This window comes from Mustela nivalis (assembly GCF_964662115.1).
Source record: "Mustela nivalis genome assembly, chromosome: 8".
NCBI classification, from domain to species: Eukaryota; Metazoa; Chordata; class Mammalia; order Carnivora; family Mustelidae; genus Mustela; species Mustela nivalis.
This window is the reverse complement of record NC_139027.1, coordinates 112,528,111-112,600,199: the sequence shown is the minus strand read 5'-3', so window position 1 is coordinate 112,600,199 and position 72,089 is coordinate 112,528,111. Positions and strand designations below refer to the sequence as shown.

At 36.4% G+C, this 72,089-nt stretch overlaps 1 pseudogene across 1 annotated transcript; it reads right to left on the bottom strand.

The window, feature by feature from the left end:
- Positions 1 to 46,460: 46,460 nt before the first annotated feature.
- Positions 46,461 to 47,260, bottom strand: LOC309870645 (small RNA 2'-O-methyltransferase pseudogene; annotated as a pseudogene). The gene has a single exon. The product of its transcript is annotated as a small RNA 2'-O-methyltransferase pseudogene (transcript).
- Positions 47,261 to 72,089: the final 24,829 nt, after the last annotated feature.

Here is a 72,089-nt window from a genome sequence, read left to right as displayed (position 1 = left end):
GCCTGTTTTGTTAGAGTTAGTAATACTGTTTCAGCTCTGCTATGATTTTAACCTTTCTACCCAGAGAAAAGGACTCTGGGTAGAGGAGATGCTTTGGCAGGCTACCAGTTCATCTTGACATGGAGGTGGATTCTGATGCCAGATTACCTGGTTAATCTGAGAACAGAACATCTGGCGAATTCAGCCATTTTGTTTAAATTTAAGAGAATCAGATAACTGAGGAAGTCTGGATTTATAGCCCTAAATTGAGAGAACAAGTAGACTGATAAGGCTGAACAGATAGACTTTTCTTTGGAATGATAATATTGGAAACCCTGTTCTTAAAGTTCCTGTTGACTCAGTCTGTACCTTTTGCTTAATTGGCAATCTCAACATATTTATTGGATTATGTTGATCCTAAGATTAATTTAAATATCAGCTCATTTTATTTGAATAAGTCAAAATCTTTTTTTTTTTAATTTTAATTTTGGAGAAGTCTAATTCAGTGATTATGATTTTGGCCCCTACAATTTACTTCCAGAATTGTCTTAGGAGACATGTTAAGTATTCATGCTAGGGGCCTCCTTAAATGGATTCAGATTCAGTCACTTGGGGCAAGGCTTGAGTATGGGTATTTTTTAATAGCATCTCAAATGATTCTTATGTCCAGCAAAAATTAGAAACTATTGCTCTAAAGAGAATGAGAAACAAGTGAAATACAGAAGTAATTAAAAACCCATTCAAAGAAAGGGCTTTAAATTTCTTTGCCTCTTTGTGTGTATGCTTTATTGTAAAATAAACTTCTTCAGGCTCTTTTTATATATTTCCCTCAAAAGTCCTCTTTCTGTCAAGGAATATTGTAAGGTTCATGTGCAAAGGTACCTGGAAAATGATTTTTCCTATAGGAATTGAAATAGAAAACTTTATTAGAAGCTGAAAGTATTGAGAAAATACAAATCAAATGAAAACCACAATATCACCTCATACTTGTCAGAATGGCTAAAATCAACAACACAAGGAACAACAAGTATTGGTAAGGATGCGGACAAAGAGGAACTTTCATGCAGTCTTAGTGAAAACACAAACTGGTCCATCCACTGTGGAAAACAGTATGGAGTTTCCTCAAAAAATAAAAAATAGAACTACCCCACAATCCAGCAATTGCACTACTGGGTATTTATCCAAAATATAAAAACACTAATTCAAAGGGAGACATGCAATTCCCATGTTTATTGCAGCATTTTTTATAATAGCCAAACAATGGAAGCAGTCCAATTGTCCATCTATAGATGAATGGATACAGAAGAGGTGTGTGTGTGTGTGTGTGTGTGTGTGTGTGTGTGTGAATACATATATATATATACACACATACATATATACTGGTATATATTTTATATATATTTATATTTATAACAGAATATTACTGAGCCATAAAAACAAATGAAATCTTGCCATTTGCAATGACTTGGATGGAGCTAAAGACTATAATACTAAGCAAAATTGTCAGAGAAGGACAAATACCATATGATATCATTCATATGTGGAATTTAAGAAATAACAAGCAAAGGGGGGAAAAAAGGAGACCAAGAAAGAGACTCTTAACAATGGAGAATAAACTGATGGTTACCAGAGGTGAATTGGGGGGGGGGGTGGGCAAATAGGGGATGGAGATTAAAGAGTATACTGACCATGATGGTAAAAATAAAATAACAAAAATATTTAAAAAGGAACTTGAAAATGCAAAATATGTAGACAAACATTTTAGAAGAGCAGGAAGAATAGAGTATACATGAGTTTCTCTAAATTCACCAAGTTTATCAAATTGCAGAGCTTAGTGCTTTGTATGTCTGTGAGTGGGGATAGGGAATGGGACAAAAATACAAAATAATTATATGCTTCAGGTACTACAGTGAAGGAAATGACAAATCTTTTGCAAAAAGAGATAATATATATAACAAAATAATGAGACAAATCAAATATAAATGGTCTAGAATTACAAGGATTTGTGTCAAAATTTTTATAGCATAATTTCAACTTGGCCTCTGAGATCATATTCTTTCCATTAATGTCATTGATTGGGAAAAGAAGCAAAATATACTTGAGTTTATGAAAAACTAAATGCCTAAAAAGCTTGAGTTTATGTATTAACAGAAGAAAACAGTCACCTATAAAAGTTCTAGGAATAGAAAGAAAAAAACTAGTGAGTACATGCAAAGTGTGGATGAATAGGACAGTTGATGGAAAATATAACAATCTTGAAATTTGATGATATCCAGCAATCTGGTCTGGTCTAAAATATCTTCCTGGCAGAAATTCTTCTCTCAAGTTTGAATTTGATGAACTCACATGGTTATAAATCAAGTCCAGAAATGGAAATCAGTAAATGGACCATATCTTCCCAATGGTTTTGAAAAACCCTATCCTGCCTTTCCGAAGAAGAAATGTCTTATTATGAGAGACCTGTCATTTTCAAATATAAAATGTTACTCAAATCCACAGTCTTTTCAGTAGCTACCTAACATTTTCAATGCTAAATCAAACATTTAGTTAAGGACCACAAGGAAGTGAACACTTGATTTACAACTCTTTCCTCAATAACATAAGTCGAAGATGCTCCACATCTACTTAGTAAAACATGCTATCTTTTCCTTCATTGGTACTTTCTGTATTAGAAAATGCATTGATTTTGGTAAAAATTTTGATAGTAAGAATTTCATAAGTAGTTCAAGTCTTCCTTGGTCCCTCAGTCTCACTAAAGTTTTTGAAAAATGATGGGAATTGCTTTCTATACCCTTAACTGCTCATTATTTCTACAAAAATTTCTCTTCTACCAGGAAGACACAGTCTCACTTCCCTTTATTCTCCTGGCAATCCACACATCCTTCTAGGTTTAGCTCTAATAGAGATCTGCTCTATAAGGTTTCCATAGGACTGGCCTATTCCAGAGAGTGTTTCTTTGTATTAGGTATATAGCAAATATTGTGAACCAAATTACATTATATTTTAATTATTTATGTGTTATTGGCAACCTTAATTTTTATGTTTTAGTTCTAATCAAAATATAATTCAAGGTTTCTTTTTCTTTAGTCATATTTTTAAATTTATTTTTATATAAGTAGTCTCTGTCCATTGTAGACAAAATAGAAGCCAAACAGAAGTTCGAAGAAAAATATCACTCATAATCATACTAACCAGAGATAGCTATTTATAATTGTTGGTCTATTTCCTTCCAGAAATCCATCTGATACTATTGAATTTAAGTTCTTTTCAGTTATTTGCTCTCTTCTTTTAAATGTTTTTAAAGATCTTATTTTTAAATAGAGATTACTCTTGAGAATAATCTTGAGATCAAGAGTTTCATGTTCTTCTGGTTGAGCTAGCCAGGCACCCAGATATCTGCTCTTTTAAACAGTATTTGTTCAATATCCCTGTATGTACACCTGAGTATATTTATCCAGTTATTTTGTTAACCGAATGTTGAGGTGAAAAGTTATATTAAATGAAAAGTCCTTTTTAAAAAAATTCTGATTTATGTTCCAAACTATCATCGAGAAAAGTTATTCCAATTTAACTCTCCCTTTATTGCATTAAAGTTCTCATAAGCTATGAAGATACTGTTTATGTTTCTGTCTTATCTGAAGGATAGAGAAATATTTTTTATTAATTTTGCATTTCCAGTGTCTATAGTATTGTTTTGCCTAGTAGGCTTTCAAAGTTTGTCAAAAGGATGGATAAATAGAAGGATAAATGGAAAGAAGAAAGGTGAATTTATTTTACTCTCCAAGCAGTGTACCTGATCTCATATTTTCAAATCAGAGGGTACTTAGAAAACAATGTTTTAGAAAGAATGATTTGCTGGCTCTGTTTCTTCATCTCTTTCTTCTTTACCTTGTGATTACCTTTATGATCCACAGCATACTTTTCTCTTTGATTTGGGTCTCAGCCCCGGCTTTGTCCAATGTCATGTAGGTGGTAATATCTATGCACCATTTCTAGCCTTGGCCTTAAGGCTCATGAGTTTTTACTTGCCTTGTTATGTCTCCTTCACTGTCATTACAAGCACATCCAAGCCATGGCTATCCCTTTAGCCTGAGCTGCAGAATAAAACAGGAACAAAATTTGAGCAAGCTGGACTTTCACCCTACAGCTGAATCGCCTCATCTGACCTGTCCCATAAAGCAGAATCTCCTCGGATACTGTAGGCTAAAAGCACTTCCTCCCCAGCTGAGCCCAGCCTAGATTAGCCCAGCCCCAGCTAACCTACAGTTGTGTGTGAGCTGTAATAAATTATTGTTCTTTAACTACTGAGCTTGGGGTGGCTTGTTACACAGTACTGTAGTTTTCTGATGCAGTTCCCCATGGCTACCGAAGTCTCTCAAATCTGTTTTCCTTTTGAGTTACCCAACTATGAAAAAATGAAGCAGACATCAGTGGTAACATTTTCAGCTCTGTCATTTGGATTCATGGACTTATGACATCATTCAGATGTCAAGATTCATGGACTGCAGTGAAAAGAGCAGTGAAGTTCTTGAAAGACATAGGTTTTAGTCCTGCCTCCATTCATTGCAGTTGCATGATACATTTCACTTAATGTGTCTGAATTTTAGTTTCTTCTTCTTTGTAGTGAAGATCTATCTCATGGTGCTATAGTGAAAATCAAAATACAGTTATACACAAAAAAAGCATTCTCAGATGCTTGTCAGTTAATTTAAATATGCTTTTTAAAAAGAATTTTGATATTTAGTGCATTTATTCATTTGCATAATAGGTTAAATAATTTCTCACTCACTCTATTTTTTTAGGATTGTTCTCTAACTCTGTTAGGCATTTCCTTGGTTTCACCCTAGAATATTCTTCAACTAAAATATTGGTCAAATATCAAATATTGGCTATCTTTGGCTATTTAGTGACAAAGTCTAAATAATATGAAAGACAGTAAGTTATTGTGATTCTTGCTTTGTATACTGCTGAGAAGCATGAATTGCTGGCTTAAAAGTTCCTTAAGGGGTGCCTGGATGGTGCTGTTGGTTAAGCATCCAACTCTTGGTTTTGGCTCAGGGTTGTGAGATGGGGTCCTACATCAGGTTGTGTGCTCACTGCAGAGTCTGCTTGATATTTTCTCTTCCTCTTCCTCTATTCTTCCTGCTCATACTTTTTCCCCCTCTCTCTCTAAAATAAATAATAAAAGATAAAATAATAAAAAAATGAAAAATTATTTGTGTTGAATGTTCTTAAAGTTTTCAAAAATACAACCACCATAAGAGATATCTGCAAAAAAAATTTTTTTAAATCTCATTTTCCATAAAATTCTGCAATTTAAAACATATTGATTTATTTATTTGAGAGAAAGAATGGATGATAGCACATTAGTGGAAACAGGGGGAGAGAGAGAATCTCAAGCAGGCTGAGCACGGAGCCCTATGAGGGACTCAATTCTATGAACTTAAGATCATGAACTGAGCCAAAACCAAGAGTTGGAGCTTAACTGATGAGCTACCCAGGTGCCCCAAATCCTGCAATTAAAAAAAAAAAAAAGTTAGAGGTAGATAAGGTGAGCAATAAAAATCTTAAAGTCAAAATATGGCTTAAAAATAAAAGAATGTATTTTTAAAAATCTAAAGGGAGCACTGGGTGTGGTGCATAAACAATGAATTTTGGAACACTGAAAAGATAGAAGATAAAGTGGGATGCCTGGGTGGCTCAGTAGTTTAAGCCTCTGCCGTTGGCTCAGGTCATGATCTCAGGGTCCTGGGATTGAGCCCCATGTCGGGCTGTCTGCTCAGTGGGGAGCCTGCTTCCTCCTCTCTCTGCCTGCCTCTCTGTGTACTTGTGATCTCTCTCTCTGTGTCAAATAAATAAATAAAATCTTTTTAAAAATTAAAAAAAGAAATGAGATAAAGTAAAATGTAAAAAAAAAAATAAATGTCTAAGAGATATTAATTTATAGATGAATTGGTATTAGGGAAAGTGGTTCTAAAAAAAACCAGCCTAGAGTGAGGGTGAAGTGCTTTAGACTCAAGTCTCTGTAGCTGTGGTAATTCCATAGGCCAGAGAATAGGAGGAACTTGTGCTCAGGGATCTATAAATAGCCCAACAGGGTTTGAGCATAGAGACTGGGTTGGAGCAAGACAGAAAGTAAAATTATAGAAATAGTTAAGGGTTTGGAGTTTATCCTGAGAGGACTGGGGGCCCCCTCTGAAGAGATTTAAGCAGATGAGAGGCAGAGACCATTCTGGCTGTAGTATGAAGTATGGACTAGAGAAGTGCTGTGTGCAAGCTTTCATAATTGTTCATGTCACAGGTGATGCTATTGTGATGAAGCAAGTGGTTTAGAGGAATCCATTCAGGCTGAAAGGGGACCTCTACTGACTGTCTAAGAAATCTATCAAGAAAAAAGAACCTTATCCAAAAGAGGACCTCAGCTAGTATAGGGAGTGGGACGCCACCTCCAAGGAAATGGGGCAGAGGAGAGCTAGATTGGATAATCAGTGTCCTTATAGAGTTCCAGAGGAGAATCCAGAACCAGAGTAGAGACCCTCCCCACCCCATCAAAGTTTGAGTGCAGAGAAAAGGCTGTATCAGGTTGTGCCCAATGGTAGGGGAAGGGACTCTTGGTATACCAAGAAGACTATAGAGTCTTCTTGGCTTTATAGAGAAATGCTGATTAAAACAGGTTGTTGTCTTTGAGGCTCAGGCTTGAGGAACAGGCAGGCTTGACAGCTGTGTGACTGGTCTTCCCCATCTTCTGTGTAAGAGTCTTTCTAAGGCAGCAGGTTTTTTCCATGCTTCTGGCAGCATAATGGGATAGGCATTACTGTGTGGCTGTTAGGTTTAGAGAGAGATGGTTTATGGTACAACCAAGAACTACCCATACTGAAGGAATAATCATTTCCATTGTAACACAACTCCTTTATAATTTGAAAATATTATTCTTCCTCTCTTCTTCACATTGCATTTTTAGTTCTCTGTATTTTCTTTAGTGGGTTTCAATTGAGAGCTTTAATAGTAGACCACATTTTCCAAAAATCTGATCCAAATTCTGGCTCGTGCAGGCAATTGAATGATTTTGAATCCAATAATTTTCATCCAGCTATGAAGTTCATGATATAGTCTTACATTAAAAAACTTATTCCTTGGATTTGAATCATTGTAACTGTAAGTGCTCTTTAAAATAGACACACAGTTAAAGTAAAATGCACAAACAGGTCTCTGTTTTAATGTGTAACCAAATTTAATTATATTTGCCCCAGCAATGTAAATTTCAAAGAGTGTGAACACAACATTTTAAACTAGAAGACATTTTTATAATTAAAGTGCTTAATAAAAATATATTTACTTTTATAGAGTGGGCATTATAGATGTCAGGAAGTAGACAGTTTTTACATTTAAGTATCTGATTTAATGTGAAAAATATCTTGGAATTTTAAGCTCAGTGATGCCATGAACAAACTCTTATATGGAAGGTCATATGGCTGATAAACAAGAGGGTAAGCCAAGCCCATATTATTCTTAATTCTTCTGTTTTTTTTCCTCAAACATATTTTTAAAAAACATACTTTATTATTTCATGCCTCAGTTTGTCCATTCAAAATAGAAAGTGACCACAGTGGTATTCTGAGGGCTAATTATAAATCTGTGAAGTAATGAAAGCAACTGTCATAACTATTTAATAACATGGAATATATTTTAATTGATTTTTTTTGATTACTGACATTGTGGAACTTATAATTCCCCTTGTACAGTTTCCAAAGCAATGGATAAAATGTATAATTGTGGTGGATGGAAATGAAGTCTATTTTTATTGTTAAACTTATCCCAGAGACTTGTACTCAGACTAGTTGAGTCCTGTTTGATTTGTTACAATTCATTGAGCATCACAGTATGGATGCTTAATGAATGATCCATACTGTGATGCTCTATTAGGCTTTTCTAAAGTTTAAAGCACCATGGAAAATTTTGTGGGAATCAGTTTAATATTTAATGAGTGACTGGTAGGCCTGGACATATAGTAATCTTTTTTTCCCTCCCTTCTTTTGAGCAGTTTGTTGTGAGTAGTATTCAGTTACTCTTTTTGAATGTCATGTTGAAAGTTATTTATCCTTAAAGGAATAGACACAATTTTAAAAGTAGGGAGAGATAAGAGGCAATTTGGAGCAAATGGAAAAAAAATGCAGTTTAGTCCTGTTTGAGGAAATAGGGAACTGAATACTATTTCAGTATCAGAAATACAGGTCATAGAGGGGATTTTGAGACAGAAACAGAGCCTCTAAAAGTTTGGGGGTGGTAATGGGAAAGACTATCTTTTTAGAAGAAAGAAAGTGTGCTCGCTTCGGCAGCACATATACTAAAATTAGAAGAAAGAAAGTAAAGAGTGTATGTTAAAAGATCAGAGGGAAAGGTGTGGAATAAATGAGGACTTTAATTTCCAAGTGGTGGAATAAATAAAGCATTATCTGGTATCCTCCTCTCTAGACATTCTCAAAAAAAAAAAAAAGAATAGAGAGTAAGAAACACAATCTTTGAATAAACTGGGAGATTCTGGACCTCTAAATATGTAGTAGTAGGTAGAGAAAATAGCAAGTGTTTCTATATAGTAGATAGCAAGTGTATGCAGTAGGTAGAAAGGACTTAGAAAGTTAGACCTAAATAACTTTGGGGCCAGGGCTGGGAGATGGTGGTATGGAAATAAATGCCACCCAATCCAGTTTGTTTGTAAATAAGAAAATGGCTAAGTAATTGCAGGAATGAAGAGTGTAGTGGTGAACTGTGGAGCTGAAAATAGGTATGTTTGAAATAAGTCAAAGAAATAGGCAACTTCTTCATACACACTCCAACAGTTTATAGTAAAAAGACAAAATTCTCCCAACTTCCTATGCTTTCAAGAGTCTGAAAATTTATCCTTGAAAGAATTGAACCAGAGAAATCTCAGAGATTAGGGAGAAGGGCCCAGAGGAGAATGAGCTTGGGATGTTATACTGATCCTAAGTAGAAGTCTATAAACCAGAAGGTGAAAAATGACCTTCTTGCCTCTCATCTGGCCTTAGATATACCCCTCTCTAGACAGAACATTGGAGATTCTCTACACAGAACACTGGAGATTCTCTTTGTGGAGTGCCAAAACAATCCCTAGAAAGAAGACCAGCATTAATTATATTTGACCTGCCATATATTTGGCCTGTAGAAACCATATAAATATACATAAAGCTTTTATTTAAGTATTTAGTGTTTTGCTGTAAAATGTAAATGGATAACCAAGCAACATCAACCATTTGAGGAAAATCTATTACAGAAAAGATAAATACCAAAAGAAATAGGAAGAAAGAAATCAGAGGACGAAGAAGCAATACAAATAAGAAAGGAAAACTTGAGGAGGTTATTATAAAACATCTCAAAAAGATATATGGAAATATTGTAACCATTGCATCTTAACTTTGTTGCTAAAAATGGAATAGGCCAAGAAAAAATAAGAGCTTGTGGAAATTAAAAATAGGATAACTAAATTTTTTTAAAAATTCAGTAGAATTGTTGGAAGATAAATCTGAGGAAAATACCCAGAATTTAAAGATAAAAAGATAAAAAGATGAGCGAAAGCAGAGTATTTTTAAGAATGTTATCAGATTATTCTGGGTCATCGAACATCTAGCTAGTAGGTATATGAGAAAATTAGAATAAAAAAATAGGACGTTATTCACCAAATAATAGAACATTTCTTAGAAATAGGGATGTTGAACTATCCTACCAAGTATTTGATATAATGAGTACCAAAAAAAACTTATACCAAGGCAACCCCATCATGATATTTTAAGAAACCAGGGACAAAGAGAGAAAAAAATGGTAAAAACTTTAGGGGGGTGAAAAAAATGAAATCATATAAAGTAAACTAGACCTAAGAATGGGACCAGATAGCAATAATGGAACTTAGAATGCAAGGCAAGAGGCTGTTAAAATTGTGAGTGAAAATGATTTTCACACCATACTAGTATACCCAGCAAAGCTATCCTTCACGTGTTAGGGGAAAATAATCCTTTTTAGACATGGAGTGTGGAGATAGCTAAGAGAGATGCAGTCACAAGCCAAGAAATTCTGGCAACCAAACCATCAGGCATTGGAAGAGGCAAAGAATGGATTCTCCACTGAAACTCCCAGAGGGGGTGTAGCTTTGCCAACACCTTGATTTTGTATTTCTAGCCTCCAGAACTGTGACAGAATAAATTTCGGCTGTTTTAAGCAACAAAGGTTGTGCTACTTCATTATAGCAAACTGATATACATGATAGGAAAAGCGCTTTGTATTAAACATCAGGTAATACAAAGCGCTTTTCTTATCATGTATATCAGAATAAATGAAACAAGATGGGATTGGGAGGGAGACAAATCATAAGTGACCCTTAATCTCACAAAGCAAACTGAGGGTTGCTGGGGGGAGGAGGGTTGGGAGAAAGGGGGTGGGATTATGGACATTGGGGAGGGTATGTGCTTTGGTGAGTGCTGTGAAGTGTGTAAACCGGGCGATTCACAGACCTGTACCCCTGGGGATAAAAATATATTATATGTTTATAAAAAATAAAAAATTTTAAAAAAAATCAGGTAAGGATTGACTATTTCTCCCTGGACCATGTAGGGGGGCTCAGGAAATATTTCACAAAGGTAGTGAGTTTCAAATTGAATTTTGAATTCAAATTGATTTCATATATTAGAAAATAAGTAAGAAGGAGATTCAAGAAGAAGAAACAGCACAAGGAAAGGCACAGGAGAGTGAAATGCAGTGGCTTCAGGCAATTGAAGGTAATTCAGTATCCCTGAATTAAAGACATGGTGAGGAATTATGATAGATAGACCAGGAAAGTGAAAAGATGTGAAGAGACCTTGAATCCCATGCTAAAACCCTTGATGTGGTTGGATAGGTACCACTGATGAACCAAGGCTCTCTGGAATAGGGATGAATGATGGGATACAATAATAGAGGAGCCTGTAGGGATAGAAATGGGTGCTAGGAGGTCAGTTAAGAGAATTTTTGAAATAGTCTGGCAAGATATAAGAGGGGATGAGTGGTAACCATGGACATAGAATAGACAACAGGTAAGAGACTTTGGTTAGATGTTAGCAGTGAAAGAGAAGAAGAAGGTCATGAATGACTTGGAAGGCTCCAGTTCCTGAGCCTGAGTGTAGAGAGGGTGATGTTGCCTAGGTAGATTGCAAATGTAGGAGAGGGAACAATTTTTGAAGAGATATAAAGGTATCCCTCTCATACACTGGGGTGAGTAAGGAACTGGGAGGCTGAATAGTTGGCATGTTTGCTATTTATCAACTAGTGACCTCAAGCCCTTCACCTTTATGAACCTCAACTTCCTTAGCTGCCATGTGGGGACACAATATTATTTATCCCCCAAGGAGTTGTGAAGATTCAAAGAGAATGTCTATGAAAACATTTTCTAAATAATTTTTTCAAAAACTATTATTAAAGTCAGCTGTTGTTTTACAGTGGACTCCATTTGGGAAATGAGAGTTTTCTGGACAAGAAGGTGGCTAATGCCACACAGATCTGTAAGAAGGAGGGGCTGCAAGTCCAAGATTGAGAGGCCTTAGCAGGCTGATAGGGGCAAAGAAGTCCTCTGAGATCCTGCCGGGAAGGGAAGAGGGCTAATGCAGAGTCTGCAAGGGACACCAGCTCCTTAGGTATGCTCAGGAAATGAAAGGAAATGAAGAAAGACCACACACTGTGATGAGACAGAGACTGGTGGAATGATCTTCAAGAAGGGAGAGAGATGGTCATTGAATCTTTAATAGAGACAGATGCAAGGGGTCTAAATAGAAGTAGGCAATTTTGATTGTATAATAAAATGTAAGAAATTGTTAGAAGTCCCATGTTTCTTTCAGAAGATAAGCTGTGGGGTTCATTTTTAGGGCAGCTCAATATCACTTGTCGAACTGACCTGAGTGGGGCTTGCAAGCCATATGTTCAGTAAGCCCATGATGATCAGTTTTTTCTTTTTTTTAGTTGAAGTGATATTCACATACATAAAATTAACCATAACACATAAAATGTATAATTCACTGGCATTTTTAAAGTGCATTCACAATGTTGTACATTTATCACCTCTATCTACTTCCAAAACATTTTCATCACCCAGAAAGGAAACCTCATTCCCAGTAAGCAGTCCCTCATTCTTTGCCCCCAGCACTTAGCAACCACCAATCTGTTTTCTGTCTCTATAGATCTATTTAGATTATGTACTCAAAAGAATTGAAAACAGATATTCAAACAAGTGCTTGTACATAAATGAAGATCAAGTTTTGAATGGGTGTCTTTGAATGAGGTCAGGCTCTAGGCAATTTACCTTAGAAAGTGAGTCCTGTAAAAATAAAGTCTGCTTGCCACAATGCCATCTGAGTTTATTAAAACTGTTTTGTGTGTGTATGTGTGTGTGTGTGTAGTTCAAACTGCTCTCAGTGCCAAAAGCAGAATCAGTGGATGACAATTGTTTCTGTAAATTAGGCCAATTAATATGAAAGGTGAGTTCTGGGTTAGCCATATAATAACTTTTAATAAGAGAAGCACAGAATCTAAGCTTCATTGTTTTCAGGATTTTTTTTTAAACTGTTTTATAATCGGGGAAATTTTGTCCCTAAATGAATACTATTTGTAAATAATCCTCTCTAATTGTAGGCTTAAAATGTCTGGGCAAAACCAAAAATGACTCCCTACCCAAGGTTTAGTAACAGTTAAGGTATTTAAACAGGAGCAGCCTAAAGAATTGTCGTCAAGTTTGATCTCAGTAAACCTGCAATTACTCATCTCCCCAGATAGACTTTTCCTGAGCAAAGTGAAGGGCAACCAAAGTGCATTAATCATTCACCGATGACTCAAGACAAACAAAAACCTTATAATCTTTGTTTCAAATAGTGTGTGTTGTAGATAGAAAAAATAAAGGAGTCCCTCTTTTGTGGTAACAGTTTGCCCATCAGATTTTCTCCAAGCCCAAGTTCCACTGCTTATGTCAAGCTTTTGAAAACTGCGTATAAAACAAATGAAGCTTTATGAACGTAGTGGAATATTATGAAATACTAATTTTACAGGTGCATAAGAGCAAACTGCAGTTCCAAATACCAGAATGCCATTAAATATAATGCACTCCGTATGCAAGGGCAGTTAATTTAATATTAAACCAATAAAACATTTACCAGTGCCAGTGAAGGTTTTGGTTGTTGACAGCAAGCTAGGTGTCCCACAGCCATGCCGTCTTTCTGTTTGTAGGCCAATTTTACACAGCTGCTTTCTTCTGGAAATCATGCCTCATTTGAAGCCTTTGCAAGTATGACAAATAGCCTTTCTAAGCCTTAGCGACGGTGGAGAAGCTTAAAAATATTTAGGAGCATTTATTAGCTAGAATATGAAACAAGATTTAGTTAAACTACAGATTTTGACTGTGTGAAAGCCTCATTATTAGAGGAAATACTACCGGCTCTGGTGTGTTTATCTATTATAGAGCAATGTATAAAATTGTCACCCTGAGGGCAATGCTGCATAGTTGCATAGTTCATACTGCATAGAAATTCTAATGCTGATCCATAAAATGGACACAATTAGGATAAAATCTTTACTTTTAAGCTCAGCTGTCTGGTGACATTGCTGATCTTTGATTGGCTGCCATTCTAGCAGATGTAAGATAGACCTCCTTCCATGTTTGAATCTGTGCAGGAATATAGGATTTATAGGAAAAGGTAAATAGCAATGCAAGGACAGGAAAGATGAGTGTAAGTTGTTCAAAAAAGACTTCAGTTATACAAACCATACTAGGGCAAAAATAGTCAAGAAAGTCCACCCGGAAGTTGGACTTTGGGATGAACAGTGGAGGAGGGCAGGGCATAAGAAACTGGTAGTATGTAAGAGTGGGGTGTGATGGCTCTTTGTAAACAAGGATGGCATGTTTTGAGAAAAAATGGACCAACATGGCTGAGGAGTTCATGGAGTGGGTAGAAGGAGGTAAGATTGGATAGATTGAATGGTTGTAATTACAGAATCCCTTGGATAGGATTATAGATTATATTTGCTGTAGGAAATGGTATGATGAAGGCTTTGGGAACATGAGGGTGACATAAGAAGGAAGGGTTTTGGGAAATTCCATTACAGTAGCTTCTTGGATTAATTAACATGGAGAGAATTGAAAAATCTTCTATGCTTAGAAGATTAAGTAATAAGACTGGGTTGGAATTGGCAGTGATAAAAAGGAATGGAATGTTTAGAGAAACACTTTGAAGGAAGTAAGGAACTATTTATAGGCTCTGAGAACTTATTGGGTGTACAGAGTGACATGTGGGCAGGTCCAGGCCAATTCCAGGACCCTGAGCCTAGGTAACTTGAAGAGCAAAAATAAGAAACCCAAAGAGGAAACTGACTTAGGTGAGGAAAATGAGATTAGCTTTAAACCTGTTGAGAAAATCCTAGTGGAGATGCCTAGTTGGCTTTTTGGGAAGTAGGGCTGAACCTTCAAAGGAAAATGGGTTTGGGTGTCATCACCCATAAAAGAAGTGTTTGCTGAAGCAGTGAAACTCAATGAGAAATCTGAGGAAGGCTGGAGAGAGAAAGCTATAGTGTACTAGAGACAGAACTACTTTTTGGGTTTTAGATATCAAGTGGTGGAAAGAGAAATGAAACCAAAGATCTAAACAAGGAGTAGGCCAGGAGCCAGTGGAAAATAAAACCTTTTATTCTAAGAGTTTAATCAGTAGTGGTTATTGCACTGAAAACTGTGAAAAAGTCATTGAATTCCCTGGATAAACACTTGTGAGACATCATTGCTAGAGAGGTGGGGAAGGAAACAAGTTTCTGGAGGTTTAGAAATGAATGGTGTTTTGAATGGAAGCCATGAGTATAGACTCCATTTTGGGGGAGTGAAAGTCAAAGCAAAGAGAAACAAGACCAGCCTTTTTATGTAATAGCAGCATCAAGAGTCCTTGTTTTTGAGATAAGAGACATGAGCTTATTTTAGATAAGGGAGAAATAAAAAAAGAAAATATTAAAGATATCAAGTAGGGTATGTTTTATCTTAGAAGGAAAAAATCTGCTATTAATAAGGTAGAATATGACTTCTACTAAGATAAGAAAGAGAGATATGGTTGAAAACAAGAGGAAGAAATGGATTTATCAAAATTCACAAGGAAGAAGGAACTGAGTAGCCATGTGAATTAGATATTCTCAGGTATATAGAAACCTTGATTATTGGGGTGCTTGGCTGGCTCAGTCGGTTAAGCATCTGTCTTCAACTTAGGCCATGCATGATTCCAGGGTCCTGGGATTGAGCCCCACATCAGGCTCCTTGCTCAGTGGAGAGCCTGCTTCTCCCTCTCCCTCTGCCACTCCCTCCCACTTGTGTGTGCTCTCTCTCTCTTTCTCTCTGTCAAAGAAAATCTTTTTTTTTTTTTTTAAAGCTCACTTATCTATTGACATTAAAAGATGGGGAAATTTCAATCCTTAGTGAAGTTCAGTATAACAATTTTGGGAGATATATTTGAACAAAGAGAGACAGCTTGCTCTAAGTCTGCTGGGATTCGTTAATGGCTGTCTGATGCCCACTGTTCTGAGGAGGTTGTTGAGGCTACATTCAGACTCAGCCTTCATAATCACCATGATGAATCAGTGATGTCCACCTTGAATATGTGATTGGGGAATGGTAGCTCCAGTGCTAGCTATCAGGACTCATAGGTGATAATGAGTGTGAAGAGTCCAGTTCCTTAGCAGATATTAGGAAACCTGTGTCTCAGAATAACACAGTGGTGAAAATGAGTAAGGGGGAAAGTTAAGGTAAAGAATTCCAAGGTGGTAGTACTCAGAGTGGATCATGAGCATCCCCTAGGATGCTTATTAAAATGCAGATTCTGAGGTTCTACTCCAGACCCACTGATTCCAACTCTTCATTTGAATAGTATCCCAATTGATTCACAGCATGCCAAATTTTATAAAGGGCATTGCTGGGGTCTACACCGAAATGACCGTCCATGGGATTCAGGTAGGTGTGTGAGAAATCCAAGAAACCAAGAAGAGTTCTTAAAGTCTAGGTGAGGGGTTCTTAAATTGTGGTCCCCCAACAAGCTGCATCCTCAGCACCTGGGAACTTGTTAGAAATGCAGATTCTCTGGCTCCATCTGGACCTACTGAATCAGAAACTCTGGGGTTAGGACCCAGGAATTTGTGTTCAGCAAGCCTTCCAGTGATGATTCCTATGTGCCTTAAAGTTTGGGAACCTTTGTTCTAGATAATCTGGTGAAGTTGCACGTACATGGGTCAACAACAGGTATAAGATAAAGTTTTTAAACATTGGAATCAAAGAAGTTGCTACAAGTTCAGGAAGAAAAACATGAAAAAGCAAGTCACCAACAATACTATATACCAGTAGAAACTGGCTATTAACCCAGTAGTTAACTAGGTTAATTAACCCAGAAAGAAGATCATGACTGTTTGATTTTGTAGACAAAGCAAGTGGTTGTCTAGGTAGATTTTTGGAAGTTAAGGGGCAGAGCATTCACTTGAAGAAGTGCATAGTATAAAAAAAAAAAAAAACTGGATTATGAGAAGATAAAAGTACCACAAAATACAATTTACATAGAGATGATGAAACTGCAAAGTAAACAAGTCAGGTCCAGTTTGGGGTGCTTAAAAGGTTAATTGCAAATAATAATATTTCCATGATCAAAAGTGCAAGACAGGCCCTTTAGCAACTAGCTACCTCTATGTCCGTTATCCTACATATCTGTAAGTACTGTGATTACATCCTTTTAGAAAATGTATTTCAATTCTAACTTCTTTTTCATTTACTATTAGAAAGCCCTTCCACATTAATCTAAAGGTGTTTAAAATGGGGCAGGTAGGCATTGATAACTTTGGAGTTGTCACTATCAAAGAGAGCCACTTGGTGTCCTTTATATAGTATGTGGTAGCCTCTAGTCATATGTGGCTATTTAAATTTCAGTTAATTAAATAACATTAAGATTTTTTCAGGTAGACTATCCACATTCTACGTGTTTAATAGTCACCTGTTGCAAATGACTGACATACTGGGCAACAAGGTTTATAAGACATTTGCATCATTACAGAAAGTTCTGTTGGATGGTAGTTCGGTTTTGTGATTCAGGATTTGTCATATAGGCTTTGTAAGAATCAGGCTTATCAAGGAGATACTCTGCAAGGGATTTAAAAGCAGATCACATCTGTAAAAATGGTGGGGTTGGGGCAAAAACTATCAGTCTTCACCTGCTCTGAATACACAAATGTTTTATAGCTTTTATCTCAACAAGAATGTGGAGAACTTCTGAGGGAATCAGGAGATGCCACTATTTTATTCACTTCCTTCTTCTTTATTTTTGTCATGATAGAGGGGGACCAAAAAAAAAAAAAAATCGCCCAAGGCAAGATGATTTGGGCTGACATCCCAAAACTTTCTTCATAATTTTATTTGCACAATTTTGTTCTGTTTTGTTTTTTGCCAAGGCTTGTCATCAAGAAGGTGCCTGTGCCTAATTACTTTGTTTTATCTATCTATCTATCTATCTATCTATCTATTTATCTATATCTATCAATCAATCAGTCATCTTTGCTGTAACCCTAAATAAGACCAGTGAATTCTGAAAAGTGATTCTGGTGAGCAACCAGCAGAGTCAGGTGCCTATATAGTATAGACACTTTAAGATTAGAAAAAGGATAGCAGCTTGGGAAACATATGAGCTGTCTCTCATATAAGTTAAGGGTTTATGGGAGCATTTCTTGTTTATCCTTTGGTAGCCGCTAGGGTAAATATAAATACTTCTATGCTGCCTCATTCTTATGTTCCCCAGAATATTTTTTTCTCACCCTTGTCCTGGGAAGAAGAGAAATGTTCTAAGCCTTTCTGATGAGTCTTCCAAAATCTTCCCAATGAATCTCTGTGAAAACCTAAGAGGTCTTTTCTGGGCAATTAGCCACATATAATTTTCCAAATTACACGTTTAGCTCTGACGTGTGTCTCTCCAAAGTCGGTGTGCTATTTATTTATTTGGTTCTGAACCCAGGGTAGGAAGGAACCTCTCCTGTTGCAGGTGACCTCCTGTGAGTCACACTGTGAGCAAATGTAGCCCAGAGAGGAGCTGCTTCCCTGGCAGGACTTCTCTAGGTATTTTCTAAAACCTTTTTGGAAATGGAAAGTTAGCTTTCCTCTTAATTCTCATCATGATTTCTTTTTAAAAAATATAAATATGAAATTGACACTAAAGATTCATTTTTATGGGATCTTCTTTAATTTAGTACCTTTACAAAACTTAGTTGGCTTCAAGTCAAAGCCAGTTGAAAGGCCTTGCATGGCTAGAGTCCTTCTGAAGCATGTTTGTTCTCAGAAGCTCTGGCCACCATCTGGAGAATACTTAGATAAGACTTGATCCTGCCATCCAGCAAAATCTGGTCAGAATCTGGAAGCTCATCAAGCTTCTTTTTCTTTGCGCAAATTAAACATTTACTTAGCTTATATTTTCCAGTGTCCTGATCCTCCTGGTGACAATGGGTTCATCAAAGATTAATTAGATAAACTTACCCATGCTGATGTGGTAACTAGTTAATCTATTCCTCCTGCCCCATAAACCTTAACTCTGTTCACACATCCATTTCTAAGAATACTTAGGACTGATGGCAAGAGCAGGCATTCCACCTAGCAGGCGACGGGGCGAGGCATGAGTGGTCATAGGGAGTTAAATACTTTACCAGGGAAATCCTGCTAATGGCTGCCTCCCTTGCCCCAAGATGATCAATAACATTGAGAAGAGTTCATGCCTTGTTGAGTGACTAAATGAAGATGGGTAAGAGTTATATATAAAGAACTTGATTTTTAGCCATTTAAAGATAATCCAGATAGTTTATGCAAAAATCACATTTTTCACATACTTGCCTTTTACCCCATTAAATGATCCCATCTTTTTGTCATTCTATGGAAATCTCCATTATTTTTAGTTCCACCATCTCCATGCAACACTAACACTGTGAGATTAAGTTCTCTAGACCAAACATCTCATGATTCTTCTCATGTTATAATGTCCAAACTCCTTGGCATGGTAGATACAAATGCTTAATAACTTACCTTCAGTATACTTTTCAGTCTTTCTTGGTTTTGTGCCTATTTTGTTTGACCCTCAGACACACCCCCTTCAAAGAAGAGTTTCAGAAATTGCCCTTTCTAGGACTGTTTCCTCACTTTTTCTTTTCTTCAGTAAACAGAAGAAAGTTTCTTCCAGTTTCTTTGAGAAACACTGTCACTCCCTCTGCCTCCCAAGTCCCACCCATCAATTGAGGTTCAGTTTAAATTTCTTTTCCTTCGTGGAGCTTTTTTCTCATCCCCTTGGCTAGAGGTCATCCCTCTGTCATCTGATCATCTCATATCTTTTTTTAAGTTTGCCTTCTACTGCATTGTTAAAGAGCTGATAGCCTACCTATTTCATTATTTATTAGAAAATAAACTAAGTTTGCTTTGGTTTAATTTCTATAGGGTATATGTATTGCACATGGAAACTTAAAAAAAAAAATTCTTGAGGGGGGGCCTGGGTGGCTCAGATGGTAAGGCGTCTGCCTGTGGCTTGGGTCACAGGGTCTTGGGATCAGTCCTTTGTTGGGCTCCCTGTTCTTTGAGGAGCCTGCTTTTCCCTCTGCCTCTCTCTCTCTTTCTCTCTCTGTCTCTCATGAGTAAATAAATAAAACCTTTAAAAAGAAGATTCTTGAATTCAAATCATGCAACTACTTTTTGTTGAATACTTAAAGTACACATGTCTTTGACATGTGACAGGTCTTGAATCACATACATTATATCACCAAGAAGTGCAAGATGAAAGAAACAAAGAGTGGGTTTAGAAATCAGTGATTGTAAGAATTTTAAAATAAATAAGTCAGGTAGAGTATGTGTCAGCTTATCAATGATGTGAGCTGTCCAGTTATACCCCAACTAAAAAGCTGTGGGACATTGAGCAAGGCTGTCTTTTGACATACCACATTTTCACTTCCCTGTATGTTACTCTAGATCTCCTGGGTAGATGTCTCCAGACATTTTCTAGGACTGCCTGTATTGCTGGAGTGATACTATATGAGAGGCAGGTTAACTAATTGCAGAAATAGAGGTATCTGTGGCCTCTATTCTAATGGTATTGGTGCCATCTGGGTCTGGATATAGTATCAAAGTCTTTCTCCTTTTTTTAGTAATTGGAAGTTTATGCCTTTTGACCACCTTCACATATTTTGCTGACCCTCATCCCTACCTCTGGCAACCAACAATATATTCTCTGGTTCTATGAATTTGTTTGCCTTAGATTCCACATATAAATTAGATCATGCATTATCTTTCTTTCTCTGTCTGATTTATCTCACTTAACTTGATGCCCTCAAGATCCATCTATATTGCCACAAATGGCAGGATTTCCATCATTTTATGGCTGAATAATATTCCTTTGTGTGTGTGTGTGTGTGTGTGTGTGTGTATACACATCACATTTTCTTCATCCATTGATCCATTGATACATACTCATTTAATTCGTTTCCCTTTCTTAGCTATTGTAGAAAATGTTGTGGTTAAAATGGGGATGCAAATATCTCTTCAAGATTTTGATTTTATTTCCTTTGATTATATACACAGAAGTGGGATTTCAGGATCATGTGATAGTTCTATTTTTAATTTTCTGAGGCCCCTCCATCCTGTTTTCTATAGTAGTTGTACCAATTTAGTTTCCCACAAGCAGTGCACTTTTCTCCACATCCTCAATGCGCTTGTTATTTCTTGTCTTTTTGATAATAGCCATTCTGACAGGTGTAATGATATCTCATTGTGGTTTTGATTTGCATTTCCTTGATGGTAAGTGATACTGAGCATCTATATGTATGTGCTGGCCATTCGTATGTTGTTTTAGAAAAGTCCCATTTTAGTTAATTTTTTTATTTTTGGATGTTATTTATTTTTTTGTCAGACAGAGACAGCAGTCAAAGCTGAGCGGGGAGCCTGATGCAGGACTCAGTCCCTGGGATCATGACCTGAGCTGAAGGCAGACTCTTAACTGACTGAGCTACCCAGGCACCCAGAAAAATCTCATTTTAAAATCAGATTTTTTGGTTGTTACTGAGTTGAATGAGTTCCTTAAATAATTGTAAAACTGTAATATATCACAGGATATTAACATTGATATAACCCACTGAACTTATTCAGATTTCCTAGTTTTCCTTATAATAATATGTAATAAGGTGTATGTGAATGTGCATGAGCACACACACGTGTGTGCCAGAGTCTTCCCAGTTTTATCACATGTAAAGTTTTGGGTGTTCACTTCTGCAGTCAAAATACAGAATAGTTCCCTTACTATAGGATCCTTAATGTTGTTCATGGTTCTTAATTGTTTGCTTTTTACTGTGAGTTTTCAAAGTTCTTTGTATAATCTAGATACTGGCCCTTTGTTCAATAGGTAGTTTGCAAGTATTCTTTACCAGTCTATAGTTTATTTTCATCCCCTTAACTGGATCTTCGGCAAAGCAAACATTTTTAACTTTGTTGACATCCAATTTATCAGTTTTTCTTTTATGGGTTGTGTTTCTGGTATTATCAAAGTTTTCTTTGCCTAGTAGAGATTCTGAAGATTTTCTCCATGTTCTTACCTCAAAGTTTTTATTGCTTTATGTTTTACATTTAAGTCCATGATTCATTTTAAGTTAATTTTTGTGTAAGGTCTGAAGTTTATTATTTATTTATTTATTTTTTTATATTATGTCATGTTAGTCACCATACAGTACATCATTTGTTTTTGATGTAGTGTTACATGATTCATTGTTTTCATTTAACACCCAGTGCTCCTGGTGATGGGTATAAGGAGGGCAGGGATTGCATGGAACCCTAGGTCTGACGTTTAGATTGAGGTTCATTTATTGCCAACAGATGTCCAATTTTTCCATCACCATTTGTTGTAAACACTGTCATGCAAATTGTTTTTGTACTTTGTCAAAATTTAGATGTATTTGTCTAAATCTACTCTGGATTCTCTATTTTGTTGTATTGATCTATGTGTTTGTGTCTCTGCCAGTATCACATTGTCTTGATTTTGGTCACTATAGAATATGCCTAAACATTGGGTATAGTTATTCCTTCTACTTTACTTTCATTTGTCAATATTATTTTAGCTAATATACTATCTGTGCCATCTCATATAAATTTTAGAATAATCTTGCTATATCTATAAAAATTATTGCTGGGACTTTGGTAGGAATTGCATTAAACCTACAGATCCGTTGAAGAGAATTGATATCTTCACTATTTCATATAATCAAATCCATGAATATTTATTTAAATTATTTTTATTTCTTTTATGAGCATACTAGTGCTGTATATGTTTTGATAACTTTATACCAAAGCATTTGATTTTCTTTGAAGTGATTACAAATGGTGTTTTTTTAAAGATTTTATTTATTTATTTATTTGACAAAGAGAGATTACAAGTAGGCAAAGAGGCAGGAAAAGAGAGAGAGAAAGAGAGAGAGAGAGAGAGAAGCAGGCTCCCTGCTGAGCAGAGAGCCTGACATGGGACTTGATCCCAGGATCCCAAGATTACGACCTGAGCCAAAGGCAGATGCTTAACCCACTGAGCCACCCAGGTGCCCCAAATGGTGTGTTTTTAAGTCCTGCTTCTGCATATTTATTGCTGCTATACAGAAATATGATTAATTTTTGTGTATTGTTCCTTTATCCGGTGATCTTGCCAAAATCACTTATTAGATCTGTAAGACTTTTGTAGATTGTTCCTGATTTTCTATGTAGGTAATTATGTCATCTGCAAACAGGAACAGATTTTTTTCTTCTTTTCTGATCTGCATGCTCCTTTTGTGTGTGTTGTTCCCTAATTTCACTGGTGAGAACTTCCAGAACTATGTGTGTAAGAGTGGTAAGAATTGACATCTTTGCCTTCTTCCTGATTTTTAGGAAGAAAACTGTCTTTCACATTAAATACAATATTAACTCTAGGTTGTTTTGTAAATCCTCATTTTTCAAGTTGAGGTAATTTCTGTCTATGCCTAACTTGCTGGGCATTTATCATGAATGGTGTTAAATTTTATGAAATGCATTTTCTGTAAATTGATGTAATCTCATATGATTTTTCTAATTTAGCCTGTTCATATTATGGACCACACTGGTTCTTAAATGAATGCTGAAACAGCCTCATGTACCTAGAATAAACTGCACCTGGTCATTGTATATAATTCTTTTTATATATTGTTGGGTTCAAGTAGTTAATATTTTGTGTTGATTTTTACATCCATAGACCTGAGGGATATTGGTCTGTAGTTTTTTGTTTTTTTTTTTTGTTGTTGTTGTTGTTGTTTTTGTTTTTACTGTTGTTTTTATTTGGTTTTGCTATCAATTTGGTCTATAATGGCCATATAAAATGACTTAGAAAGTGTTTCATCTTCTTTTATTTTCTGGAAGAAATTTTTAAGAATTGGTATTAATTCTTTCAGTGGTAGCATTTTTCTAATGACACCACCTGGGTCTGAAGATTTTCTTCAGGAGCTTTTAAATAACAAATTCAGTTCCTTTAGTGATTATAATATTACTGAGATAATCTACTTTGTTTTGGTCTTTGTGGTTTTTGAGGAACTGATCAATTTCTTCTGAGTTGTCAAATTTTTAAGGGTAAAGTTCCTTATTTAATTACTACAGGATCACTATAGAAACTGTAGTGAAAAACCCAATTTCATCCCTTATATTGATGGTTTGTGTCTTCCCTCATTTTATTTTTGGCAGTCTTGCTAGAAGTTTATCAGGTTTTTTTTTAAGAAACATTTTTGTTTCATCTTTTCTATTGTTTTTCCTATTTTCAATTCCATTGATTTCTGCTCCTTATTATTTCTTTCTCATAGTAGTTTGGGCATATTTTTTCTTACCTCTTTAGTTTTCTGGTAGAGAAGCAGTTAATGATTTGGGTCTTTAATGTTGGTCAGTGTGAGTATTTAGTGCTACAAATCTGCCTTATGAAACTGTAGTAACAACATCCCACTTTATGTATATTTTATTTTAATGTTAATTCAGGTTCTGTGTATTCTTAATTTCCTTTGAGACCTCCTCTCTGACTCATGGGCTATTTACAGTACGTTACTTAGTATCTAATTGTTTATAGAGTTTTCTCTTGTCATTTCTAGTTTGATTCCAGTATGGTCCAACAACATACTCTGTGCATTGAAATACTAATGTCTTTTAAATCTTTTGAGTAATTTATGGCCTCAGATATGGATTATTTTGGTGAATATTCTATCTGTGCTTGAAAAAACATATATTCTGCTATTGTTGGGTAGATCCTTGTCTGTGTGTCAGTTGGACCCTGTTAGCTGATTGTGTTATTCATCTCTTCCACATCCCTGATTGTCTAGTAGTTGTACCACTTGCTTAAATTGAGGTATTGAAATCCCCAACAATAATGTGATCTATTTCATTTTCAGCTATGTCAATTTTGCTTCATGTATTTTGAAACTCTATTTTTTTGGAGGGTTCACATTTAGGATTGTGTTTTCTTTCTGATGAGATTTTTTTTATCATTATGTTATATTCTTCTTTGTCACTAATAATTTTCTTCTAAATCAAAGTATAATTTATCTGACATAATTTATCTGATTTTAATATGGTGACTCCTACTTTAAAAACATTATCATTGTATATTTTTTTCATCCTTTTTCTTTCAGTCTACCTGTGTCATCATTTTTGAAGTATCTTGTAGACAATATATAGTTGGATTATGATTTGTTAATCCATTTTCTAATCTCTGCCTTTTAATTGGCTTTTAGACTATATTTAAGGTAACTATTGATATGTTAAGGCTTACACCTGCCATTTCATTATTTGTTTTCTGTTTGGTTTTCTTTATTTCTTCTGTTTCTTGTTTCTCTGCCTCTCAATTCTTGCCTTTCCATAGATTACTCAAACTTTTTTTTAACATTCCATTTTGATTTCTTTATGGTGTTTTTGAGTTTGAGTGTATCTCCTTCTGTTGTTTTCATAATGGTTGCTCTGGGAATTACAATACACATCATCTACTGGTATCAACATTTAACCACTTTGAGTGAAGTATGGAAATTTTTATTGTATTTAATTCCCTGTAAAGGTAGGCAAAGAAGGTAACTTCTTTATTTTAAATATTATCTTGAGTATCAAATTTTAACTCATCTATCAAATACGATTTGTAAAACCCGTAAGCAGAAGAATAGTGTGTTATGTGTCTATGCTTCTGTTCTTTCTGTTGTTGGTCCTTCCTTCTTCATCTCCAAAGTTCCTTCTTTTATCCCTGCATTTCTTCTTGAAGAACTCTACTATCTAATCTTTGGTTACTAATGTCAAATTCTTTTTCAATTTTCCTTCACCCGAGAATGTTTTTATATTCTATTCCCTTATGAGGAGAGGTTTCATTGGTTATAGAATTTGTGGTTAATAGTTCTTTCTTTCAAGACTTGAAAAATGTTTGCCACTTCTTTGTACTCCATGATTTCATATGAGAAATATGCTGTCATTGAAATTGGTGTTTCCTATATGTAATGCATTGTTTCTCTCTGCTTGCTTTCAAGAATTTCCTCTTTCTGTTAATTTTCACAGTTAGATATCCTGTGTCTTGGTATGGATTTCTTAGGATTTAAGTTCTTTGGTGAGTCATGCACCTTCTTAAATCTAAGTTTATGTCTTTTACCAAATTTGGAAATTTTCAGCTATTATTTCTTCAAATACCCCTTTAGCCCCACTTTTTTCCCCCTCTCCTTTCATCCCACAGTTCTGATGATACGAATTTTGGCTTTCTTGTTGTTATCATACAGGTCCCTCATACTCTGGGGTTTTATCTGTTAGTTTTTGATCTATTTTTTCTTTTTTGTTTGAATAGGGTACCTTTTTTTTTAATCTGTCCTCAAGTCCTGAAGTTCACTGATTCTGACCTTTATCTTCTTCAGTCTCCTATCGGACCAATCTAGTAAGTTTTTAAAACTTTACAGTTACTGTGGTTTTCAATTCTTTAAGTTCCATTTTGTTTCTTTATTTTAGCAACTTTTTTCTTTGCTGACATTTCCAATTTTTTCATGTTTTTTAAAAAAATTTTTTATTTCTTTTCAGCATAATGGTATTCATTGTTTTTGCATCAGACCCAGTGCTCCATATAATCTGTGCCCTCTCTAATACCCCCACCTGGTTCCCCCAACCTCCCACCCCCTGCCCCTTCAAAACCCTCAGCTTGTTTTTCAGAGTCCATAGTCTCTCATGGTTCACCTCCCCTTCCAATTTCCCTCAACTCCCTTCTCCTCATTTGTTTCAAGAGAATTTTCAAGTGCTTATTGAAGTATTTTGAGGATGGCTTCTCAGATAACATGTGCTTCATCTCAGTATTGGCATCAGTTGGTTGTCTTTTCTCATTTAAGTTGTGATTTCTCTGTTTCTTGATATGACAGATAAAATATTCTTTGTTTTCTGGGTATTTTGGCTATTAAGTTTGGAGAATCTGGGTCTTATAGGCATCATTTATTTTAGTAGGCAGTCACTATGTTTAGGTTTACACAGGAGCATACCTTCTTTTGTGAGCTGTGGTTGCAATAATAACTTCATTAATTTTCAGAACTTCCCCAATGTATTTTGGTCTGCTGGGTTAGTCTGGTGCTTCTGGGACTCCCACTGGACCCTACTGGTGTCCCTAAGGCAGTGAAAGTGTTATCCCTAGGCCAGAATACCTGGTGCCGTTAGGAGGGGGAGAAGAGTTAAGCCTGTGGGGATAAAGCAGTTTCCTTGTCAGGCACTTGTGAGACCCTCCTTGCTGATGCTGTCCAGTTGCCTGACTGTCTCTCATCAAGGCAGGAGAGTCTCAGGCCCATGGGAAAAAGACACTGTCGACTTAGACCACTTGTGGTGGAATTCTGTAATCCCATCTGTGTACCTGCCCTCCCAATGTCTCTGGGTGGATAAAGGAATATTGGTATAAAGATACTTCCCAGGCCAGGTGCACTTGAGGTGGCATACCTTTGGTGGTATCATCTGTTCACCTTGTCTTTCCCTTTAGGGGTAAGAGCTCTCCAGCCCAGTGGAGAACGGTCATGCTTCCCGGACCAGGCCCTTGTTTTAAGGACTCTCTAATGAGGGCTCTCTGTTACTCCCCTTTCCAGTGGTGCTGAGTTTACATCATTTTATTAGAGGGATTCCTGATGAATCTGGTGAAGGTCTGAGGACCCCTGGACTACATTCTATTGCTTGGTTACCTTCTTCTGTTGGGTGAGTGAGTGAGGCAAGTAAACCTAAGAGACTCCCTGCTGCTGTGCTGTTCCTTCCTGATTAGGTCCCTTGCCAGTCTTCCTTTCTCTACCCAAGTTTCCCTCAGATTGCCTCTTCTATTACTTTCAGGGTTTATATCTGTATTTAGGAGGGAGAAGCAAGTAGAAACGAGTCTGTGCCATCTTGTCCAGACCAGAACAGTCTCAGGATTTGCTGTAACATTCTAAAGGGAATGCAAAAGTACATTCCTGCCTGAATAGTCTTTATGATTTTTATTGATTTTTATTAGAAGTGTCTTTCTAAATAACATTAGTAATTTTTCTTAATATAGGATCACTTGTGAATAAAAGATGTGCCAGACAATATTGAAGCTCTTTTGAATATTCATCAGATTTGCACATCCAATGCATTTCCAGGTCTATTTAATTTCTCTCCCAGTTCACATAGTAGTTATGATATCACATTTGAAAAGAGGAAGAGAAACAAAATTCCCAGTAATGATCTTTTTCCTTTTTCCTCTCCAACTTGCAAATGCATAGGTTATGTTCCTCACAGTCTTCCAGTGACACTGACAAAACCCACAACCAGCAAGTGTGGTCCCTGTTTGATTCCTTCTTTGTTACAGTGTCTCTCATCTCTATTTCCTGAAACTCCTAATCTCAGTATAGCAGCTTCTTATCAGGAAGAGCTCCAGAAGTTAACTTGATCCATAAGGGGTTGTGGACACAGCCGTGAGTGTTAGGCGAGAACTGTCTCAAGCTGGCTGCATAGGTGTCAGCTTGCTGCAGGATAGGACCCCCTGCAGGCGAGGAAATGGTCAGCTCAGGAAATTTTGGAGCACAGGACAAAGTTGAAATTTTCCTTCTTCCTAGAGCACATAGTCAAAGGCCTGATTTTTTTTTTTCCCAAGTACTACAACTTAAATGATACTTAAGATTATTGTTACCATGCCTTTGTGCTACATTCAGAATGACCCTTTTCCCTCCTGGCCACCTCTGGATAGCGAATGTTTATTGAGCACTTACCATGTGTTAACCAGTATTCTAACCACTATTCTAATATGCAGTGTAAGTCTGTTAATAATAACAATAGTGGTAGTAGTAGTAATCATGATTTTATTATGTTAACTATGTTAACTAGTGTTTATTGAGCTCATATACTATTCAGATTGCTTTCCATGGATTAACTCATTTTATCTGCGCAACAACACTATGAGGTGGTTGGTGACTATTATTAACCATAATTTATGACTTTGGAAACTGAAACAATGATATTAATTAAGTTGATCAAGATTACACATTTATTAGGCAGAAGGTTGGGATTCAAATTTAGGCATTGTGGCTTCAGAACAGATACTCTTAGTCATTAAGGTATAGAGCTACTCGATGCTTCTAGGACTGCTTAATGGTCTATAAAATGAAGAAGGTGGATTATACAACAACAGAACAATACAACAACAGTACAACAACAAATAATATTTCAGCAATACCAAGTAAAATTGACTAAGTGCTTATTATGTTTCAAAACCTCTAATCTGGCTTTTTAACCCAATTCCTTATTGTCACCAACTTTTTACCCAGCGAGGTAGAGACACCAACAGATGCATTTCAAGCAGAGATAGTTGCCATACATATGGCTTATATTTTTTCATAAAACCCTTACTATAGCCTATATAGGAAGAACTATTCTTATCTTTATCTTATAGTGCTGCAGACATATCAGGTGACCTGCTGAGTATCACAAAACTAGTAAGTGGTGGAAATGAGATGGAAGTCTCAGCATTCTACTTTTCTGTGAGTTGGGGGAAAAAATCCCTCAAAATTGGCAATTTATTCTTTATGGATCTTTTTTAAAGATTTATTTATTTTAGAGAGAGAGGGAGAATGAGTACAAGCAGGGGGAGGGGCCGAGGGAGAAGGAGAGTATCCTCAAGCAGATTCCCCACTGAATCTGGAACTAGATCCTAAGACCTTGAGATGATGAACTGAGCCAAAACCAAGAATTGGTCACTCAACCAACTAAGTTACCCAGGTGCCCCTTCTTTGTGGAAATTTTACCACAATGTGTATGAGTACACATATACACACACACACATACACCCTCCAGTTAGGAATATAATTCTAAAGATTGAAGCAGCATTACCTCTTGAGCCATTTATCCAAGATTAGGACCATGGAAACAGAAGGCAGCTACCATGTGAGATAATCAGAGATAGAAGTTCGTAAACTGCACTGAGCTTGTTTTTCTCCACATGCAAGATGGATTTGTTAGGCTGACACCAAATCATAGTTTGACACTTAAGTTAACCTCCGCCTGATTTTTGATGAAGCCTTCAAAAATCTTTATGCAGTGGTTTTATTTTTGGATATATATTTTTTTCCTTTAAAGGTGGTTCAAACTGGATTGCTCTTTTACAGAAGGTTTGAAAATAAAAAGGGAAACTGACATAAATCATAGCATTATACGAACAAATACACATTTTCAAATCTTTCTCTTTACTTCTGAAAAACGGAAGCTGCAAGCTGATTAACTGAGAACTTGGATACGTCATTCCAAAGGCAGCACAGTTAATAATCTGCTAAAGTAATTTATGTTTTACTTGAACTAAAAAAAATCTTTAAAATGTAAGTCATGAAAATGCATTCATAAGTTTGTATTGTATAAAAATAGTGTTTGAATGGCTGAAGAGATATGCAGATTAAACTTAATTAATTCAGCATAGTTTCTCAATTAGATTATGACCCCTTTAACAAGGAGTTTCAGGTATTCAGGTTTAATTATATGTACAAATCCAAACTTGAAATTTCTTTTTCCTATTTAAGGTTCAGTTTAAAGTTGTGAAAAATGAGCTAATTTTTTATTTTGGTGGATTTTACTCACATAGTCAATTTCGATTATGTGTCAAAACTGTTAAAAAGTTGCTTTAATCACATCTACCAGATTCATCCCCTTTGGTTTACTTTTTTATCATGCAAATTCTAACATCTCTATTTTTTTCTATTTCTACTTCAAAACAACAATGAGAATAACAGAATTGTATCATATGATTCTTTAAAATCTCATGAGTAGGGGGTCAACATTTGCTGACTAGTTTGGAGTGGGAAATTCATAAAAATGTTTTCAAACTCTAGGCTTTCCATTGAGCTGTTTGCTCTTTGCCCAACAAATATTTACTGTGTTCTACTATGTGTAAAACACTGTGGGGGGCTTTCAAGGTGAATGAATCAGACAGGATCTAATCTCACAGCCTGGTTAAAGAGAAGGGGTGATAAAGTACATTCACAAACAAACATGATATAGGGAGGAATGTAAGTCCCATAGAAAAGATACAGATAAAATACTAAGGGAATCTTGAGAAGAGAGACCAGCCTGGGTGCCTGGAGCAGAACTCCATGGAATAGGGGATACTGGAATGGAAGCTTAAAAGATAACCAATTTCACAAAGTAGAGACATTGACGGAAGCATTTCAAGCAGAGGTAGTTGTAGCTGAAGCCATGACACAAGAAGAGAAAACACAAATTGTGCTTGGGTAGGAAAGTGTCAACAGTCTAGACTGGAGAGTTGGGTAAAAGCAGGTGACAATAGAGTATTGAGTGGAAAAGCCTACTTTGGGGCACCTGGGTAGCTCAGTGGGTTAAAGCCTCTGCCTTCAGCTCAGGTCATGATCCCAGGGTTCTGGGATCGAGCCCCACATTCGACTCTCTGCTCAGCGGGTAGCCTGCTTCCCCCACCACCACCCCCGCCTCTCTGCCTACTTGTGATCTCTGTCTGTCAAATAAATAAATAAAATCTTAAAAAAAAAAAAAAGCCTAATTAGAGGTTTTGAAGTTTGTCTGAAGGCAGTGGAGAAACTACTGACATAATCATATCCTGAGACTTGGAGCATTTGAAGAAAGATTTGCTAAGAGAATCTCAGAAGGTCTGGAGAGATTGGAGACAAGGAGACCAGTTATGTGGCTATTAACAATAGAGGGATGGCTCTGGGAACACAATATAAAGAGCAAATATAGGACATACAGCAAAAGAAGTACAAATAGAACTTGGTAGAATACTTGGTGTGTGTGTGTGTATGTTTGTGTGTTTGTGTCAGTGCTAGTTAGAGGAAGGTGGGCTTAGTGAGGGAGAATGATAGCACTCTTTACAGAAATAGGACAGTCTCTGATTGTGATGGATGGATGTGGTGGTGTTGAATTTGAACAGATGGGAAACAGGGACATTGAGGAAACAGGCCTCTGAAAGGGAGTTGAAGAGACCAAATCTGATTGGACATAGAGTAATTAGTTCCCTCAGGTCTCAGATCTCAAGCTGTGCCAATGATTATTCAATTAAAATGTACTTTTCAATTAGGGCTAAGACTATATTTCAGATCCTGCTTATGAAAAGAACATTAGCACTCCAGTTAAAATTTAGAGGGCAGTAACTACAGTTTGCATTATACCAAAGGCAAGAATGAAGCCAAAATTACATACACCACACTAGATTATTGATGAGGCCAAGAGATCCTCAAGCCCTCATCCATAGGATGTATGGATGTGTTTTTACTCTCCCTTGAAAATCTGGAATGTTTCTTCAGGACTGGACTGGGACAAACCCATTAGCTCATATACAAATCTACTTCTCGCTTGTTTCCATCCATCTCCTTTGCATTTATTTATTTATTTAGAGACCTTTCTTTTAGAGACATTTTAAGTTTACAACAAAATTGAGAGGAAAGTAAAGAGAGTTCCCACATATATTCTGTATCTACTCATGCATAGCCTCCTCCATCATCAACATTACTCACCAAAATGGTACATATATTTTTTTTTGCCAAATATGAATTTACATTATCATATAATAATCATTCCTACTCTATGATTTAAGTTTCATTCTTAGTGTTGTATATTTTATGGACTTGGAGAAATGTGTAATTAAATATATCTATCATTATAATATCATACAGATATTGTTTTCACTGCCCTAAAAATTCTCTGTGCTCTGCCTATTCATCTTTCCACAATGACAGCACTCTCTGGTGAACCATTGATCTTTTTAGTATCTCCATCGTTTTGCCTTTTCCAGAATGCCCTATGGTTAGAGTCATATATAATGTAGCCTTTTCACATTGGCCTCTTTCACTTAATAATAGGCATCTAAATGTCAGTGTTATTTACTTAGGAAATTATCAACAACATATTTTCTAGTTCAGGTCAGTCTTGGTACTAAGGATATTGATATATTCTTCCTTTAAACTTCCTATAAAATCTTCCTTTAAGATTTATTTATTCATTTATTTGACAGACAGAGATCACAAGTAGGCAAAGAGGCAGGCAGAGACAGAGGAGGAAGCAGACTCCCTGCTGAGCAGAGACACCCTCCCACCCCCCGCCGGACCCTAGGACCCTGGGCTCATGACCTGAGCCAAAGACAGAGGCTTTAACCCACTGAACCATCTAGGTGCCCCAAACTGCCAATAATTTTTATACTGCATTTAGCAAAATATAATAAATATAAGCATGCTATAGATTTTTAATATTTCAAAGTTAAATTGTTTTTAAAATTTGCCTTAGGACAAACTTGTGACACAACTTCCTATTTACACAGATAAATGGAATTTGTAACTTTGAAAAAATTAACTTACAAAAATAGATTTTTGTCGACCTCTGGTAAATAGTTATACACTAACTTTTTGAGGTAAGATGTTCATCTCAAATGGATAAAGTTTTTTTTTTTCTTTCTCAGAACTGTATTTCAGGATTTCTGACCCACACCCTCAAGTTTACCCTGTGCCACTTCCTCTTATTTTCTTCCCATCAGATCAGGTTTCCATTTTGTGATCTGTATACCCAAGGTTGTTTAAAAAGGATCCCAGACTTCTAGCCTATAAACATCACTTCCTCTGTCTCCCGAATTTATTTAAATGGCTGATACTTGAGCTCGAGGGATTGTTTACACTAACACCACAGAGTCAAGAGTACTCATTACCTCCGCCTCATAGGTCAACACCTCATTGGTTAACAGCATATGGCAAGACCCCTCATATTTCCTTTTCAAGACCAAATCTCCTTTCTGAAACCTTCACTTCACAGGCTTTATACTTTGGGTCCTCACTTACCCACTTTGTTGATGAGTCCGTTGAAATATATGTTTGCAGCCCCATCAAAAGTATATTTCTTTTTCCTTCTGGATCATTGTATTTACTTACATATTCTCTGTCATTGTAGAAATAACAAGTGGGCATTGATTATTTTTTAAACAACTCTGTAAGTTTGTGTGCTTTTCCATTGCAAAGAGAGAGTCTCCAATTGTCTATGTTTTTAGCAGGTGGAAAATATATCAAGAAGAATTTGGATGGGATTATTTTTTCTTGTTTAAAGAGTGTCATTTATTTGTATGCCATGTAATTAGGTATGAAAGCCAGTTAACAGTCTCTGTATCACATTGTCTCCTGATGACACTCTCTACATGACAGGCGATTTTGTAATTTAAGTTTAAAGACTGCATTAAAATTAACTTATGAAATTGATTGCTACAAAAAAAGGTACCCCTAGACCATTTTTTTTTTTAAATCCACTCTTCCTCTCACTGGCAACAAAGTGTCTATCATAAACTCATTTTCACTTTGGAGATGTTTCTCTTAAGTTTCATCTGCTCCAAGTCAAAGAATTCCTGAATTACAAAACTCTGTAGTATGAAGTATTAATGATGTTACAAGTAGAAGCTGTATTTTATTCAACTAATTCATCAGTAGTATGCTTTGCCCTTGGGGCATATGCACATGTTTGTTATATAGAGGTTTTCCTAACAGTTGTAAAGAATACAGTCCTTCTCAAAGGCCATATTACACCCACAGGCATGTCCTCTTCTGGCAGTAGTTTTTGCTGTGTAGGATCTATCAGTAGACCTGCTGGCATGACCTTGGACTCTTAGGGTTTTTCCTGATTCCTGATTCCCTGCCAAGGATGTGCTGGTATTTTATTCTCCAGTCTAATGTCTCATGTAGGAACAGGACTGATTGCTCTTCAGAGATTAAGGTTGAGGAGAGATCAGGTCTCGGAATTTACCTATAAACAGTTCACTTAGGGTAGGCCAAGTGGAAAGCCAACTCCCAATATGTTACTTAGAAGGGTTGGGCCTTCCTGTTCGTGCGCTTGTTCTCTTGTCTCATTTATGAGTCAATATAAATAATAAAAAAGTGGCTTCTATATTGCTTATTCCCCCATCCCTCCTTAATTGGGTGAGTGGTAAATGGGAGATGAAGAAGTGAATATCACTGGGAATGCATAGCCCCATATGTGATAAAGGTGGTTTTTTAAGGAAAACGTGACATAGTTAATTCAGAGAACTTTAGCTACCTTTGTTGAGTCCCTAAAATGCATCTGTCTATACGTGCATTTGTCATACTGACTCTGCCATTCTACACACACATAAAACTTTAAAGTCTTACTCATTTTAAAAATCCCATTGTCTAGGGCGCCTGGGTGGTTCAGTGGGTTAAGCCTCTGCCTTCGGCTCAGGTCATGATCTCAGAGTCCTGGGATCGAGTCCCGCATCGGGCTCTCTGCTCAGCGGAGAGCCTGCTTCCCTCTCTCTCTCTCTGCCTGCCTCTCCATCTACTTGTGATTTCTCTCTGTCAAATAAATAAATAAAATCTTTAAAAAAAAAATCCCATTGTCTAATTAGTACCAGGACCATGATAGGTGCTTTACAAATATTTAATGAATGAATAAATGCATAACACTATAGGGATGTCTCAGATACTTGGGTTGGTTGATGCGTTTTAAAAATGTTGATGCACAAAAGTGTAATAGACCTAAGGTTGAAGCTAAGCAACCAAATCTTGCCATGTGCTTACTTTCACTCCATGCATGACGCAGGCTCTACTGCTCTATTTTGAAGGTGTAACCAATTTCATACATTCAATTGATTCTTATTTTAAATGTGTTAATAACTGGGCTTTGAAAGGTTTTGAATTACTATGAACTTATTAAGACTACAAAAGAGAAGATCAGAGGGGTCAGTTTAAATCTCTGCCTGTGATATCTAGTAAGAGATTGACTTTCTATTAATTTTTTTTAATTTAAATAATGAATGAAACAGGATTCCAGGACTAATAAACCAGACAAATAGAACAAACCATTTCAAGCACATTCACGTACTTTGAGGCAACACTTTATGTGTTAGCATAATTAGTAACCACTCTTACAAATTAGGATAATTACTAAGCAATTTTATTTTGTTATTTAAGGTTAGCTGTTACTAGTATTTTAAAAATAACAAAGCTTCATTTGCAAAAGTATCCGTCTTTAGCCCTTTTATTACTTCAGAACACTTTTCTGTATCAGATAATATATATCAGGATTTTGGAACAGAACAAGGATAGAACACAGCAATCAGTGGCACATGTTCCTCTGTTCCTCTGTCTTTAGGCTGATATAAAATTTATTTCTGGGGCGCCTGGGTGGCTCAGTGGGTTAAGCCGCTGCCTTCGGCTCAGGTCATGATCTCAGGGTCCTGGGATCTCAGGGTCCTCTCTGCTCGGCAGGGAGCCTGCTTCCCTCTCTCTCTCTCTCTCTCTTTCTCTCTGCCTGCCTCTCCATCTACTTGTGATTTCTCTCTGTCAAATAAATAAATAAATAATCTTTTTAAAAAAAAATTATTTCTAAAGGCTGCTTTCCGGGGTGCCTGGGTAGCTCAGTTGGGTTAAAGCTTCTGCCTTCAGCTCAGGTCATGATTCCAGGGTCCTGGGATCGAGCCCTGCATGGGGATCTCTGCTCAGCGGGGAGCCTGCATCCTCCTCTCTCTCTCTCTCTCTCTCTCTCTCTCTGCCTGCCTCTCTGCCTAATTGTGATCTCTGTCAAATAAATAAATAAAATCTTTAAAAATAATAAAGGCTGCTTTCCTTTCCTGAGTCTTGGTCTCAGATTTGATGTAAACAGAATTGTTGCTGCTACTTTCCTTGGATCAGGATTTCTGAGAATCCCCTCTCAACCTTTGTTGGGAACATTTGTGCTCATGCCTAGCTTATCTGCTTTTAACTTTTCACTGCCAACTCCTTTGAGTAGACACCCACCTGGACAGAGAACAAGTACCTGACCTCACAGATCTGTGGGGAGAGTAAGAAAAGAGAGCAAACTTTGGTTTACTCATCTTTATCCCACCTGGAATAATTTCTTTACAGTCTTTCAAATGCTAGAAAATCATGGAAGTATGATTGTGTGTTGGGAAAGAACAGGTCTCATTGAGCAGAAGGCAGTCCTGATAGAAAAGTCTTTCACATCAATCTGATGAAGACTGAACTGATCTAAGTAAAATGTGAGAATCAAATCAGCCTTATCTTCCCGGAATCATGAAGGACCACCACTTAAGCTTAGAAATGAAAATTGTTTTAATTATTTTAGAATCAGAGGAGACATTGGCCATTCACTTGGTTCTTCTCAGTTCCTAAATTCCACTCTGGAACACAGCAGCTTTTCAGCTTTGTGTGGGCAACATTTAATGCACACTGAAAGTTAGACTGGTTTCTGCAAAATGCTACGTTAGGGTATAGAGGACTCAGCTGACCCATGCAATATACTGTGGTCTGTGCCACATAAATAATGATTACCACTGGAATGATTTTCATCTTTATTAATTGTTGTCATCTAAATGGTATGTGTGAGGCTTTAACTTATAGCTAATACAGGTGGAAATTGAGAGTTTATATATAAAACATTGGTGATATGTATTATTTAAAAAGTTTTAAAACAAACTTGTAAGTGCATTTTAGAAGAATATGTATATGTATGTAATATGTGTGTATATATGTAATGAGAGGGAAAATGTAGAAGGCATAAATTACAAGCATTAATTCATAATAGCAAAAAAGCCTCCAAATCATAAATATGGCTCAGTGTCTGCTTTAGATGTTGAGTACAGTCCCGAGAGCCAGATTCTTCTTGGGGAGTAGCCACATTTCCATGAGAATTTCCTCCTGAGTCTCAGTGTAGATTTTGATGGCACTGATTATATTTTCTTCCTATATTTAAAGAAGCTTTTTGGGGTGCCTGGGTGGCTCAGTGGATTAAGCGTCTGCTTTCAGCTCAGGTTATGATCTCAGGGTCCTGGGATTGAGCCCCACATCAGGTTTTCTGCTCAGCAGGGAGCCTGCTTCCCTCCACCCCCTCTGCCTGCCTCTCTGCCTACTTGTGATCTCTGTCTCTGTGTCAAATAAATAAGTAAAATCTTTAAAGAAGCTTTTAAAAAAGGGGAAATCTTGCAATTGGTAAAATATCCATTTGCCCTACAGATATATATAGCAGTGCTTACATGACACTTATGCTGCAAATAAAAAATAAAAATACCACACAAATAATTTGGCACCTTCAAAAGAATTTAACTCCTTTGAAATTGTCTATTGATATAATCATGCAGTTACTACAGTTGTTTCTAGCTGAGGTTCTTTCCTCTGAGTTGTCTAGTGAGGTCATCTGTCTTCCATTTTTTTTAAGGGATCACCTTTGTCCTGTTGTACCATTCCAATTAATTTTTATATTATGAATTTCTAAGAATTTGTCTCCTTTCCTCCAAGTTAATGCTTATCTAAGCCCCAGACACAACAGCTTAATTTGGTCTTTCTAATTAAATATTAAATTGTTGCATGAGCTCTTGTCTATTGGGTAAGGCTTATTTATTCATCCTGACATGGGATGAATCCTTCAGCAGAGAAATGAAGCCACATGCCAAGTTATTCCATCTAATCACTTGTTTTCCCCAAACTTTTCACCGAATGATGTATTTCAGAGAACAAAAGAACTTATTTGAACTATATGTTGAAGTCTAATATTAGCCATAAAATAAACTTTAGAGTGTGACCATATAGGAGAAGTACTGTTGAAAAATAGATATTGTCTAGGCCCTCTGCACATCAACCAAAAAGTTGAGTGGATGAATTTGTTCCAAGACACATTTTGAATTTAGATTTCACTTGTGACTATTTTTATTAGCTAGCCATCTAGAACTCAGTTGATAGGTATTTGTCTTCATATTTCTTGTTTTCTGTTTAATTTGAAAAGGATGGATAGCTTTTATCCTATATATATACCAGACAGAAAAAAAAAGATGACAATATAGGTGCTTCTGCCCAGAAAAATGGCACTCAAGGGTGCTGATTGTATCAATGGACTGCATCATCACTCATCAGTTTTTAGCAATCTTTGGAGAACTTCAAAGCATAAGAAAGGTGGCTATGAGGAAGTCAGAGGCCACTGAGCAATGGTGGTTTATAATATAATAATGATAAGAATAATAGCAGTACTAATGTCTACCACTGATGACACAATAAAAATTAGAACTGCATTATGTTTGACTTCTGTTAATCTTATAACAAGTTTACCCATTATCACCCTCATTTTATAAATGAAGAGTAAAATACACTCACTTTATTTGTATTTATTTATTGAGAAATATAATTAACAGTGTTGTATTAATTTCAGGTATATGATGTAATGTTCAACAGTCTCATAAATTTCTCAGTGCTCATCAAGGTAAATGTACTCTTTATCCCCTTTATCTATTTCAACTGCCCATTGGTAACCACCACTTTGTTCTCCTAAAATACACTCTAAATAACTTGCAAGAGATCACATAAGCAGAAAGTGACCTAGCTGGGGTGCCTGGGTGGCTCAGTGGGTTAACACCTCTGTCTTCGGCTCAGGTCATGATCTCAGGGTCCTGGGATCGAGCCCCACATCAGTCTCTCTGCTCAGCAGGGAGCCTGCTTCCCCCTCTCTGCCTGCCTCTCTGCCTACTTGTGATCTCTCTCTGTCAAATAAATAAATAAAATCTTTTAAAAAAAAAGTGACTTAGCTAAGAATTAGACCCTTCTTCCCCTAAATTATCCTCAACATACAACACATCCGCCCCTTACTGATACTTAAGCAGTTTTTAATTTTATAATATGTGCTTGCATAGATCATATAATGTAGTATTTATAATTTTATGTACTTATAATTAAATAACATTAATTATGATGACATAGTTACTTTAAAAACATCAAACAAGGGGCGCCTGGGTGGCTCAGTGGGTTAAGCCTCTGCCTTCGGCTCAGGTCATGATCCCAGGGGTCTGGGATCGAGTCCCACATAGGGCTCTCTGCTCAGCAGGGAGCCTGCTTCTCCTCATCTCTCTCTCTGTCTGTCTCTCTGCCTATTTGTGATCTCTCTCTCTGTCAAATAAATAAATAAAATCTTAAAAAAAAACATCAAACAATGCAGACACTCATATAATAAAAAGTAAGTCTAAAAAAAGTTAAAAGACAATTGATAGGCATTGCTTTTAAACTTGTAAATTAGTAAGAAGAAACTATTCCATAATTCCTTTAGGTTGGACTAGTCTTCTGTATTAATGTTTCTCATTATGATAAGATCACCAGTGGTCTGTTCCAAAAATAATTGGAAAGCATTATTTTAGCAAATGGTGCTATAGTACATCACACCAAACCAGTTGCAAATATATAGGAGGGCAGTGAGCCATTCGGTATGTTTAAATATCCAGGGGCAGAACAACTCTTTGCACATGTGGGATAAATATGTGATGGCCAAGTGTTCCACTAAAAATCCCTTTATGGTAAAAAGGATTTTCTTTCTTTCTTTTTTTTTTTTTTTTGATAACTTATTTATTTATTTGAATGAGAGAGAGAGAGAGAGTGAGAGAGCGAGTGAGCATGGGGGGTGGTTGGGTCAGAGGGAGAAGCAGACTCCCAGCTGAGCAGAAAGCCTTATGTGGGACTCAGTCCTGGGACTCCAGGATCATGACTTAAGCCACCCAGTTGCCCCTCTTTCTTCTTCTTCTTTCTTTCTTTTTTTTTTTTTTTAAGATTTTGTTTATTTGACAGAGTGTGAGCATAAAGGAGGGAAGAAGCAGGCAGAGGGAGAGGGAGAAGCAGGGAGCTGCAGAACAGGGAGCCAGATGTGGGGCTCAAACCCAGGACTCTGGGATCATGACCTGAGCTGAAGGAAGATGCTTGATGACTGAGCCAACTAGGTACCCCTAAAAGAGCAGGTTTTCTTAGGAATCTCAAATACTGATGAAAATGGCTAGGAATGAATTTAACTTTCCCCAGAACTTTATTTTCTTTGCTCATTAGATAAAACTATGGATGATACATTATTGGTCATATTTTAAAAATCATAAGTAAGTATTAAAGCAGAGTTTCAAGAAATGGTTTTCAGAGACAAAACTAACTTAAAGATTAGATTTCAGTTTGCTTCTTTCTCCTAAGAAAAAATATTACAGTCTTCCAGATTTTCAACATTATATGATCCTGAACTTAACATCTATGGAGTTCTTGGATTACTTAAGAAACCTAACATTCCAAATGGGTCTTGGAGAAAGAGAAGATAGCAAAGGATTTGACAAAAGGTGTGTCCAGTGATAGAGTTTGTGTTTTGTGCTTATTTCTTTTCTTCCTTTTTTTGTCTGTGGGTGGGAAAAGGAGGGCACGGATGGGTAGGATGTGTAATCAGCTGTTATCAATCAGCTTTGGAAATTCCCTTGTGGCTGGACATTTTTGAGGACTGACCCAGTCTTCCTGTTGGAACTCATCCAAACCCCAGAGGAGGGCTCTTTGTCTCAATTGCAGATACTAATAAACAGAAATACACATGGTATTTTTGTTTTTGTTATTCTTGGATGAGGTTAATTAGTTGGCTATGCATTTGGAACTATGTCCTCTTTTAAAAAGTGGATTGGAATATACCACAACTATTAGTATTTGTTAGATTTTGTTTTGTGCAGTGCATTTTGAAAATGGAGCCCATTATGGAAATTTATACTATTGCTAAAGCACTACATTGAATTCAAGAACTACTTTCTTGATTTTTAAGAATAAGGTCGGAGAAACAGTTCACAACCAGTTCAGAGTCTTGTGATTGATTTTCTCCCCAAATTTAAAACTAAATGTTAGTTTTTGGGGAGAGGTCTGTATATGCTTTGACTCTTACACCATTCCTATGAAATATATACCCTTATTAATACTACCCTATATCTATAGGTATACTATAGTATACCATACTATCCTATATCCTATAGGTAAGGACACAGAGCCTTAGGAAGATTTTTTTAAAAACTGGCCCAGGTTTTCACGCCTAGAGTCAGAATTTAAACCTAGGCCTTCTTGACTCCAAAATTCTGCTGCTCGTTTTGACATTAAACATCATCATCCTCCCTGTTTTTACCTGCTCTCAGTAATAGTAATGATCACCAATTATTTGCCTACTTTCTTTAGCTTTTTACACATGGTTTACTCCATTCACTTATTTACATGTAGAATAAGTCATAGACACAGGTACAAAACCTCAAAGTTTCAAGAAAACAAAAGATCTAAAGAACACCAGAGCAACTGTCGAAGTACAGAAGACTGAGGCAGTAGGAGCAACCTCTGTATTCTCTATCTGGATTCTTTTTAAGGGGTAAAAAGAACATAGGCTTTGCTGTCACCAAACAACCACCCTTAACATTTAATCCGAGTCATTTTTAGTTAAGCAAAATTGGCACAAGCAAATGATTGCCTATGTATAGAGTTTATAATGTGGAGAGTTTGCCAAAATACTATTACAGATTTTTTTCTTTTAGATTCCTTACCTTCTCACCTTCCAGAAAAATGTTTAAGTGGTTTTAAAGCCTAAACCACCTGACCTTCTTCCCTTTCCCTGTGTGTTTGTGGGGGGGGGGTGGTATTTGCTATGAGGTACCACCTTTAGGAATTAGGTTCCTAATTAGGGTCAGGTGCAGGGCTTTCAGAATGTGATAACTCTTGAGAAAATGACGAGAAGGTTTTATTCTTTCCCTTTGCTCCTCTTTATTTTCAAGCATTAGAGGGTATGACTTGAGCCATTTCTCTTTATTGGTTTTTCCTCCATCATGATCAAGAAACTGATTTGTGCCAAAATCAGAATGAGTCAGACAATACGAAACCAACATGTATTTGGACCAGTGAGGCATGGATGTACTGAAATGAGCCTCAGCAAACCCTCTTTCTGGGTGTTTGACCGCATGCAAACAGGAGGAGATGGTGGCTTCACCGTGGGTGTGGTTCTTCCACCTCTCTTCCCACAAACTCCCCTTCCTCTCTTTCCCTGAATGTGTTTCAAATTGGAGCAATGGTGGGTGGGAGAAGCAAGAGCTTCCCTGCAACTATAAATAGTAAAGCCAAGAATTCTGAGTGTTCAGGAGAGGAGGTAGAGGGAGATAGAGTGGGAGAGGTGGGAAGCTACCCAAATTTAATCACTCACACATTGCTTCGAACCAAATCAAGTTCTGTGACCTATTAAGAATAGTGAGTAAATATGGGGTGAGCCTCAAACCCAATCTGAAAAAAAAAAAACAAAAAAAACAAAAAAAACAAATAACAGCAACAACAAAAAAGAGGACATAATAGAGATGGTCCCTGATAGATAGTCACCTCTCTTAACTTTTTGGAAAAATACAGTTATAGTCAGGACTAGTGTGAACCAAAACCCATGGAAAGATTGATGGAAATTCATTTTAAAAAGCCACACACATGAAAATAATTTACACAGGAGGTTTTCTGCACCACAGCTGTGCTGCTTATTTATTTTGGACCAGTTTGTGCAAAAAGTGGTACCAAAAATGGACTTAGTTCTTGCTTGATAACCTTACAAATGTCAAATTAGTCCCCTGAACTCAAAATCCCCATTCCTGAATAAGCTGCTATTTAAAGGCAGATGGTTTTCAGAGTCTCCAGGTCTTCATTTCTTTAGAATTTACTTGAGGACTGTACTCCTGCTTGTCTTCATTTGTAGTCAGTGTAACTCTTGGTCCTGTTTCTCCTACCACTTAAATACATCCAGAAGACATAGAGTGGAAGACAGAAGACTGAATAGAACCCCTGTTTAGTGCATGAACCTGCCTCGGCCTTGGAATGGGAAACATGCTTTGTAAAGAGTACTTCCTGACCGATAAAAGTTATACAAGATAATCTTCTGGAGCACTGTTGCCTCACCAACCAACCATAGATATCAGAGGATGGAGTCACATTGGCTTTGATGCTTGCTGTTTTTCCTCCAAACCCCTGAACCGGGATGAGACAAGAGTGCCAGTTCATAGGAGTGCCCGTGCACCTTGAATCTAATAGAGCTAGGTGCCTCGAAGCCAGCCAACACATGTGCAAGGGTGTGACATTTATTTAAGGGATTTGGAGACCAAGGTCTCATGCACATGCAATCAGAGCCTTCTGGTGTCGGTATTCATCGAATTATCCTCTTGCAAAAGGATCTGGGGATTGATACGTAAAAACTCTGCCTTTGTGAAACAGGCATGTTTGTATACTTCTGATCTGATTCATAATCTTATTCATTATTTGATTTATACATTGCCTTTCTTCCATGTTGCCAAAGTGCTTCTTGACTAATCTAGAATTACATGAGTTAACTTTTTTAGGTCAATGCAAAGTTCACCTCTTAGGCCACCTCCCAATGGGATAGATTTGTTTTGAAGAAGAACTGATTTCCTGAAAAGAAGCCCTTCATTTATTAGGAGAGTCTTTGTTAATTTCTGAAGGGAGGGGTGATTATCAAGATTATTTCCCAGTGCCTAATGTATAGCCTTGGACATAATAGATTGAAGGTTGATGCATTTAGTTTATAGATCAATGTGTCAAAGCACAAGCAATCAAAGTTATGTGCCAAGACTCATAGCCTTTCTGGAATGCAATTTAAAATGCTACTAAATCCATTCATTAACATCACCCTTTCTTCACTAAAAATCCTGCATGTTCCTAAAAATCAGTTTTGGCAGGCATCGAAACTCTCAGTGACTCAGACTAATATATTTAATTTAGCTATGATCTCTTCTCTGATCTTTTTATTTCCTTTCTTTTGCCAAGTTTATATTAAAATGACTAGAAGCCATAAAAATTAAAATTTTACGAAACAAGGATTTTTTTCTCCCAAATTAACCCACCAAAATATAGATGTCAAGTTTTGTTTCATGAGCAGATTCCATGATAACACAACAGCAGAAGAGTCCGTTTGATGTCAGCTCTCAAAGAATTTTTTTTTTAAGATTTTATTTATTTATTTGACAGAGAGAGATGACAAGTAGGCAGAGAGGCAGGCAGAGAGAGAGAGGAGGAAGCAGGCTCCCCGATGAGCAGAGAGCCCGATCCCAGGACCCTGAGATCATGACCTGAGCCGAAGGCAGCGGCTTAACCCACTGAGCCACCCAGGCGCCCTCAAAGAATTTTTTACTGATCTAATATTTGGTAGACTCAGCTTTACCACTGTTGGAACAATGGCCTTTAATTATTTTTTCCAATTTATTAGAACGTTTTTAAAAGAAGGAATAGAATTGACTTAGTGAGACCTGTGAAATGTGATGTTTTGTCAGTGCATTTTAAATTTTAATTTTGTAATTAAAAAACGAGAACATAGACATTGGATCAACAATTGACCTTAACCCTATTCTTGATTCAAAGATAAAATGTGACAAACATGTCCCCTTTTGAAATGTGAAAATCAATGCAACCATTTGCCAAAATGAGCAATGCATCACTTTACTCTGGCTTGATCCTTTTCTTGAGAAAAGAAAAGAATAGATGACATCCTCCTGCTGGCTTCTTGGCAGAGCTGATATAAAACAGCCTTGAAAATAAGTTCTAGCCACTAAGTAGAAGTCCAAAATAAAAGCAGAAAGAAATAGATTCTCTTACCACCAGGGGGCGATAGATACTCCAACAAGCTATCCCCAAGGAAAGGGACTGGTTGTGCTGCTGTTTCACTTGTATTCTCTTTCTTCTTGGTCTCCTTGGGACATTTTGTATCCCATGGATAAGCATTGTCTTTCTTTATGGAATAGTACTGGAAAGAGAAATGAACAGTGACAAGTCGTTGGGATTGAAAGGAAAGAAGAGGGCCAAGGCTGGTGGTATAGGTGAGAAGGTTAGGGAATTTAACCAAACATTTTGCAGACTTATGTGACCTTTGAAAGCCATACATGAAGCTAAATATATAACAAGAGAAACACATTTTAATCCTTTTGTAGTCACGATTCTTGTGGTTACTATTTGCTGTGGACTAAATGTTTGATCCACTTCTGAAATTCATATGTAGAAGCCCTTATTCCCAGTGTAATGGTGTTTGGAGGTGGGGCCTTGAGAGGTGATTAGGCCATGAAGGTGGAACCCTCATGAATGGGATTAGTGCCCTTGTAACCAGAGACATGAGAGAGATGGTCTCTCTGCCATAAGAGGACACAGTAAGAGGGTGTGTCTATCTGCAGGCTAGCTAGAGTTTCTCATTAGGAACCAATCAACTGACACCTTTATCTTGGACTTCCCAGCCTCCAGGACTGTGAGAAATAAATATTTGTTGTTTAAGCCTCCTTAGTCTATGGTATTTGTTACACTTGCCCTAATGGACAAAGGTATAATTGATACTTCTTGGCCCTTAGGTTTGCTATCTGGATTTTGTAACACATGCCGTCTAAGGCCATAAACAGGTTTATGATGACGGTTTATGATGATGATAATGGTTTATGATGATGACAATGACAATGGATTCTAGGCATGTTTTCCTAGTTTAATTTTGTACTGTTCTTTGAACTAGTTTTAATGAAATTAAATAAAAAGCGTACATATTAGAAAAAACTATAGACAAAAAGGTTATTCTTTTCAGTTTGCTTCTGGTCAGATCTATAGGTCTTCCCCCCCCCCCCGCCCCGAAAAGGTTTTATTTGATAATCCAATTTGCTTTAAAAATTTTTGTAAAATCACATTCAACATGGGTCTAAGAAACACGAAAAAGCACATTATGGGCCCTCCACTGCCCTGCAAAAAGCCTATGAAAAAACCCACGGTTAGAGAAAACTGCAAACTAAGCTGCCTCACTTAGGGCTCCAGCGCAGGGCTGACTAAATCCTCAAGAAAGAGGCGCTGTGTGCGTAGTCAACCAACTCCCCCTGCGCGGCGGTCTGATCTCCATTCAGCCACAGTCCCTCCGCGACCACGGTGCGCAGCTTCTCCGTGCTGCCCGCCGCCAGGCGGTTCACCTTCCGGTTGAGTGAGGAGTCTTTCCAGCGGTACCTAGAACTTCTCTCCCACACTGTGTGGCTTGGTGGACTGCCCTATTTCGGCCCTTTGAGCTTCTGTTAACCCGTGCTGGGGGAAGGGGGTGCAGCTGCGAAGCGGTGCCACGCGGCCGCCCTCCTTTCTCCTTGGACCCTGGAGAAACCGGCTTTTCATCGACGATGGCTTTCACCGCCCCAGTACTCAAGAGTAAACCGGAAGTATTTGCTTTGCTGTAAACTCAGGTAGGAGGTGGTATATACAACTTCATAAACATGTTCCTCTGGCTCTGAAACGCTCAATTCAGTTGCCTTTGCTCTGTTTTTCTGAAGACCCGTGTTTGGGTACAGTATCCAACAAGCTCAGCTCCTGCTGGTGGATCCTCCACACCAGAAAACTCTACAAAGTAATGGGAGAGCTTTGCCACATCCAGAGCTCAAATCTGCAAGTGCTCTTTCTCTTCCACTCAAATCTGTGATCTGGATCTCTAAAGGTTGATGCTGGAAATAGGGGACTGAATTCAGAGTTTGGTGTGCTGATGACAACCATACCTGGAGAAAAGTACCCAAATACAACCTCAGGAATCTTGGCCAGATTTTCAGAATTTAAGTGTTTTATCAATTCAGTACATGTCACCAAGTCAAATCCACACAAACGGGAGTCTTTTTGTACAGCAGAACCACGATACAAGGTTATAGTCAAATCTAGTTCCCGAGGAATGGTGTAACCCCCCACTCGTGGAGACAACCTACCCCCTCCCCATTCAAAGGATTTGGCAGCAATATCTACTCCAACAAGATACTGAACGCAGCGGTGGTATTTCAGCATCCATACAAGCGTCCCCAAAGCCCAAGTCTGCATTCTTCTTGTGTCCATGTTGATTCACTAAGTTTTTAACAAAGTAGAATCTCTGTTCGTACGCTGGTGGTTTGAACTCAATCACTTTCTTGCTGAGAACTTCACAGTGATCCATACTGTTGCTCTGTTTGTTTTCTTCCGTTTTGTTAAAATAAAAAGGCCAATGTATCCTTCAAGCTCTATGAACCAGCAATGGCTCAGCTCCGAGGGGGCACACCAGCAGGAAAGAAAAGTTCTGCAAACTCCAGCTCAGATCTATAGTTCTTGACCAGAGCACTCTCATTCCCCCAACACATGGGGCATTTGTCAATGACTGGAGACATTTTTTATGTTACTACTTAGGATAAGGGTATAGCTACTAGTATATGTAGATAAAGGCCAGAAAAATTATCTTACTTTGTGCAGGACATCTCTCCATAAAGAACTATCTAATTCAAAATGTCAATGAGTAACCTTTGCTCAGAGCAACCCTTGCTCAGAGAAAGAGAGATAAGGGAATATATCTTTCTTTTCCTTCAGGGTAAGTATATTAGTTTTAAAGATGACGCTCAGCTAAGATCTCCTGCTCCAACAGAAAGAAAATACTGTCATTCAGGTTAAGAATAAAGATATTGTTGCTCCAAGTGGAGAAAGTCCCATGATATTAAGAGAGCATGGAGGTAAGATTGCAGAAATGTGGTCAGTAATTTTGCCAAGTCAGGGAGAATAAGAGAAAATTTAGAATTCTACAGAAAGATGTTCCAGTTTTCAGAAAGGAAAAGACAAATTCTGAGACCTATTGAAAGCTGAGTAGTATCAAGTGAGGAGCTAGCCAGATATATTTGACTAGCTATGTTGTAGCCTTTACCTTTCTTTTCTTGGTGCACTGAGGCAGAGGTAGGATAAGTAGATTTGGGTGATCCTTAGTTTTTTACAGTTCATGTAGGGTAGGTGATCCCTTTTGGTAGATAAATAGCATTTCACTAAGCAATGGATTAAATACATCATGAACAGGAGTGTCTGGTTCCCTTGCAAGGTTTTGTATTTGGTCCATTCCTATCTAATATTTTATCCAGTCTTAGGTGAAGACTGCTGATCAAATTGGCAGATCAAAATGACTTGGCAGAATCAGAATCAAAAAGATTATACCAGAAAAAGAAGGATATGCTGGTGGTAAAAGATAAACTTTAACAGTTTTGAATAGCAGCAACATAGGAAGAAGTTGTAGGAGATGGGGCTGAGTTGAAGTTTATTTTGGAAAAGTACTTAAGTAATTTAATGGATCATAACTTCATACTGAATTCAGGTTAACCCCAGTGACTTTTCTCTGTGATAATAGATGCAGAATGTTCAGAATTTGGACTGTTAAATCTTAGCACAGGCCACACTGGGAGGAATGCATGTCAATTATCTCATGTCAAGAGACATACAGACAACCTGGAGTATTCAGGGAACCAGGGAGGAATGGCTATGCTGGTGAGGGCCTAAAAACTATGCCATAGATGATGCACAATTGAAAGAACTAGGAAAAGAGAAATTAAGGGGATATGAGATAATTGTTTCCAACTACATAAAGGGCTTTAGGGGAGGAGAAAATTTAGGCATTTAGTGATTGCCCCAAAAGAACCTAGCCAGCTTGGAAAAGTAGATTTGGGTTCAAAATAATAAACTGTTTGAAGATGAAAATGTTTCTTTGGTTGAGTTCCTGTCACCAGAGGCTAGACAATGATAGTGTGGCTTTCCATTTGTTTGTTTTGTTTGCTTTTTTTTTGTTTTTGTTGTTTTATTTATTTTTTGTTTTGTTTTGTTTTTTGTTTGTTTTCTTTGAGGCTGTTGAAATGTCAGATAGCTCCAACAGCACCAGACAGACTTTACATTATCTTCCAATTTAGGACTCAGCCATTTTTACATCATCCCTAATAAGTATAAAGCCAAATACCTTTTAGGCTGGTCTGATTCTGTTAATAAATATTAATGCTATCACATTCAATGTGAAACAGTTTCAAATTCCCCTAAAATAGGGTTTCTCTAAGTGTATGAAATGAATGGACAAGGGTCTCATTACATCTCATATACAAGTTTTCATGAACAAAACATTTGAGATTATGGCATGCTGTATTTTTAGAGAGTCACAATGCATATTAACTTACTAGAGGGTCTGAAAAGGGCTGCAGTTAAAAATAAAAGCAAGTCTTAAAATTCCTTAGTGAAGCTATTAGAATCCTCCATTATACCTTCCCTAACTTTTCAGCCTCAATGTTCATAATGCTCCCAATGAACCCTTCTCTCCTGCCACCCAGTAAATTTTCCCGTACCTTTCTACTCTTTGGATCTCTCCATTTCCTTTATTTGGAAGATTTTAGTGTGTGTATCTGCCCAGGGGTCACTCTTCCTGAAGTCAAAGCCAAAAGGAATCCCTCTCAGTTTTTGCACTCATATCACAGTCTAAAAGTGGTTGCATTTCATGAGGTTTACTTATTATTTTCTGAGGATATGTTAGAACATAATATATTCTGATGTGTGTTATAAGACCTGGTATCATGTTTCTCACCAAGTAGGTGTTCAATAAATCCTTCTGGAGTTATTAAAGGAGCCATAAGGCTTTGGAACTCAATTCACTCATTCTCAGGTCAGTGTAAATATTCTTAATATTAAGGGCATAGTCTCTTATATCCCAAAGAACAAATGGAAAGTGTTGTTTTGTTTTAGGCAAAGAATCCAAGTAGTCCATAGTGGTTCTTTTTTTTTTTTTTTTTTTTTTTTTAAACAAATTACTCTCACCTATTGACTCTTGTTCCAGACTAGGTGAGTGCCTCCCAGATGAAGGGGTGGCTTTATGGAGATAACTATATTTCAGTGAATGAGTCCTGTTTTCTTTTCATTATGTTTTTATTAGAGATTCATGACTGTGCCTTTGCCTGTAGCTAGATACCTGGTTTCTCACCACAGACTGGACTAACATCTTGATTTTGCTTTGTGAATAGATGTAATTATTCTCGGTCATCTTGTCAACTTCATCTAGTAAGAGAGAATGGTTTTTGACTCGGGTTATTGGAGATCTTGCCCTGGGAACCTACTTAAGGTTATAAAAAAAAGGGAAGTGATAGAGCCTAAGGCTGGCAATGATTGTCTCTTTATAAATTAACAAGGAAGAGAGATTTGCAAATAAATAAGCAGGGCTTTTCTGTCCCTGCCTTTCCCCCACCTCTTCCCACAATCTCAGCTTCTTTCTCTCCCTAAGACTGTAGTGAAAACGTCCCAAACCAGGTAGTTGCAACACCTTACCCAGCATCACAAATGAAATTGCCTTAGCTATGTTTAAGTGGGAAGTCCATCCAAATGGAAGAGATATCTCAGAAAGAGATAGATTATTTTCAAATTAGGGCAGTTGAAATGCTTTACCAAAAGAGCTCTGTGTGTAATAATCTCCTTCCCTATAGAATTTTGTTTACTACCTCTCTCAAAATTTCATCCTCTATATTTTATAATTTAGAGCTCAAGTCAGTAATTAGGGAGATTATTGTACAATGAAAAACAATTATTATTTACTAAAATCATCCTAAAGTTTAAATTAAGAGAAAGATGAAGGTATTTATTTAGAAAAAAATATTTCATTCATCTCAAAGAGCTTTTTTATTGGAATAAAGTTAGAAAATAATGGAAGTTTAAAAATTATTCAAGAAGTTCATGTGTATAGAATATATACATTGTGTCTTTTCAAAAAATTCACTGAACAATTGCTTAGTTAGATCTTATTTTTCCTTTTATCTTCTTATTATGGTATAATAATTTTATCTTCGTATTATGGTATAATACCAGGATTAGGAGCATAATTATAATTAGCTTACCGTTCCATACCCCTTTAGTGGTTAACATCAAATCCCTGAAAAGCTGTGATTCAGAGTCCAGAAATGTGTAGTCAAATGCCAAGTGCACCAAAGGTAAACAGAAACAGAAAGAAAATTGCTTTGTTTTCATTGAGTAATGAAATAAATCTTCTACAAGGATGTACAAATGAAGAAACTCAAGAGTTCAATTCTAACTCTTTGAAGGACTTTACCATTTATTTCTTCCCTGACAACTTCTAGCCAGAAGTTCATTTACTTTTCCAGTTGAGGAGTGGAGGTGTGCTGTGCCCTAATAATAATTGCGCTTATCATATGATCAAGTTCTAGTTAAAGATTTTAGCCAAGGAATGCTCAAGCATCTGGAAAAAGACATTTGCATCTTTCTACGCGCAACATCTAAAGCAGTTGCTACTTAGGCTGTTAGGGCTTTTCCTTTTTGCCTTGGTTGGATGGTTGATTATTCACCCCCATCAGCTGGATGGTTGATTATTCACCCCCATCGTTCTTCCACTCACTCAGTAGCCTGAGCAACTCTCCCAGTGTTTCTCTATTTTTTCCAGACTCTTCTATCTTCCCACCTTTAAGAGACTTATCAGGCATGCTTCACATCTGACCTCTCTGCTTTTCTTCAATAAACACATAAATTCCAAGTGTAGGGGAGGGGAAAATTTTGTTCTTTATCATCTTAGGTTCAACACCTAGGGCTATGCAAATTAAACTGGCAAAGGACAGATAAACAAGAGAAAAAACATACAAATTTTATTTGAAGTTAATATTTTAATTTTACCTCTGGACAGGATTCTCACAGAAAAGAAAGTGAAAAACTCAAAGAAGCAATTAAGCCCATGTGCTTAAATACCATTTTAAGGAAGAGTGACAAATCTGTGGAGAAATGACAATACAAAAATACAAGGGGTTGGGCTTCTAGGAGCGGTAACTTCTGCTGAAGTAAATATATGAAGGAAATTAATGGAAAGTAAGGGTTATTTCAGTAAGACTTGCTAATGAGATTCAAGTTGATGCCATCTCCAGTGGTAAGAGTTGAGCTCCCTCTTCCTGGTGTGGGTGGGAAGAAAGATACCATCAGAAAGGGAAATCTATGCCCCACCTTTAGGGAGAAAGTGGAAGAGAGCTTTCCTAGGTCTGCTGTTTTTCAGTTGCCTTCAATTCAAAATAATTCTCATGCAGAAATGGCAAACATTGGGATGGCATATTTAAAAAAAAAAATTTAAATCAATTAACATGTGGTATATTATTAGTTTCAAAGGTAAAGTTTAGTGATTCATCAGTTGCATATAACAGCCAGTGCTCATTACATCAAGGGCCCTCCTTAATGCCCATCATCCAGATAGCGTATTCTGATTACCTTCCAAGCTTTCCTGGGAAGTCACTTTGAGACACATTCCCGTACTCTTATCTAACCCAGAGCTCTACTCAGCTTAGTGAAGAATGTCTTCAGGACATAGGTTGGGCAGAGTGTCCAGCCTCTCAGTATTCATAAAGGTCTGGGATCACATTTATATGCCCCTCTCTCCCTCCACACACCGGTTCTTGTTCTATGTCCCAGTATCTACTGACCCACCCCAAAGACATTAGCTCTTACCCCTTTCTCTTATGCCTCATGAACCAGGGCACTGTCATCTAGTCTCATCCTGGGATGAGCCAGAGCATTCCTCTGTTATCTTTCCAATGTATCACTGTTGTAGCATAAAGTCTCCATCTTGCTTCCTTCAGAACTTTCCTTTTTAGTTCTCAGCCATTTTTCTCCCTCTCCTCCTACTTGTTTATTTTCTTCTTCTTTTTTTTAATCTCAATAAGTTCTGTATCTTTCAAAATAAAACCTCTGGATTTCAAATGTAGTATTTTTTTTTTTATTGTGTGGGCTTCAGAAAAAACTTTTGGATAGTAAAACATTTAAATGTTAATTTATTCTTTCTCTTTGAAGCTGTAACAGTACTAAATCATGATCCTGTGTTTGCTGATGGATGCCAAAGTGGTTTATTTGTAGCAAGTTGGGAATAGGAAAGCATGAAAATATATATTAAATTATGGTATTTTGTTGAGAAAATAAAAGCCACTAGTTGAAAACTGCATTTTCTCACTCCATCTCCCAAACCTGTAGCCTGGCCTACATCTGTCTCCTTTAGATAGATAGATAGATAGATAGATAGATATAGATAGATAGGTAGATAGATAGATATATTTTTTTATTCTCTGGCTCCTATCAGAGGTAAATGTTACCTTTCTGCTTTTGTTACTCATGGACTTCATTCTTTAAATTTTGTTGAGAAAATAAAAGCCACTAGTTGAAAACTGCATTTTCTCACTCCATCTTCCAAACCTGTAGCCTGGCCTACACCTGTCTTCCTTTAGATAGATAGATAGATAGATAGATATAGATAGATAGGTAAATAGATATATATTTTTTTTATTCTCTGGCTCCTATCAGAGGTAAATGTTACCTTTCTGCTTTTGTTACTCATGGACTTCATTCTTTAAATTTTTTCCTCTGTTTTCTGCATTATCAAACTTCTCCTTTGTTAGAATTTTTCATTTTCATATGAACATGATTATATCTTAAAATTGTATGTCTTCTTTCTTACATTATCCCCCACCCTTTCCTGTTCCCTTTCCCATCAGTACTTCTTAAAAAGGAAGTGTAGGCATTCTGTCTTCACTTCTTCACTGCCCTTTTAAGTCCACTTTAATCTGAGACACATTCTCAAGCTCCACAGCTACTCTTGTCAAGATTAATGATAACTTGCAGTGGCCAAAGGAAAGAACATTTTCTGCCTTCCAGTTACTTGATCTCACATCAGCGGTTGATTTAATTGTTCATTGCCACCTTTTTCCTAGTTAATGTCCCTTGACATCATAGTCCCAGCCATGGTCTGAGTCTTTGCTGGTTCTTCCTCATGTGCTTGAACTTTAAACTTTGGAGTCATATAAGGCATTCTTCTCTCTCTCTCTCCCTCTCTCCTCTTCCCTTCTCCACTTCTCTCCTCTCCTCTTTCCTTTGATCTATTTACCTTCTTTTCTTCTTTATGTAAAATTTCTTTGTAGGTGATCTCATCCACATTCATGGCCTTAAGCAACATTCTGTGTACATGCTAACACAGTGAGGACTTGGTGTCTCTTACTGTTATTGGTGCCCCACTGTCTATTGCAATGCTTAGAAAATAGTAGGTTCTTGTATTAGCTCAAGCTGCCATAACAAAATACTATAAACTGGATAGCTTAAACAACAGCAACTTATTTCTTAATTCAAGGTTGGGAAGTCCAGGGTTAAGGGGCCAGCAAAATAGGCTTCATTCTGAAGCCTCTTGTGGCTTGTAAGCAGGTGCCATCTCCCTGTGTGTGTGTGCATATGATCTCCTCTTTGTGCTGGTGCAGAGAGATAAGCATTCTGGTATCTTTTTTAATAATAGTACCAACCTCATCAGACCAAGGCCCCACCTGGACCTATCTAACCCTTTTTACCTCCGGGGGCCCCCATCTCTAAATACCATCACATTGGGGGTTGGAGCTCCAAGATAAGAATTTTGGAGGAATAAAAACATTCAGTCTAAAACGGTTCTTAGCAAATGTTTTCGAATAAACTATTGACAGTTTAAATTTATTCATTTTTAATTGTGAATTTACTTTTTTATATTTTTATTGAAATATATTTGACATATATCATCGTGCAAATTTAAGGTGTACACCATGTTAGTTTGATAGATGTATATACTGTGATTGCCATTGTAGTGATAAATAGCACCTCTATCATGTTGCATAATTACCATTTTTTTTAGTGGTTGGAATAATTAAGGTCTAGTCTCTTAGCAAGCTGGATGATAATAATATAGTATTGTTGTCTATATTCACAATATTTTGCATTAGATTTCCAGGGCTTATTAACTGCTCATTGCAGGCTTGTATTCTTAAACAGCATCTGCCCTATCCCCCTCTGGTAACCATCATTTCCTCTATGTTAACCATCATTAACCATCATTTCCTCTATGTTTCAAAAGATGGGCTTTTAGATTTCACATATAAGAGATACAATACAATATTTGTCTTTATCTGTCTGACTTATCTTACTTAGCATAATGTCCTCAAGGTCCATCCATGTTGTTGCAAATGGCTGGATGCCCTTTTTTCTCGTGACAGAATAAAATTCCAATAATATGTAATATATAAATATAGTGGTAGAAGATATATACTGTATCTTTATCCATCATCTGTTGATGGGCAAGACAGTATTGCTCCCAAAAGTTAACTCATTTTATACTATTTTATACTGCCCACAGAAATTAACTCAAAAGAGATAAAAGACTTAAATAGAAGACCTGATGTACTGCAAATCTCCTAGAAGAAAACAGGGAAGAACCTCCTTGACATTGGACTTGGCAATGATTTACTGGTATGACACCACAAGCACAAACAACAAAAAATAAAAATCAACATGAAGAACTACACCAAACTAAAAAGCTGTGCAGCGAAAGAAACAATCAACAGAATGAAAAGGCAGCCTATAGAATGGGACAAAATATTTGCAAATCATGTATCTGGTAAGGGGTTAATATCCCGGATATATGAGGAACTCCTACAACTAGTAGCAAAAACAAAACAAAACAAAAACCAAAAATAAAATTCAAATCTAATTTAAAAATGGGCAAAGGACCTGAATTGGCTTTTTTTTCCAAGAAGAGATAGAAGTAGCCAACAGGTGCCTCGAAAGGTGTTCAACATTGCTGATCATCTGGAAAATGAAAATCAAAGCCTCGATAAGATATCACTTCACACCTGTTAGAATGGCTAGTATCAAAAATACATGTGATGATAAATGGTGGTGAGAAAATGGAGAAAAGGCAGTCCTGTGCACTGTTGGAAGGAATATAAATTGGTACAGCCACTATGAAAAACAGTATGGCAAAGTTTCTCAAAAAATTAAAAATATAACTTCCATATGATTCAGCAATCCCATTTCTGGGTATACAACCTAAGGAATGAAAATATAAGTTATATTGTTGAAGATATATCCCCACGTTCATTACAGCATTGTTTATAATAGCCAACACATGGAAACAACCTAAGTGTCCATGATGGATCAGTGGATAAAGAATTTGTTATCTAGCGATCAATGGTTGATCAATCTATCATGCAATATTATTCAGCCTAAAGATGAAAGAAATCCTGCCATTTCCATACAACACTGATGAACTTTCAGAGCATTACACTAAGTGGGGTAAGTCAAATAGAGAAGAACAGATACTGTATGATCTCATTCATATGTGGACTCTTAACAAAATACCACACTTACGATGACAGATTGTAGTTTGGTGGTTGCCAAGGGCAGGGAGTAGGGAAAATGGGTGAAGGTCAAAGTGTATAGACTCTCCGTTTATCAGATAAACAAGTTCTAGAGATCTAATGTACAGCATGGTGACTATAGTTAACAATACAGTATTAAATCATATACTTGGAAGTTGCTAAGAGAATAGATCTTAAAACTTCATACTGTATCATATGTTGCCTAACTGAACAAATAAAAAAGTACTGTCATCTACCAGTAGATAAAGTACAATAAATTGAAAAAAAAACTTCTTACTATATACATACATAAAGAAGATGACTTTGTGAGATGATACATGTCATCTAACCTTATTGTAGTAGCATTTAACAATATATACATATATCAAATTATGTCATTCACCTTAAACTTATATGTGTCTTATAGCTCCATAATTCTAGGGGGAGAAAGATGATTTAAGTGCAGGTTTTGAGATTTATGTATCCTTTTAAAAACGTGTTTGAATCTGGTATTGAAAAGTCTTAAGTACATTGGTCCTTCCTCCTCCTTTTTTTTTTTTAAACTTAAAGATTTTATTTACTTATTTGACAGACAGAGATCACAAGTAGGCAGAGAGGCAGGCAGAGAGAGAGGAGAAAGCACGCTCTCCACGGACCAGAGAGCCCGATGCGGGGCTCGATCCCAGGACCCTGCGATCATGACCCAAGCCAAATGCAGAGGCTTTAACCTACTGAGCCACCCAGGCGCCCTGGTCCTTTCTCCTCCTTGAGGTCTGTAGGTGACTTACATATAAAAGCCAATATAGCTCTATTATGAATGTGAAGTTCTGAGTAATCCTAAACAGTGTTTTTGAGTTATTGATAATTTGGACCAATAATTCTTTGTTGCGGGGAGTTCTGGGGACAAGGAAGGTTGTCCTGGGCAATATAGTATATTTAACATAATCTCTGACCCCTGGGATGCCAGTAGCACATCCCTTTCCTAGTTTGACAATCAGAAATTTATTCAGACATTATTAGGTGGTGGTGGCAGAAAATTGTGTCCCACTGAGAACCACGGCACTAAAGGATATTCTTTTCAGAAAAACTGGTCAGAGAATCAAAGTAAAGTTCCTTTCTCTGTCAGAGTTCAGCTCTGACCTTCTTCCACAAGACTTTTTCCCTAAACTCATTATTCCCTCATTATCTATTCAGCGTTTTTTAAAACTTTGTTTACAATGATGTAGACACTTTCAGGTTTTTGTTGTCATTAACAACTTCTGACCTTGTGGAAGTCAGGGACTATTAAGTTCATTTTATTTAATTTCATGAAAAGGGCAGGCACTGGAGCAAGTCTTTATTTAACTAGTGAAAGCAAGTGTGAAAATATCTACAAAAGATCAGAGCTCACCTTATCGAGTGTGAAGTTACAAGTCAGCATGCAAAATGTTATCCTGTAAAAGTCCTTTCATTTTTTCCCCCTTTAATTGTGGAAGTTGATTAATTTTATTAGACTATTCTAATTGCTTTTCACTCGAATCAAGTGTACTTTGGAAAGATTTAATGTTGGAACAATCCACCTGTGCTTTTTCAATAGAGAAAAACAGATGCGTGGGTGTTGTTTTAAATTCAGGCACAATAGATTGTGTCTGGGTGAGTAGAGGCTATTGGTTTTTAACCTGGTCTTAATTTGGGAAGTTAAATTATACAGCTCTGAAAATAGGAGTAGGTAATGGAAAGACAAGCACACTTAAAATGTGAAAGGAGTTGGATATGATTCTTCCCTGTTCTGCCCTGGGAAGTCCCTCTGAAGTCACAGGGAGGTCCCTGAACCCAGCTGGGACAGGAGCAGCCTCGACACTTCCATGGAGACATCCACTTGGATGGCTGTAAAGTGGGGCCAGTGAACTCATTCCTAATAACCAGTCAACTCCTTTTAGTTCATTTTCCAGGGCAAGATTAGATCATATTGGAAACCTCACCAAATAACCTTATAAAAAGAGATGAACTCACTCCCAATTTTCATCAGGTTTTGAAGCAAAACCATAAAAACCACTATCCCACCTCAGGCTACTGGAAACAAATTTGCATTTCATTCTCAGGAACAGAAATATCTCTAGGCAAATATTTCAGTGAGAGGCATGCCTGTGTTTCTTACCTCCTCAAGAAACCACCTTGTTGGGCACTGATCTGAAGACTGATATAGCCCAGTAGCCCATGACCATGCAGGCTAGCTGAGGTTTAATAGCCATTTGGGGGATTTATGTTCCTAGTTTTGAGAAGAGTCAGAGCTCTTCAGACTCTTTCTTCCCATGAAGAATTGATTTGATATGGTTACACTGCAGCCAGTTCTTCCGGTAGCCCGTGTGCTCCATCTTTTTCTTTAAGAAATAATAGTAACTTTTCGGTGGAAACTTCCTATAAACGTAGCACTTCTTTGATTTACAAGACAATTGTGTGACGTGATGAAGGCAATTGTTTGCTAGGTGGCATGAGAACCAGTGAGTCTAAAGGGCAAAGATCAGGTGGCTAGACATCCAGAGGCTTTTCTTCATGCTAACGTCGCTTTATTGACACTTAACTTACTTAGATAAAACACATTCATCTTCACCATACAGCTCGAAGAATTATGACCTGTGTACCTCCCCGTCACCCAGATCATAACGAACATTTCCATCACCTCCGAAAGTTCCTCTGCATTCTTTCTGATCAGTGTGTCTACCTTTTCTCCAAAGTGAACCAGTGCTCTGAATTTTTATCACCATAACCATTAGTTTTATTTTCTTCTTGAACTTCGTACAAGTGGAATAATACTTTGTGTACTCTTTTTTGTCTGGTTTCTTTGGATCAGCATAATATTTCTTTTCTTTTCTTTTTTAAAAGATTTTATTTCTTTATTTGAAACAGAGATCACAAGTAGGCAGAGAGGCAGGCAGAGAGAAGGGAGGAAGCAGGCTCCCCGCTGAGCAGAGAGCCTGATGTGGGGCTCAATCCCAGGACCCTGGGATCATGACCTGAGCCTAAGGCAGAGGCTTTAACCCACTGAACCACCCAGGCGCCCTGGATCAGCATAATATTTCTAAGATATATCTGTGCCACTACCTGTATTTGTTGTTTGTCGTTACTTATTGTTGAGTTATATTTCATTGTATATCACATTTAGTCAATCCATTTTCCTGTTGTTAGACATCTGGGGCTTTTATTAATAGTGCTGCTATGTGCATTCATGTATGTACAGGTCAGTTTATAGAATATATGTACTCATTCCTCCAGGGTAAATGCCTAAGAGTGCAATAACTTGGTCATAGAGTAAGTGTATGTTTAACTTTATTGGAAACTGCCAAACATTTTTCCAAAGTGATTGTATTATTTTACAGTCTTGAACCAGCACTGCATGAGTTCTGTTTGCTCCATATCCTGATCAAGGATTTTTTTTTTTTTTGCTAGAGTGTTTAATCTCCGTGGGCATTATACTGTGGGTGGTAGTGTCTATGAACAAAATGAAGGAGAGTGGGAAGGGTACTCTTAAAATGTATGAGATGGGGAGAAGTTCTCATTTGCCTGACTTATCTCCTATACTTTGTTTTAATTGACATTTCTTGCTTTCTTTTGTAAACTTGAAAGTGACCATTAATTGATAAACATTGCCTTCTGTTCCAGGTGTAGGGCAGTATTTTAACTCCAACTGTGTTCTTTCTGCTCAGAGCCTATTAGCTTATTTTGCTCCCACGCAGATCCACACATGTTCGACTTAAAAAAAATTCGTAGACACCTGCTGTTAAATTTATGTATTATTAATTATAAGAAACTTACTGCTGCACTAGTAAGTTTCTTGATTAAAAAATATTTCCCAGTCAATTCACATTGATTACAAGTTTCTTGTTGTTAAATAAAAGATGATCTATCTTTTTTTATTTTTTAAGATTTTATTTATTTACTTGTCAGAGAGAGAAAGAGCACAGGCAGAGTGGCAGGCAGAGGCAGAGGGAGAAGCAGGCTCCCTGGTGAGCAAGGAACCCGGTGTGGGACTCTATCCCAGGACGCTGGGATCATGACCTGAGCCAAAGGCAGCTGCTTAACCAACTGAGCCAGCCACCCAGGCATCCCAAGACGATCTATCTTTAATTCAGAATATGTTATAGGCTGTACTGGTACTTGTTTCAAATGGCACTTGTTTCAAATTATAATTCTGTAGGGAAAGTAAAAATCCTCTTCTTTAATTATTTTCTACTTTTCATTTTGAAGTAATTTTAGTCTTATGTGAAATGTAAAGACTTTGAAAAAAATTCCTCTTTCCTCAGATTCACCAAATTGAAATATTTCATCACATTTGTTTTACCATTTTCTTTGCTTATTTCCATGCATATTAATATTTTCTTTGCAAAATTTGAGAGTAATATATAATACTCCTTTACTCTTAAATACTTGTTATTTCCTAAAACTAGTATATTCTTTTATATAATTACACTATACTTAAGAAAATAAAGACATGATGATTGATATAATAGTAGCCTCTAATATACAGATCTTATTCAAGTTTTGCCATTTGTTTTTACTGCTTTTTTTTTATTGTAAAATAAAGAGATTTCCTTATCTGGGATCCAGTCTAGGATAATTTATTGCAGTGATTGTCCTGTCTCTTTTCTCTGAAATAATTCTGCTAACTTTCTTTTATCATCTTGACAGTTTTGAGGAATGTGGACCATTGCTTTTTTCTTTCAGTTTGGATTTGTCTAATGTTTCCCCATAATTAAATTTATGTTATGATTGGTGGATAAATTGTCACAGATGGAATATTGTGTCCTTCTCAGTGCATCTGTTAGGAAGCCAACTGCATATTTTGTCAAATATTGGTGATAACTTTGATCATTTGTTTAAGGTCATGACTGCCAGATTTCTCCACACTAGTTACCCTTTCCCCTTTGTAGTTAATGAATGTCTTGAGGGAAAATACTTGAGACCATATAAATATCCTGTTGTGCATCACCCAATAGATTTAGCATCCATTGATGACATTTTCCTGAGACTACTGTTACTAAGTTGATTGCTAAATGTTGAATTATTATATCGCTCGTATCTGCTGCATTTGTTACTTGGTATTCTATTCTAAGGAAGGGCTCTTTCTTCCTCTTTATTTGTTTAATCTTCATTTTTATATGAACTCATAGGTTCTTTTTTTTTTATACTGTGGATTATGATTTTTGTTATCACTACTTCGTTAGATGGTCAAATCATCCTAAATTCTCTAATGATTTTATCCATGAAACCACTGTGAAATCATGTGCTTTACATTATGCTGTTATCATTAGATGCTGGGTAACTGAGCCAATTTAGGCGAATGAAAAATAGATCAACACATAATAAATACATAGATAATTTAAATAGATTTTTTAAATGATTTTATTTATTTATTTGAGAGAGAGAGATAGTGAGAGAGAGAGCAAGTGGGAGGCAAGGCAGGGAGAAGTGAAGCAGACTCACTGCCAAGCAGGGAGCCTGACAGTAACACAGGGCTCTATCCCAGGACCCTGGGATCACGACCTGAACCGAAGGCATCATACTTAACTGACAGTCACCCAAATGCCCTGATAACTTAAATATATTTTATATAAATATTCTATTCCACTATTAAAATCTGTTAGGCAAAATAATGTCACCCCACGGATATCAGTGCCATAGTATCATAAACATGAGAATATGTTAGCATTACATGGCAATATGGATTTTTCAGATGGAATTAAATTTGCTAATCAACTGACCCCCAAAAAGATGACCTTGGATTATTTGGGTAGGCCCAATGTAATCTGATGGGCCTTTTAAAGGGGGACAGAGTCAGAGAGAGATGAGGCATGAGAAGTAATCAACTTGCCATTGCTACTTCTGAGTATGAAAGGGGCCACAAGCCAAGGAAAGCAAGTGGCTTCTAAGAAATAGCTTTCAGTTGACAGCCAGCAAGTAAATGGGGACCCCAGACCTAAAACCTTCAGGCAAATTTCTGCCAACTACCTGAATGAGGAAGGAAACATATTCTCCCCTGAGAGTTTCCCAAAAGGATTATAGGCCCAATTTTAGCCTAGTGAGACCATGACAGACTTCTTACCTACAGAACCACAAAATAATAATTTTTTTTGTTTTTGTTTTAAGTTACTAAGTTTATGACAGTTACTTTTACAGCAACAGAAAACTAATACCTAGACTCCATATATGTATATGGGCTATGCATTCATCTATTCACAATTAGTTATATAGTCTTACTCTTTCTCATTCATTCCCTCTGTCTCTTAGTCTCTGACTCTCTCTGCCTCCTTTCTGTTTCACTCCTTTTCTATGTTTCAGTTTTCTCTCTCTCTTTTTTCTAGTGTGTGTGTGTACATGTGGTGTGTGTGCATGTGTGAATGCATTACTTAAGGAGGCTAATGAGTCAAACCTAAACTCTTGCTGTGGAAACTTAAGAAGATAGTAACAAGGTAGTAGAAAGCCAATAAACACAAATTAGTGCAGCCAATCTTTGAACTTTTGAAAGCTGTACTCCTAACCTTTCTGTTTTTTGCAGTGTGTTTTTGCCACTTCCTTAGGGGAATCACCTAAAATGGTTTTGACTTCAGTATTACATAAAATATCTCCAAAGAGTTGTTTTGCCAAGCCACACATAACACGCTAATATTTTTCTCAGAAGACTTTAACATAGCAATCAGTCTTCTTAAAAAATAGCATGTTTCCCTCTATAACTTGGCTTCATCATTGAAGCTTGTGGTAAACATAATTAAATAGTCTGGAACAGATTTGAATACTTAATGGTATGCTGGACACAAGCCAGTATTTCTTCTAGGTGAGATTGGTTGGTTGGGCAGGTATCTCTAACTTTGTGTAATTACTGTATTCTAGAGAAGTTGTGGTCAAATTATATTTTCATAAATAAAACCACGTTTTAGGGTGATGAGTGGAGTTTTCTGTATGAAGAAATCTGATGGCGAATTGTTTGTGAACCATCAGTTCATAATGTGGGGGTGTGTGTGGTGGGTGGTGGTTCCAGGTAGTTTCACTGTACAAGCATTCCTCAGAGAGATTGCGGGTTCACTTCCAGACCACCACAATAAAGCAAATATTGCAATAAAGTGAGTCAGATGAAGGTTTTGGTTTCCCAGTTCATATAAAAATTATGTTTATACTGTTGCATTTTTATACACTAATAATGAAATAGCAAAAGGGAAATTAGAAAACAATCCCATTTACAATTACACCAAAAATAATAAAATATCTTGGGATAAACTTAACCAAGGAGGTTTCACCTGTACTCTGAAAACTATAAAACATTGATGAAAGAAATTGAAGATGGCACAAACAGATGGAAAGATATTTCCTTCTCATGGATTGGGAGAGTCAATATTGTTAAAATGTCTATACTACCTAAAGCAATCTAGAGATTTAATGCAATTCCTATAAAAATATCAATAGCATTTTTCACAGAACTAGAAGAAACAAACTTATCCTAAAATTTGCATGGAACCGAAAAAGAATCCCAATAGCGAAAGCTATCTTGAAAAAGAACAAAGCTGGGGCTATCACAATCACATTTCCAGATTTCAAAATGTACAACAGAGCTGTAGTAATCAAAACAGTAGGGAGCTGGTACAAAAATAGACACATAGATCAACAACAGGATAGAAAGCCCTGTAATAAAACCCACTATTATATGTTCAATTAATCTTTGACAGAGGAGGCAAGAATATGCAATGGGGGAAAATCATTGTTTTTTCAACAAATGGTATTGGGAAAATTGGACAGCTACATGCAAAATAATGAAAAATGGATTAAAGACCTAAATATGAGACTTAAACCATTAAAATCCTAGAAGAGAGCATAGGCAGTAACTTCTCTGACATTGACTGTAGATATGTCTCCTGAGGCAAGGGAAACAAAAGCAAAAATAAACTGTTTAGATGGCATCAAAATGAAAAGCTTCTCTATAGCAAAAGAAATAGCAAGACTACAAAACAACCCACTGAATGGGAGAATGACATATCCAATAAGGGGTTAGTATCCAAAATATATAAAGAACTTATACGACTCAACATTTAAAAACAAAATAATAATGAATACTGTTATGCTGAAAATAAAAAATAAATTAAAAAATAATAATAATAAAAACAAAATAATCCAATTAGAAATGAGCACAAGACATGAACAGACATTTCTGTAAAGAAGACATACATATGGGCAGCAAACATATGAAAAGATGCTTCACATCAGTTACCATCAGGGAGGTGCAAATCAAAACCACAATGAGGTAGTAACTCACATTTGTTTGGCTAAAACCAAAACATAAGAAACAAGAAGTGTTGATGAGGATGTGGAGATAAGGGAACCCTTGTGTACTGTTGGGAGGAATGTATACTGGTGTCGCCACTGTGAAAAAAAGCATAGAGCTTCCTCAAAAATTAAAAATAGAATTACCATTTGATTCTGTAATCCCACTACAGGATGCCCAAAGAATAAAAACACTAATTCTAAAGATAGAAACACCTGTATGTTTATTGCAGCATTATTTACAGTAGTCAAATTATGGAAGCAACCCAATTGTTCATCAGTGGATGAATGGATAAAGAAGTTGGTGTGTGTGTGTGTGTGTGTGTGTGTGTGTGTAACAATGTAGTAACAATGGAATGTTACTCAGCCATTAAAAAAAAAAAAAAAGAATGAAATCCTGCTATTTACAAAAGCTTGGATAGTTCTAGAGGGTATAATGCTAAATGAAAAAAATCCAGTCAGAGAAAGATAAGTACCATATGATTTCAGTCATATGTGGAACTTAAGAAAGAAATTAAAAAAGAGAAAAACCAAAAAACAGACTCTTAGCTATAGAGAACAAACTGATGGTTACCAGAAGAAAAGTGGATGGAAGGAATAGGTAAAACAGGTGAAGGGGATTAAGAGTACACATATTGTGATCAGCGCTGAATAATCCACAGAATTTTTTAATTTATATTGCATACATCAAACTGATATAACACTGTATATTAATTATACCAGAATTAACATTTTAAAAAGTTATGTTTATACTATACTATAGTCTTTTAAGTGTACAATAGCATTATGTCTAAAAACAATGTACATACCTAAATTAAAAATATTTTATTGCTAAAAAAATTGCTAAGCATCATCTGAGCTTTTAGCAAGTCCTAATCTTTTTGCTAGTGGAGGGACTTGTCTTGATGGCTGCTGATTGATCAGGATGGTAGTTGCTGAAGATTTGAGTCACTCTGGCAATTTTTTTAAATAAGACAACAATGAAGTTTGCCACATTGGTTGACTCTTCCTTTCAAGAACAATTTCTCTGTAGTATGTGATGCTGTTTGATAGCGCTTTACCCAAAGTAGAACTTCTTTCAGAATTGAGAGTCAGGTCTCTCAAATGCTGCTGCTACTTAAGGTTATGTAACATACCAAATTTTTTGTTGTCATTTCAACAGTCTGCATTGTATCTTTATCAAGATAGTTTCCATCTCTGGGGCTCCTGGGTGGCTCAGTTGGTTAAGCGACTGCCTTCGGCTCAGGTCATGATCCTGGAGTTCCGGGATGGAGTCCTGCATCGGGCTTATAGCTCCATGGGGAGTCTGCTTCTCCCTCTGACTTTCTCCCATCTCATGCTTTCTCTCACTCTCTCTCAAATAGATAAATAAAATCTTAAATAAAAAAAGTAGTGTCCTCCTCAAGAAACCCCTTTCTTTGCTTATCCATAAAAACAATTCCTCATCCATTTTAGTTTTATCATCAGAGTGTAGCCATTCAGTCTCATCTTCAGGCTTCACTTCTAATTCTAGTTCTTTGCTGTATCCATGGTATCTGTAGTCTTAAACACTGCCCCCCCCAAAGTCATCCAGTGAGGATTGGAATCAACTTCTTCTAAATTCCTGCTAATGTTGGTATATTGACCTCCTCCCCATGAATCACAAATTTTCTTAATGGCATCTAGAATGGTGGTTTTTTTGTTGTTGTTTTGTTTTGTTCTGGAAGGTTTTTAATTTATTTTTCCTAGATCTATCAGAGGAATCAGTATGTATGGAAGCTATAGACTTATGAAATCTATTTCTTAAATGATAAGACTTGAAAGTTGAAATACTCCTTGATCCATAGGTTGCAGAATGGGTGTTGTATTAATAGGCATGGAAAAAAACCAATCTCACTATACTTCTCCATTAGAGCTCTTAGGTGACCATGTGCATTGTCAATGAGCAGTAATAGTTTAAAGGAATTTTTTTTCTAAGCACTAAGTCCTACCAGTGGGCTTAAAATATTTGGTAAACCAAGTTATAAACAGATATGCTGTCATCCAGGTTTTCCATTTATAGAGTACAGGCAAAGAGATATGGCATAATTCTCAAGGGCCCTAGAATTTTCAGAATGGTAAATGGACATTGGTCTCAACTTGAAGTCACCATTTGTAAAGACCCTGTAGTAGCCCCAGGGGAGAAGTTCATGTAGCAAGAAACTGAGACCTCTTGCCAATAGTCAGTGAGTTGAAATCTCTAGCCAACTGCCATGTGAGTGAGCCATCTTGAAAGCTTATTTTTTTTCTAGTCTCAGTCAAGCCTTTAGATGATTGCAACCTCATGAGAGAGCCTGAGCCACCAGTGACCCAACTAAACTGTTCCCAGATTTCCAACCCTCAGAAACTGAGATAATAAGTATTTGTTGTTATCAGCTGCTAAATTTTGAAGCTATTTGTTAACGTAGTGATAAATTTTACACTTTATATAAATGGAACCATATTGTATGGATCCTTTTGCATCTGGCTTTTTTCACACAATACTATGTTTCTGATATTCTTTCAAGTTGTTCTGTGAAGTAGTAGTTTCATGATCCCCCACTGCTGTGCAGCATTTTGTTGTATAAACACATAGCAATTTATTGCTACTTTATTATTGATGGGCATTGGTATTGTTTGCCTTTTCTGTTTTCCATGGATATACATACTTGCTCATTTCTATACCTGTCTTTTTGTGAGCATCTCTCTATGGTACATATCTGTAAGTAGGATTTCTGGGTCGTAAGTTTTATACAAACACACACACACACACACACACACACATATATAAATATAATATGTATACATTTAAATAATTTTCTGAGACGGTTTTACCAATCTGTACTTCCACCAATTATGGATGTATGTTCTACTTGCTCCTCATTCTTAACAACATACATGATGGTCAGTGATTTTAATTTTAGATATTCAGGTGAGTATATTACATTTTTGTATTATGGTTTTAATTTGTATTTCCCTGATGACTAATGAGGTTAAACATAATATATTTATTGATCATTTGGATGTCCTCCTTTTTGAAGGTGGTCTGCATTAGTCTTATGGATTGGCAGGAATCCACTATACATATCATATATCAGTCCTTTGCCAGTTACATGTATTGCATGTATCTTCTCTCACTCTGTGGTTTTTGTATTCATGCTTTGTGTCTTTTAATGAGCAGGAGTTTATGCTTTTAATGTAGCCTAAATGGTTCTATGTTTTTTCTCTCTAGGTTAGTGATTTTTGCATCTCATTTAAGGCATTTTAATCTGCTTCAAGATCACAAATATGTTTTCTTCTAAAAGAACTTTACAGTTCATAGTTAGATCTGAAATCTATCTGGCGTTCATTCATTAAATAGAGTGGAATAGAGGTCAAAATATATTTTCTTCTGTGCAACTATCTAGTTAACCCATGAAAAGACTGTCATTTTTCCCACTACTTTCCTTTAAGTGTCCATATATGTCCATATATTTTTTTTTATTCCTCTACTGTTATACAGGTTTACTTGTATATTCTTTGGCATTACCATTCTCTATTATGTATTGTAGCTTAATTATATCTTTAAATCTAGTAGTCTATAAATTTCTAATTTGTTTTTCTTCTATACTGTTTTACATATTCTCAAACTTTTGCATTTCAATATACTTTTTAAAGGTTTCTTAATACACACACACACACACAAATATGCAAATTCACACAAACAGGTTAAAGAGACTTTGATTAGGATTGAATCGAATCTATAGAATAATTTGAATGATCTAATATATAAGTATGGCATATTTCTCCATTTACTGTTATCTTCTCAATATTTTTTGCCATGCCTAGGTGCTGCTTATTTCTAATCAGCCTTATTCTAATTTATTTGATTATAAAGCTATTATAAAATGATAACTTTTATAAACTTCATGTTATCAATTTGTTGCTGATAAATTGAAAACACATCATTTTCCTAAATTGATCTGTACCATGACATCATGATAAATTTACTTATTAATAATAATCATGTCATGTCTAAATACTACTTCTTTCTTTCCCCAACCTTTTACTTTACTTACTTTCTTATTTGGTTTACTGCACTGTAGAAACTCTAGCACAATGTTCGATAGAAATGGGGATATTGATTTTTTTTTTCCTACTGTCAATGGAAATCTTTTAATATTTCCTCATGAGGTGTATATAAATATATGTTTGTTATCAGATTTTTTTTTAAGATTTATTTGTTTAAAAGAGAGAGAGTTTAAGGTGGGTAGGGGCAGAAGGAGAGGGTGAGAGAAACTTAAGCAAACTCGGCTCTGAGTTGGAGCCTAATGCAGGTCTTGATCTAATGACCCTGAGACCATGACATGAGCCAAAACCAAGAGTCTGATGCTTAACCAATTGGTGCCACCCAGGTGCCCCTGCTATAAGATTTTTTTTTAATCGTTTTTTGAAAAGATCGCATTTTCTCCTTATTTTGTTAATATATTTCACTGATTGATTTTGACTGGCAAACCCCATATTCCCAGAATATATATCTTCTGAATTTGGATCTTACTGTGTATGGGCTTTTAATATTTTATTTAAATTTTTGAACTGGTGCTTAGAGAAACTGGCTTACAGCTTTCCTTTCTGATAACTGTCCTTAGCAGGTTTTGTTATCAAAGTTATACTGGCCTCAGAAAATTGGTTAGGAAATAGCTGTCTTTGCTCATTCTCTTAACAAGTTTGTCTAAAATTGGACCCATTTCTTCTTTAAATATTTATAAATTTTTCTGGTAAAAGTATCTGCCCCTGGAGTTTCTTTGTGGGAAGGTTTTAAAATACATATTTAACAGACAAGGGGTTATTTAGATTTTTTTACTTCTCTTTAGGTACTTTTGTATATTGTATATTTCTGGGAATTATTACATTTATTTTAAATTTTTAAAAGTATTAGAATAAAACTTTTAATGATATAGAATCTTTTAATGATATAGAATCAGATAAATCCTTTTTTGTCTGAGTTTGGTAATATGCATTTTCTCATAATTTTTATTAGGAGTTTATTAGCCTTTTCAAAGAAACAATTTTTCTTAATTTTTTCTACTATACAATTGTTTTCTATTTAATTAAATTCAACTTTTATCTTTACTCTTTTATTTTGCCTAATTTGCTATGACTTTTAACTTCTTTTTTTTTAAGATTTTATTTATTTATTTTAGAGAACAAAAGAATGCACATGTGTGCCAGTTGGAGGAGGGGCATGGGGGCAGAGGGGGAGAAGAAGGTAAGGGAGAGAATCCCAAGGAGACTCTGTGCTGAGTGCAGAGCCCCATATGGGACTAGATCTCATGACTCTGAGATCATGACCCCAGCTAAGACCAAGAGGACGCTTAACACATTGAACCAGCCAAGTACCCCTATTTTTAACTTCTTGAGATATAAACTGAGATTATTCTCAAACATTTTTCTTTTTAAAATATATGCTGAAGTGTATAAATTTATCTCTGAAAAGGACATTAACCTAGTATTTTTATGTCCCATTTTTCATATATTTCATTTCAAGATTTTTCTAATTTTCTTTTTGATTTTATCTTTGACCCATCGAGTTATTTATGAGTTTATTAATTTATTTTCTAATATTTGGACACTTTAAATCTTTTTTGTTTTTCATTGATTTCAAACAATACCATTTTGGTCACAGAATAATACTGGTGTGATTTTTAACCCATGAATTTTGTTGAGAATTTGTTTGTGAGCCAAGATTGCTTTGTGCCTTTTTAAGAAATAAGGAAAAAGTATTTTTTTCAAACTTTGAGTGCCACGTTCTCTTAGGCCAGTTTGGTAAAACTTGTTAATCATGTTGCTTATTCTACATTTTTGGTAATTTTTGTCTGCTTTTTCTATCAGTTACTAAGAGAAGTATGTTAAAAGCTCTGCCATAAGTTTGGTTTGGTCTGTTTCTTCTTTTAGTTCTTTTTTTGTTGTATGCATTTTCAGCCGGTGTATTAGATCTATGCACATGAAGAATTATTTTACTTTCCTTAAAGACCAAACTTTTTTTTTTTAAAGATTTTATTTATTTATTTGACAGAGAGAGATCACAAGTAGGCAGAGAGGCAGGCAGAGAGAGAGAGAGGAGGAAGCAGGTTCCCTGCTGAGCAGAGAGCCCGATGCGGGACTCGATCCCAGGACCCTGAGATCATGACCTGAGCCGAAGGCAACGGCTTAACCCACTGAGCCACCCAGGTGCCCAAGATCAAACTTCTTTAACATACTAAACATCCCTCTTCATCTCTAGCACCACTTTTTTCTTGAAGTCTAGTAATTATGCCACTTTTCTTCTAATTACGTTTTTCAGGATGTATATTTTTCCTTACATTTTCTCATAAGCCTTCTTTACTGCTAGACTTAAAGTGTGCTTCTTGTGAGCAACACAGAGTATGGTTTTGTTACTGGTGCTTTTTCCCCAGGCTGATCATTCTGTTTGGATTATTTAATCCAATTATATTGAGTGAATTATTGATCTCTTTGGTTTTTAACCACCATTTTATTACTTATCTATTTATCTCATCTATTTTATAGTCTGTAATCTTTTTCCCTCTGCCTTTTTGTCTTCTTTGGATGAACCGGGTATTTTTATTAATTTATTTTCACCTTTTGGCCATGTTAGGCCATATATTATTGTGATAACAGTATGCATTTTTGATTTGTTGGAATCTGTTGGAATATATTTCTTTACTACTTATCAAGTATTCAGAGACCTTAGAACACTTGAATTATAGTTACTTCTTTCCCACCCTTTTGCTATTTTTTAGGACATTTTAATTATGTGTGTATTTTGAATCTCAAAAGATAATCATTCTTTTTATTTGTACAATCAATATTAGTTAATGCTTACCCACATACTCACTTTTTCCATTGCCTTGCAGTGTTCTTTTGATCTCCATATTTCCATCTAGCATCATTATTCTCCTAAAGAAAAACTTCCTTGAACAGTATTGAACTCAGTATTCAATACTGAGTGCAGATATGTTGATGGAAAATAATCTCTGAGTTGTCTTGAAATACTTTTCTTCTGAGTTCTTTTTAAAGAAGACCTATAAAACAGAATTCTAGGTTAGCAGTTAATTCTTTTGGCACTCTGAAGTTCTCATTCTGTTATGTTTCATTCATTAACATATCTGACTCATTTTAGTTTTCTACTTGTCCTAAAATTGTCCACCTGTTTTAATATGATATACCTGATAATGTTTTTCTTTGTGTATTTATCCTGCTTGGGGCTCATAGCTCTTCTTCAATCTTGGCTTGATGTCTTTCATTATTTTGGAAAACTTAGTCACTATACATTCATGCACTATATTTTTCTCTCTTCTCTTCCTGGGACTTCAATCATATGATCTTTTAATAAGTCCTATTTGTCTATTGTGGACTTTGTATATTTTTATTCTTCTTTTTCTTTGTGCTTCAGTCTGGGTATTTTTTGTAGCCTGTCTTTCCTTTCAATTTTCTATGTTTATCTGTTAATTTTATCTATTGGATTGAATTCTTTACTGCAGTTAGTGTGTTCTTCAACTC